The sequence below is a fragment of the Chenopodium album genome, chromosome 18 (assembly GCF_948465745.1).
Source record: "Chenopodium album chromosome 18, dcCheAlbu1.1, whole genome shotgun sequence".
Lineage (NCBI taxonomy): Eukaryota > Viridiplantae > Streptophyta > Magnoliopsida > Caryophyllales > Amaranthaceae > Chenopodium > Chenopodium album.
This window is the reverse complement of record NC_137851.1, coordinates 13543524-13615612: the sequence shown is the minus strand read 5'-3', so window position 1 is coordinate 13615612 and position 72089 is coordinate 13543524. Positions and strand designations below refer to the sequence as shown.

Sequence of the window (72089 nt, the reverse complement as noted above, 5' to 3'; positions counted from 1 at the left end):
GTCGGAGGCAGCCACTGCCGCCTTCCACAGGTTGAAGATCGCAATGACCACAACCCAATTCTAGCGGTTCCAGATTTCAAGGAGAGCTTCGTAGTAGAGACCGACGCTTCGGGGTTTGGTCTAGGGGCGGTGATGATGCAAAAGGGGCATCCAATTGCGTATTATAGCAAGTTGTTGGGGTTAAGGGCTTGCGGGAAATCAATTTATGAGAAGGAATTAATGGCGATTTCCTTAGCGGTGACGAAGTGGCGGCATTACTTACTTGGTCGACCTTTCATCATCCGTACGGATCAACAAAGCTTGAAGTTTTTGGCCGAGCAACGAGAAGTGAGTAGCGAGTACCAAAGGTGGCTAAGGAAACTCGTAGGGTTCGATTTTGTGATTCAATATAAATCGAGCATCGCCAATAGGGTGGCCGATGCCCTGTCAAGGAGGGACAAGAGGTTGCTCAATCATGGAGTCGATACTCAAGGAGGAATGAAGATGAAGAAGTTTAAAGCCATGGTCCACTCACAATATATGGATTGGACTGAGTTAGAAAAAGAATTAGAAGCTGACAAGTGGTTGGGCCAAATTGTTAGTGGGCTCAAGGAAGGGAATGAAGGGCCTAGTGGATTTCATTTGGAAGGGAATAGGGCCTTTTATAAAAACAAACTTGTTTTACCTAACTCCTCCAAATTTGTTCCTTTACTTTAGCAGGAGTACCACACCACTCCGACTGGCGGCCACGACGGCGAAATCAAGACCTATCTCCGATAAGCGGTGGACTGGTTTTGGTTCGGCATGAGAAAGGATGTCGAAAAATTTGTTCGTGAATGCGAAGTCTGTCAATGGAGCAAAACCGTGAGTAGGAGTCCTTTGGGATTGCTCCAACCCCTTCCCATTCCCGAAGCAATTTGGGAAGATGTGTCCATGGATTTCGTGGAAGGGCTTCCCCTGTCTCGCGGCTTCGACACGATTCTGGTGGTGGTCGATCGGCTCCCAAAGTATATCCACTTTATTGGGCTAAGACACCCTTTCAACGCCCTTAGGGTGGCCGATGCTTTCGTCAAGGAAGTGGTTCATCTCCACGGATTTCCGGCCACCATTGTCTTCGATCGAGATTGAGTATTCGTGAGTGCCTTTTGGAGGGAATTATTCAGGTTACAAGGGAAAAATTTAAGCAGGAGCACAGCTTATCACCCGCAATCGGACGGGCAAACGGAGATTGTTAACAAGAGCCTTGAAACCTATCTTCGCTCCTTCGTTGCGGAGCAACCCAGGCAATGGGCTCGCTGGTTACCTTGGGCGGAATACTCTTACAACACCTCACCTCATTCGTCAACCAAAGTCACTCCATTCAAGATTGTGTGCGGCAGAGACCCTCCGAAATTGTGGCGATTAGGAGCAGGGCAGACATTGGTTCACACCTTGGAGGAGAGTTTGAAGGAACGAGACAGTATACTGGACGAATTACGGGTAAATTTACATCGAGCGCAACAAATCATGAAAGCCAACGCTAATAAGCAGAGAAGAGAGGTGAATTTTGAGGAAGGGGACAAGGTGTTCCTTAAGTTGCAACCGTATAGACAGAGATCACTTGCGAAGAGGCCATTCGAGAAACTTGCGGCAAGGTTTTATGGTCTGTTTGAAGTGCTGAAAATAATTGGAAGGGTTGCCTATAAGCTTCGACTACCATCGGATTGCAAGTTACACCCCGTGTTCCATATTTCGCAATTAAAGAGGGCTCTTGGAGATATTCCCAGCAATTCCACCATTCCGCAACAATTGACTGCCGATTTGGAATTATTGGTGGAGCCGGAGGAATTGCTTAATGTTCGTCGTAGGGAGCAGGGCTCTGTTTCAATTTGGAGGTGCTCTTCACTTGGAAAGGGATGCCATGATTCGAGGCAACGTGGGAAGAATTTGAGGCGGTCAACTTGCGATTTCCCACCTTCCACCTTGAGTACAAGGTGAAACTCAAAGGGGGGAGTGATGTTATGGATCGGGTCAACGACCCAAGTCAACCCTTGTGGGTATACTCGAGGCGCAGGAAAGAAGGGCAGCAAGCAGCATAGGGAAGCAACATTAATTGGCAACATGACAAAGTTAATTAAGAGAAGAGAAGGAAAGCAAGCAAACCAAGTTCTTATATGTCATTGTATGGTTTTTCCATTTTAGTGTTAAGTGTCACATGTATTAGTCTCTCAAGGTCTTTCATGACCATTAGCCTTGTTAGTATAAGTAAGTAGTAGTAGCAACAAGGGAGGGTATCCAGAAATTTGAGTGAACTCATTGAGAGATTTGTAGCCTCAAGCTACTTGAGAGATTGATAGCCTAAAGCTATTACTAGTCCCCATTAGTTTGTAATCTCCATTAACTAGTAATCAATCATCAAGTTTTCCTTCTTAAATTAGTGCAATTTGTTTACATTAGTGTCGTGCACAACCTGAGTACATAACATGATCTTCATTCAGTTCGCCTTCGATTGATTGGCACACGAGCTAAAGATGGGAGACAATACAACTTGCCCACGAAATCAGAAGTTGCTGCACTTATTGTGGGTTCAAGTGACAATGAAAAAGGTCATCGTGATGTCATAATTGAACATTGGTCAGAAGGCCTGAAAAGAATATCAGAATTGCACCCTAGCTTTATGGCAATGCAATATCCTATCCTATTTCCTTATGGGGAAGATGGATATAGAACTGATATACCTCATCTGATGTAGATGGAAGTACAAAAAGGATAAGGAGATATGTTTCCATTAGAGAATATTATGCATTCCGCTTCCAACAAAGGCTACAGGATTCTAAGACAAGATTCAAATTAGGGAGGTTGAATCAACAATTTCAAGTTGATGCATTTACATGTTCACAAGAGTCACGGTTAGATTGGGTAAGGGGAAATCAAAAGAAAATGCGTAAAGAAGTTTTGAAAGGACTTGAAGATGCCGAGTCTCGTGGGGATGTCATGCCTAGACCTGGCAATTTTGACCCAGACCCGATGACCCGACCCGAATGACCCGACCCATGACCCGAAATCGACCTGAAAATGACCCGAAACCCGAATCAACCCGACCTGACCCATACCCGACCCGAAGTGGATTGACCCGACCTTAACCCGAAACCCAAAATGACCCGACCTGAGATGACCCGACCCGAAGTTGACCCGAGACCCGAAATGACCCGACCCAAAGTGACCCGAAGTTCACATGATACCCAAAGTGACCCGACCTTTAACTTAAATTAATTGACCCAAATAGACTCGAAACCCAAAGTGATCCAAACCAAAATTATCTTATACCTTAAATGACCAGAATCTATTTAAGCTAAAGACTTGACCCGAGCAAACCAAAATAGAAAAAAACCGCAATCAAACTGACTTAATTTTCTTTATTAATTTGTAATGTGTAATAGTGTAAGTAATTTACATATTTTGAGCATTACTTTTCTCGATTTTTTCGGCCTTTTATCTCTATAAATTATTAAAAAAATCGTAAAAAGATTAAAATTTAACGACTATTCTACAGACTTTGTCCATAAGATTAAAAAAAATTAACTAAAGCTCGAAACAAATTAAAAGTCACAAGTCTAGAAAAAAAAAATAGTACAATAATAATGCGTACATAACATAATGTTCAATACCAAATGAAATTACAAAATAATCTAAAGTCAACCAATCACTGTATTCCATAAAAAAAGTAGCCTTAATAAATATAGTGAGTTTCTCGTCAAAAAAATATATATAAGTGTATACTATCTCCGTTTCATATTATTTTCAACGATTAGACATTTTTCCTCTTTACTTTATGTCAAATCGTTGCAAATAATATGAAACGGAGGTAGTATGTAGAGTTGAATTTAACCCAATGCATCGACCCGAATATCACCCAACCCAAAGTTGACCCGAAAATTGGACCCGATGATTGACCCGACCCGAACTGACTCGACCCGAAAATTGACCCGACCCGACCCGAACCGACCCAAACTTGACCCGACCCGAAATGTTGACCCGAAACCCGACCTGACCTGATTATTAGTTGACCCGAAATCAACCCGAAACCCGAACTTGACCCGATAATTTTTTAAGCCGAACTTGACCCGATAATTTTTTGACCCGAACTTGACCCGACCCGAAATAACCTAACTCATACCCGACCCGAATGACCCATTTGTCAGGTCTAGTCATGCCTGCATCTATAGGCCAACGTGTAGTATTGCCTTCTTCCTTCACAGGAAGCCCAAGATTTCTTGTACAAAACTATCATGATGCATAGGCAATATGTACATGGGTTGGTCCTCCGGATATCTTTATAACCTTCACTTGCAATCCAAATTGGGACGAGATTGTACAATACTTGAGCATAATACCAGGTCAACGGCCCGAGGATCGACCTGATATTATTGCTCGAGTTTTCAAGATCAAGCTTGATGAATTGATGCGTGACCTAACAGAAAGAGGTCATTTCGGGCAAACTAAAGCGGGTATGAAACATATAATTTAAATGTAGTAATTACAAAAACAACAAAAATTCGAAAAATTCACAACCTTTTTTTTTTGAACAGCAATTTATACAATTGAGTTTCAAAAAAGAGGGTTGCCGCATGCGCACATACTATTATTTTTGCGAGAAGAAGACAAGCCAAGAACAACAGAAGACATTGATAAGTTAATCTGTGCAGAGCTACCTGATGAGCACACTGATCCAAATGCATTCGCAACTGTGGTCCAACACATGACCCATGGTCCTTGCGGGGTCATTAACCAGCGTTCACCTTGTATGCAACAAGGAAGGTGTACAAAATTTTACCCCAAACCTTTTACAAATGAAACAAGTATAAAGGAAGATGGATACCCAATCTATAGAAGAAGGAACAATGGAAGAACCGCAAATAAAAATAACAATGTTATTTTGACAATTCTTCCATTGTACCTTACAATGTCAACTTGCTGGTAAAATATCAAGCACATATTAATGTGGAGTTCTGCAACAAGTACAATAGTACCAAATACCTTTTCAAGTACATGAACAAAGGCCCAGACAAGGTACTTGCATCCATTGACCAGACCAATACCAACAGTAACACTAACACTGAAGGAGTAGGTCAAGGTCAATCTGAAACTGCAATCGACGAAATACAATCTTACCTTAAGTGTAGATATGTCTCGGCAGTAGAAGCATGTTGGAGAATGTTTGGGTTTGAGATTCAATACAAAGAACCCTCCGTTGAAAGGTTGAGTTACCACCTACCAAATGCACAACCAGTGGTGTTTGAAGACCATGAATACCTAGATGGTGTGCTACATCGCGTGGGAGAAGCAAGGACTCCGTTTACCGAGTGGATGGAAACTAATAAAACAAGTCCTAAAGCACGAGAACTAATTTACGCTGAATTTCCAACAAGTTGGGTTTGGAGATGAAAAAATGTGGAAAGAGCGAGATAGAGGTTTTAAGATTGGAAGGATTTATTACGTTCATGCAACATTAGGTGAACAATACTATTTGAGAATGCTCCTTAACATTGTAAGAGGGCCCACTTGCTTTGAAGACATCAGAACAGTAAACAATGTTGTATACCCAACTTTTAAGGAAACTTGCAATGCTTGGGGCCTTCTAGAAGGGGACAATGAGTGGATTGAAGCCTTGAATGAAGCTGATACTTGGGCAACTGGTGCACAATTACGGGACATATTTGTCACCCTTCTAATGTTCTGTGAAGTTTCAAATCCAAAGGACTTATGGGACGGTCAGTGGAAAAATTTGTCAGAAGACGTTCTTTTGAAACAACAAAAATTCAACAACCCTAACCTGAAATTGTCAGAGCACCAAATTCAAAATTACACCTTAGGTGAGATAGAAAAAATCCTTACAAAAAAAATCAATCACTCACTTCGAGAATTTCCAACTATGCCTTATCCAGACATGACTGATGCGTATTTTTGATGGTTTTTATTTGATGGAAAGAATTGAGGGATTTTAATGGTGAAAATTTGAAGGATAGTCTTAGAAGACAACTACTTCTAAGTTTGATTTTAGGAGCAACGATCCTAAAACTCTAATTAACAACTACTTTGAATCTTAACAAAGTTCTCTTCAAGCAAAAGCTCAATAAACTCAACTTTTTATTTAAAAATATCCTACTAAAATAATTGACATACAACTAGTATATATAGGAAAAATAAATCTATCCTACTTGCTCCTCAAGCAAATTAGATAAAATTCCTAATAATTAATTAATGAAATGATTGTGGAACAACAACTGTATGATGTTAATGTCCTTGCTAAAGAGGCTTTAAACCTAGAAAAAGGACTGAATGAAGAACAAAGAAGTGTGTATGAAGCAATAACACAATCTGTTCATAACAATAATGGTCGTTTCTTTTTTGTGTATGGGAGTGGAGGAACGGGGAAGACATATTTGTGGCGCACCCTGATATCCAAATTAAGGCCAGAAAACCATATAGTCATAGCTGTAGCATCATCAGGCATAGCATCTTTATTACTTCCTTCTGGAAAGACAGCCCATTCAGGATTTTCTATTCCAATTCACCTACATGAAAGTTCATGTTGCAGAATTACCCAGGGATCTCAGTTGGCATTGTCAGTCCAAATTTAAAATTAATTATATGGGATGAGGCACCAATGATCCATAGGCATGCTTTTGAGGCAGTTGATCGGACATTTCGTGACATAATGCAAACTACAAATAATGGTGCCAAAGATCTCGTGTTTGGTGGGAAAACGGTAGTACTTGGAGGTGATTTTAGACAAATATTACTGGTTGTCCCCAAAAGAGGAATATCAAACATTGTAGATGCGTCAATTAATAAATCCCAAAGTTTATGGCCTCAATGTCAGGTATTCAAACTAACAGTTAATATGAGAATAAAAGGCAATGGGTCTGGAAGTACAGAACATGATGTGTCTCAGTTCAGAAAATGGGTGTTAGATTTGGGAGATGGAAAATTGCTAGCCATATCAAAGGAAGGTGATGATGAACCAATTTGGATAGAGATGCCCAAAGATATGCTGGTGGAAAATGAAATGGACAACAAAATATCTATTGTCCATGAAATATACCCTGATATGTTAGATAGGTATAGAGACCTACAATACCTCACAGAAAGAGCAATTCTAACACCCAAAAATGAAGGTGTTGATGAAATAAATAATTATATCCTAAATTTGATTCCCGAGGATATACAGGTTTACAAAAGTGCAGATTGAATCTGCCCATTCTCAAATACAAGTACAAATGATGATGCTCTTTATCCAACAGAATTCTTAAATAATCTTCAATTCTCTGGCATTCCCAATCATGAAATATGCCTTAAAGTAGGTTGCCCAATAATTCTTCTACGCAATATTCGACAAAGTGAAGGCTTATGCAATGGAACAAGGCTAATTGTTACAAGATTAGACCATAGAGTGATTCAGGCAAAGGTTGTAACGGGAACAAATGTTGGAAAAATAGTGCCCATCCCTAGGGTTGAAATGACCCTGTCTGATGTAACAATTGCCTTTTACTCTCAAACGCCGCCAATTCCCAGTCAAAGTGTGTTTTGCAATGACTATAAATAAAAGTCAAGGGCAAACATTCAACCGTGTGGGCATATACTTGCCTGACCCTGTGTTCGGCCATGGGCAACTGTACGTTGCAGTGTCAAGAGTGACCAGTAGAGAAGGACTCAAGATTTGTATTGGAAGAGATGAAGATAGCTGCCAAGACAAGTCAATGACAAAGAATGTAGTCTATAGGGAAATCTTTGAAAATTTGTAGTATTAACACCGAAGTATTGTCTATGCTGTAATATAGATAGCAATATTGTGTATAATAATAATTGTTAGTTGTATTACTATTTTAAATACATGTTGATTGTGAAATAATTCCAAACCAAGAAAACATTTATTTGCTAATATTATGCATTCCATATGTCATTTGAAAGTGCATGTTACAAGATTCATATAAATTGTTTAACTAATCACTCTTTCAAAATTACAGACAGATGGAAGCCGTAAAAACTCCAATTGCCGACTTGGATGCATCTAAGAAAAATTGGATGCTTACAGCTCGCCTCACGCGCTTATGGGAAGTGCGATATGATCCAAAAAATGTTGAGCTAGACACATTAGATATGGTCCTTCTTGATGATCAGGTATGTACTCTGTTTAAATCAAATAATTAACTGATTTAAAATGCATGATACATGCATATAAACAAAGAAAATGAAAAGTCTATGTCAATTATACATCAACACATTAAACTTAACCATGAACCATAAAACACATTCCACAGTATAATATGCCAATAATCTCCGTTAAAAACACTTAACCTCATAAATTATATTTTCTGGTGTTGTATTTGATGTGATCTGTTTTTATCTCTGTTGTAGGGAAAACATATACAGGGTGCTGTGCCAAAGCACCTAATACAGCATTTCAAGGATAAGCCTGAAGAAGGCAGGGTTCATACTCTAAAACATTTCAATGTGGCTAAAAGTAAACGAAAGCTTAAACCCATTCCATATGAGTATATGATTTGGTTCACCTCCTTCACTTCTGTCACTATTGAAGAAGAAAACATTGCACAAATTGCGCTACACAAGTTTAAGCTGCTTCCATTACAAAACTTACATGAACGTTGTGGTAGAAATGATATAGTAACAGGTAATTATAATTTGTAAAACTAAATATACATAGCAAAATATCATCCTCACTAACAAATATTTGACAAATAACTTACAGATGTAATTGGACTTCTAACTGGCGTTGAAAATATTGTTAGAGATGAACAAGGAAATACAAGGGGGAAATTGTACATTGAAGACCACATGTAAGCACATTACTACAATTACATGTCTATTTAAATGATGCTTGGCTTAATAAATATCCGATCATGTTATTCAGGAACAACAAAGTAATGGTCACTCTTTGGAATGAGAAAACAGAGCTACTCACAGAGGAAACTGTAATGGCTAATGACCAAGATGCAAAGATTCTCATTGTCACTAGCACGCGTGTTAGTCAATATATTGGTAATATTTACTTCAAACCTATTCCTACTTTATCATTTTATTCTATATTGGAACAAGTATTATTCTTCTCCCTTATTTGTATGTTATAAAAAAAAAATTTACCTCTTTACTTTGCCTTGTATTGTTTTTCTTGTAATGACTTTTCTTTACAAATAGGACAATCAACTGGTTGTTGATGTTTTAATGACTTTGGGTTGTAATAAAATTTTTCAGCAAACTATCAATTGGGATCTACAAGCGGTACAAAGATTTATGTTAACTTAGATATCCCCGAGGTCGAAAGCTTTAAAAAACTGTAAGAACATTCGTAACACACTTTTCTTAAATAGTAAATATTACATGTCAGAAACCAAGTTAGAGTCTATGACAAAGAATCGCAAGTCAATACAAGAATTACAACAAATTTATCTTCAGCAAGAAACAACCAGGTATGCATGACATCAATGTTTTTTTACAAACTATTACACTCCATATTTTAACATATTATATCATTCTAAATATTTTTAACTATTTATTAGGATCTACAAGTGACTTATACTTGCCATGCTGAAATTGATATGATGCATGTTAGAGATTATAGTTGGAAATATAAATCATGTAGAACTTGCAAAACAAAGCTTGATGCCGACCACATGTGCAAAAAATGTCAAATCATAGAAGAATTCCCAAACCAAAGGTATGTACAACAAAATTTAAAATCTACACAACTACAACATGCAAAACTAATTGTCATTCTTAATGAACATGTATCGACTAGTGATAACCGTAAAAGAAGATGATAAACATGTCACCATAGGATTGTTTGATAAATGCGTGGTAAAAATTATAGGCTTGCCAATACCAGCAATGATGCAAATAAGCGCACAGGTACATATATATATATATATATATAACTTGCTACAATTTTATGAAAATTGCAAAATGTTTTAACTTAATATATATCATTCATTTTGCAGCAATATGGACAAGAAAAAGTTTGGGGAAAGATTTGAAAATTGCATTGGAAAGAGATACATTTTCAAGGTACAAGTGAACAAAAAAGGTTATACCCAAGAGTTAACAGCGACAAAAGTATTCCATGAAGACGAGGGCAAGGAAGACCCAACTGAAGGGACCCCTGTCGCAAGTTTTAGACAAACTTCATTTCCAATTATAAAAACAATTATACAAAAATAATGAGGACATCAGCTTAGCAAACACCAAAAGACCTGGAGTCGAAATTGGAGAACCATCAACCCCCAAAAAAATGAAAGAATCATTACATTTGAATTACAAATTGAAATTACAAAATTTTTATAGAAATTAAACCCATGTCTTGCACGGGCTAAAGACTAGTTTTCTTTAAATAATCCCAACTTTTTGATAATATTTGGATATTCTCAATTTATATAGGTATCTTCCTAAAATAATTCGAACTTTTTTGTTGTTGCTTTTGCCAATCTCTTTTGGGATTATTATTTAATACAAAAATAAAAGTTCGGATTATTATTATTAGAAGATACTTATATAAGTTGGGATTATTCCATAATAATCAAAAGTTAAGATTATTTAAAGAAAATCAGTAAGAGTTGGGATTATTTAAACTAATTTTTCCTTTTTTTTTTCTCTCAAATTTTTTTTTTAAAAAAATAAAAAGTAATTTAAATCAACCGTTCACATTAATCAACATAAATGAATGGTTGTGATAAGATTTTATATATGGCAACAATTTTGTTGTAGCCACTCAAAAGTCATCCATAGTATACTTCTCCAGAATAGTAATACCAATATTTACAACCTCATAGCCTTCACATTATCACATGTGGTTTTGATGAGAATTGGAATTTATATTAATTTCCATACACATAGTACTCCGTACTTCAAATATAGCGTTAGGTTGTTAAGAGTTCGATTGTAATCAAGTAGCATCTGATATACTCATTGTAGCATTAAATCACATTAAAAAGAAAGAAAGGTGCAGAGGAGATTATGATCGATGGAATTTTAGCAGATTAAGTTTTAATTTTGGAATTATATGGATTAGTCTATTTCAGAGAGGAAGGGGATCCAGATTTAGCAATTATGAGTTTTGATAAAGAGAAACTCACAAATTTACTACGTAATTTAAAAAAAAAAAGAAAAAAAAAACTAGATTGTATCCGTGCTAATGCATGACTAATACGTAGTATGTACATTTCGAATAATAAGCAATAGGAGATGTGGAACTTATAAAATATTAAATAAAATAAAATTAGAGAAATAGAAGTTATTTGATAGGAGGTTGGTTATAGCACCAAAAAAAAAAATGCATAAGATTTGAGAATTGAGCTTTTAAAAGGCTGTGGTTAACTGACTCTTAAATTATACAAAACATATTTTCTAAGTCAACTTAAGGACTGACATAAAATTTATACTTAGAAATGTCCGGCCAAGATTTAATAATCAGAACGATTACAAAGATATTGTAGTCATTGCAAAATTGTCCATCCTCTTATTTATGACCACCTAAAATAAATTAGAAATAGATCATTTGAGGACACAAGAAGTAAAATTTTTAAAATGAGGCTACTAATTTAATTGAGGAGGAGGGAGCAATCATACATGAACTACTTTGGTAATTTTTAAATTATCATTTTCCATAATTTTCTCCAAAACACAAAAAAGTTAGAGACACCCAAACTCAAATCTTACTCTAAGTTTTTTTAATATAGGACAAAAAGTCGTCTTTAATTATTTTCCAACTACCCTTGATTTGTAAAGATTGATGAACCAATGAACCATGCACACGTCGTGAGCATTTGCATGGTCAACCTTTGATAATAAACTTCCCATGCTTTCCTTGCGTCGCATACTTGCATTGTCTCGCATTTTTTCTGTATTTAAACAACTAAAACAAGTAATCAACTCATTTATATCATCCAAATGTTGCAATACAATGTGCAATGTTTCATCACATTTTTCTTCCGTCCCTCTAATACAGGCTAACTAGAGCATACACCGTACCAAAGACCGAGCTCGAGTCTATTTCGTGATTATTCTGAAGGGTAGACGTTGTCACACTAGCTCACACCGATTAGAAAAATGGTAAATAAGAAACTACCATAACTCGAATACGAGTCGATCCGTAACAACTCGTATCCGATCCATTACCAATTGTTTGTGTTTGAATATCATGTGTTGCATTATTTGCTTTTGTTATTTTTCTAATTTGTGTTATTTATATGGCTTCAATTTGATTCTTTTACTTAGGCTATGATGCATCAAGCTTTTTCACGTATTAATCCAAAAATACTCTGCAATTTGGAGGTAATTTAAGAAAATTTGATGGCCTTGAATAAAGCTAAGATACATTACTTTGAAAATGACGTATAATATTTTTTTTTTTTTTTTTTTATTTTACAGGAGTATAATAGCCATGAGCCAAAGAATATAAATCAAAAGGACGATATCCTGAAAGGGGTAAGGATAACTTCTTAGTTTTAACTTTTAAAAATGATGTGTTCTTAAGAATGTGAAATTTTCTGTGTTATACCACTTCCTCTTCTCGATAGATACATTATTCAGACTTGACACACAAACAAATAAAAAGATGAGAGTTTGGAGTAACTTATGTTATTTTTCTACGGAGTGTTAACCTTTAACCGCTATCATGTAAAATATAAATGGAGTTGGTCCCCACATAAGTCAAGGGCAACATAATAATTTCATATACAGTATAAAATTTTACAAATAAATAAAAGGAAGGGATATGATCATATGAATCATATGATGTATCTAGCACTGTCAAAACGGTTTGACAGTTCGGTTTCGGTTCGGTTTGAAATCGGTTCGGCATTTGATCGGGTCGGTTTGGAATCGGTTTAATTGACTCACGGGTCGGTTTTGGTTCGGTTTAAATAGTTTTCGGTTCGATTCGGTTTCGGTTTATTCTTAAGCGGTTTTAATTCGGTTCGGGTTGTAAACAGACCGGGTAGTAAACGGTTCGGTGCAGACGGGTTGCGGTTTGTTAACGGTGCGGTGTAAACGGTTTTTATCCCGGTTCAAACAGTTTGGGTTGGAAACGGTTTCGGGTTAGAAACAGTTCGGTTCTTTTTTGGTTCAGTTTATAACTGGTTCGGTTCTTTTTCGGTTCAGTTTTTAACTGGTTCGGTTCTTTTTCGGTTCAGTTTATAACTAGTTCGGTTCTTCGATTGTTTAACCACTTTAACGTTATTCATATCGGTTCCATTTCAAGTTTACTAAATTACGGTTCGGGTCGGTTTTCGGTTTCAAAAAATAAATTGTTTATCGAGTTGTTTGGATTCGGGCAGTTAAATGGTTTTGGTTTGAAATTTGATAGTACTTGCTAACCTTTTGCGTTCACAAGTTTTATATAAAGCCGAGAATCATTTCATATTCAGGCATCATATTATAAACAAATTCTCATTGATTTTATAAATACATATTATGTTCAATTTCAAGTTTAGTCATATTGATCTTACTAGTTTATTACGAAGTAGATTATAAGAGTTAGTGTACTGTATTAAACTATTAATGTATTATTGTTTTACAATTAGTTTATTATATGCTTCTTATTTAATCATTTATATACTACGCATAGTATCATAATCATGATTTGATGAGTTCTTGTGAAATGGAAATTTGTAATTTGGTAATTCGATACTTGATTAGTCAACAAGACTGATAATTATGACTCGTTTATCATTATATATTTTCAATTTTTCATGAAATCATGAAGATATTACAAAGTTCTTTGATTTGTATAATGAAAGAAAACGCTAATGACTGATTAACAAGGTAATATTGATTAGTTCAATCGATCATATGTACACATTATTAACACATGGCATCTAACCATCTCATAGTTAAATATTCGTATCATCGTTATTCGTATGTATTAGTACAAAGTTATAGACTCGTTACTTCATTAGTGATCTTTTTAAATTTATCTATTTATACATTTCATTAATATAACGTTTTTATAATTTTTACGTGTATGAAAATAAAGATATACTAGTAGTTTAGTAGATGTTTTAATACGTGTCTTGGGCACTGATCCCGATCAAATGGAGCAAAAAAATACTAAAGAATTGAGGGAATAATATTTTTGTAGATGAATGTACAACACACAAGCACACACGGATCACCACTCTCAACCATATATTAAAAAATCAATGGTTAGATGCTTTCTCCCACAACACACACGGATCACCACTCTCAACCATAGATTAAAAAAAATCAACGGTCCTCCTCATACTGGTGTTGAGATAGGGTAAAGGTTTTTTTTTTTTTTGCTGTTGATAATTCCGCCTCATTCCTGATAACTCCCTCCTCTCATTTCAATCTATTGAGAGTACTCATCTCTTTCTCCCTCCTCCTTTTCTCTTTCCTTCTCATCCCATTAATTTCCTTCATGTTTCTCTAAATTTCAAGTACTGATCTTTTCTCATAATTCAAGATCTATTGTCAAGGTGAGTTTGTATTTTTGTTTTTCCGTATTAAAGGGCTAATTTTCAAATTTTCGTTTTTCCTTAATGAAAATTTATTTTCTTATAATTGTATATAAATTTTGTTTTTTTTTTTGAAAAACTTTGTTCGAATTTTCTTTTAGTAATGATAATTGAATTTTTTATTTAGTTTTCTTGTTAATAACGTGGTATTAACAATGTTGCTGCTGAATATCGTGGTATTCTAGGGGAACTTGGAGTTAAACTTATTTTCTTCAAAATTTGTTTATGAGGTTTGAATCTTATGTGTTTCCGATTTTGTTTTGAGCTTTTTTGAAATCGATTTTTCTTTTTAATATTATTCCCTTTTTGTTATACATTTTTTTTAACTTTAGTTCTTTTATAGAGTTAGATCTAGTTTATAATTTTTTTTTGAAGCCAGTTCTAGTTTATAATTAGTTTAGTTTATTTTCGATCACTTCGTTTTTTTTTAATTAATTTTCATTATTCTCTTTTTTTTTCACTTCTTATGTGATAGTCAGATCTGAGATGTTGATGTATTTTATTTCTATTTTCATTATTCTCAATATCCTTTTTTAGTTCTTCAAAATTTTGTTCTGGTACTTTTTTTCGTTTTTAATATTTATTCTTTTGCTTTTCCTGCCAGTTCGTTATTATGCTCGTTTGTAAATTTATCTTTTTATTTCGTCGTTCGGTTGATTTTTTTTTTTAATCTTTTATATCTGTTACTATAATTTCTGATTTATATTTCTATAGACTAATTTTGTTTTTTTTTTTACTATGTCTATATTTGTTTTTATTACAGGTAAAGATGTCTACAAGCTAAGTTTGGAGTGGAGAAATTTGTAATTGAAGATCTAGAAGATATCATTTACAATTTTTTTTTTTGCTTTGTGTATCATTATTGCTATTTGTATTATATTTGTAACACTTGAGATAAACAAGTATGACATTTAAGAAATATTTTTGTATTTCGTAGGAGTATTTAATATTGCAAAAAAAATAAAAAAAATAAGTAATATCGATAAACTGTTATAAATGTAAATGTAAAATGAAATAAGATTTTTTTTTTATTTTAAATGGGACTCGAGAGACCTGTTGAGCTTAATAAGCGGTCTCAAATTTTTTAAAAAAGAGACTGCCTATCTCTAGTAGGTAGTCTTAGTTTTTCACAAAAAAGAGACCGCCTATCTTTAATAGGTGGTCTTAGTTTTCTGAATCTAGAGACCGCCTCTAGTCAAGCAGTCTCTTTCTCTTAGTTAGAGACCGCCGGTAAGGTAGTCTCTTTGGCTAATTTGGACGGGTCTCTTTGGCTAATTTTGTAGTAGTGTTGCCTTGCTATTTTTAAAAAAATATTCTAAGATTTCTAATATTTAATCCATTTAATTATATCCCGTCAAAAAAAAAAAAAAAAATCCATTTAATTATATAAAAAATTTTGTAAACGGTTCGATTTAGAAGCGGTTTGGTTCATAAACGGTTCGGTTTATAACCAGTTCGGTTTACAATCAGTTCGGTTTTTAAATGGTTCGGTGCAAACGGGTAGCAGTTTGCTAACGGTTCGGTGTAAGCGGTTTTTTTGCAAGTTTAAACGGTTTCGGGTTGGAACCGGTTTCGAGTTAGATACGGTGCGATTCTTTTTCGGTTCGGTTTTCATTCAGTTCGGTTTATATTCGGTTCGGTTTGTTAACGGGTTCGGTTCTTATATGGTTTAACATTATTCGGGTCGATTCGGTTTCGGGTTTACTAAAATACGGTTCGGGTCGGTTTTCGGTTTCAAAAAAATCGGTTTTTAATCGGTTCGGTTCTCATTTGGGTCGGTCGGTTTCGGACAGTTAAACGGTTTCGGTTTGAAATTTGACAGCACTAGATGTATCCATTGTGAAATATATTCTAAAAAGAAAAGTGATGCACCATGCACCAATTTAGAAATGAAGGAAGTAAGGAACTAATTTTTCTTTTATCCCGTGAACTCCATAATAATATTAATTACTCTATCTATTTTTAATATTTAAATTACCTCACTTATATCTTTTAATTTTAAAATTAATTAATTCACCTAAAATAATACTATCTCCGTTTCTTATTATGTGCAACAAAGAGGTATTATTTGTAAGATATAAAATACTTCTTTGTTGCACATAATAAGAAATGGAGGTAGTATATGATTAAAGTTTAACACTTGGAAAAACAAAGGAAATATGGACTAAAACCGAAGAATTATATGCCGCAATTTGTGAATATGCCTAGATAACGAGTGGAGTCAAACACACATTGAATGCAAAAAATGTTGCACATGACTTCTAATAAATCATCCCAAACCTCATTAAACAACCTCCACATTGTCCAAGAAACACGCTGTTGACACTTGGCCACATGGGTCAACGACTTGGCAATTTTATTTTATTTTATTTTAATTGACAAGAAATGACTTGGCAATTGCTAAAGCATTTTCAGGAGAGAGAAGTTAGTGATGAAAAATAGGATTCATACAAATTGATAAATACTCCCTCAATGAAAATTCTATTGTATTGAAATATTATATGAATACCATGATGTTTTCATGATTATATAGTTCATTAGTTCATATTTGACAAAGTTAGTGTTCTCCAAAAAATAAAGTATATTATTTTATTTTGGTATAAAAAAGTATTATTAATATTATTTTCATTTATCAAATTTTTAGTTTCATTTATGTAATTATTATTATTATTTTATAGTTTCTCAAAAAATAATTATTTTATGTTGAATTAAACTTTTCAAAAATTATATTTGCATTGTAGATATTAGGAAACTAATTATATCCATTTTATAATGTGGAAAAAAATAAACCGATCATATTGTTTATCATTAAAATAATATGGTAGTCATATTTCAAATGACTACTATAGAATTATCCCTCTATTCTTGTTTTTTCTCCCAACTTTTTGGATTTTCAAGAGATGTCTTATGACGTATATATCTTCATTTCCATACGTGTAAAATTGCAAAAACGTAAAATTAATAAAATGTACAACAAGACGAATATAATAAGATCCCACATTATTATATTACTTCTATCTCTTATGCAGGTTAATGGCAATTTATGGTCAAACTTTTGCAAATCTAATAAGATCCTACATTATAATATTATTTCGTATCTCTTATGGGTTGATGGCAATTTATGGTCAAACTTTCAAAAGTTTGACCCAAAAAAAAAAACAATGGGCCAAAATTAAGGGATAGAGGGAGTACAGTGTAATATACTCCCTGTACTCCTAATTAATTGATACATTTAACTTGTTTTCGCTTTTCATATATTAACTTTTCCTTTGTTATTTTTAGTAATGTATAAAATATCTTGAATACATTGTTAAGGGATATTAGTACAAAGTCTCATAATATCAACTTTTTTATATAAATATATTTTACTAATATTTAATCATATACAACTATTTTCAAATTAGTGCATCTACATGTGTGTTAAATTTAACTGTATCAAAATGGAGGAAGTAGAACAGACGAAGTACAATAAATTCAAACATAAACATCAGCAGATAATAAATATGAGAGTAGCTATTAGCATTAAAGACATTAATTGAGAATCAAGGTTTGCCTAGTTGGTTGGAGTCTCTTTTTCCACCCTTATTAAAGAAATTCGATTCTCACCTCAAGTAAGTAGTTCCCAATTCCACTTTACTTGCAAAAAAATTCTCCTTACCTAAAAAAAAATAAAAAATTTAAAAATCAACGACATTAACTACTCCTTCTAATTATCGATTATTCAATTAGCTCATTATTTATTTAACGTTGTATTGAAATGTCTCAGTTAACATACAGTTTTATCGCGTTGATGCTTCAACTTGGCGTAACTCCCCTCCATTAGTGAATACTTTGAAAGCAGTCGCTGAACAAAATGTTGCAAGTTTTCTTTTCCCTGGTCATACACAAGGTCAAGCAATTCCATCGTCAATGTCTCAACTCATTGGTCATAAACCCTTTCTTTATGACATATCTGAGGTAGACAACCTTTCTACTCCGAAAGGCCCTATATTGGAAGCACAGAAGCAAGCAGCCGATGTTTTTGGGGCGTCGAAAACATGGTTTCTTGTAGGAGGTACAACTTGTGGTATCCATGCTGCAATTATGGGTGCTTGTAATCCTGGAGATGCCTTAATTCTACCCCGTAATTCTCACGTTTCGACGACATCTGCCATGGTGTTCTCTGGATTGGTTCCTAAGTATATCCTTCCTGAATATGATTTTGATTGGGATATATCTACTTTCGTCAGTCCATCTCAGGCAAGTTTGAAATCTTATTTTCATCTGTTATAATTGCTATTTCCGCCGTTTCATTTTATTTGCTCCATCTGCTATAATTTCTTAGCCCATTTTGTATGCATGGGTGAATTTTATATATATAGCATGCAAAACTACATATATGTTCTTGGCTTTTTAAGTTACCATACAAATAAAAGTTATAATGGAAACTATGCCTAAAAAATCTATACTTAGTATTTAAAAACACGAACCACAAATTTTTCATATGACACATGTCATCACAATTCACTACTCACCCATTACCCCATATGACACATGTCACCTTTCTAAATCTTTTTGTTTAAGTGTTTATGCATTCTATAACTTGCAAATTCAATAAAGAAAATAAAGTGTTTTATTTCCGCCATAATAAAATCAAGTTGATCCAATTAATACACATCACATAAACATATGAATTATAATGAAAAAAAAATGTCTTTTCAACTCCTAGACTTAAAATATAACTTAAACTAATATGTCATTTCATATTCCACGATCTTTATGTATATATAACTAACTAAATTCCTTCATCTTCTTCTACAGTTCTACCTTCTCTCTCTCTTTTTTTTTTTTTTTTTTTTTTTTTTTTTTTTTTTTTTTTTTTTTTTAAGTTTTAGCAATGAAACAATTACTTCATATTTCATATCAAAAATTTCAACTATTGAAAAGCATATCTATATATGAAATAACCAAGTAACAACCCGTGCATCGAACGGGTCAAAAGGCTAGTTATTGCTTTAAAAATAAATCAGTGTATGTACATTTCACAATAATAAAAACCACATCCTAATTATTTAGAAATAGTTATCTCATTTTGACTTTTCACGTTATTTATATTTTGATTTTGACTTGATTATTACCAATTTGTACTCCGTATAACACGAATACTAGTAAATAAAAGTTAAATCTTTTTTTTGAGACCCAGTAAATAAAAGTTAAATTAATTACTCTCAATGTATATTTTTAAAATATTAAATTTTAATAATCAAAGAGATTAATAGTTTAATTGGTGCAACTATTTCTTAACGTAGGGAATGTGTCTTTTGTGTCATTAGGTACAAAAGGCAATAAAGGAATTGAAATCAGAAGGTCTCAAACCAGGTGCTGTTTTTATCACATCTCCTACATACCATGGGATATGCAGCAACCTAAAGGAAATCTCTACACTATGTCACCTCCATAACATACCTCTTATAGTAGACGAGGCACACGGTGCTCATTTCGGGTTTCACCCGTCCCTTCCTTCATCGGCCCTCCTACAAGGTGCCAACGTGGTTGTACAATCGACACATAAAGTACTATTCTCTCTAACTCAGACATCCATGTTGCATGTGTCCCATAATAGTACTTCTCTTATAGACAAGGAAAAAATAGGCAAATGCATTAGTAGCCTACAAACCACTAGTCCAAGTCCCTTACTTTTAGCTTCACTAGATGCTACTACACATCAACTCAAGGAAAACTCTCACACCATCTTTGACAATGCCATTAATTTAGCAACCGAGGCTAAACAAGAAATCAAACAAATTCCAGGCTACGCCGTGTTTGATTATCCTTACATGGACCCCTTACGAGTTACTATTGGAGTCTTTAATCTCTTTTTTTCTGGCTATGAAGTCGACGACTTCTTATATATGGATCAAAAGGTGGTGTCTGAGCTGCCTGGATCGCGATTTATCACATTTCCATTCCTTCCTGGAACTTGTAAAGAGCATGTTCATAGGCTAGTTTCGGGGTTTAAGAACTTTATATTGTCACCAATGTTCATCCAGCGTCATCATCAAAGGTCTCACACTCTTTCACATTCAGTTAATAAACGCGTTGACTTTGAACCGTGGAGTGATATTAAGATGGAACTCACTCCACGAGATGCTTTCTTTGCAAAGAAGAAGTATGTTGGTATCAAAGACGCCGTTGGAAAGATATGCGGAGAATCGATATGTCCATTTCCACCCGGTGTTCCGATAATTACACCGGGTGAAGTGATCTCTGAAAGAGTTATACAAATTTTACAGCAATGTAAAGTTGATGGTAATAAACTAGTCGGAGCTTCTGATCCTCTTGTCTTCAATGCTTATATGTGATGTTTAACCGTATGATTTAGCTTACATAGTATCTTTTACATGATTTGTAATCATTTTAGAGGATTACAATTTATTTACTCAAGATGATAGTGAACTTGAGCTAAGAACAGACATGTATTTTTTGGTATCTTTTAGTTGTTTTATTGTAAGATTTTGTTCTTCAATGTTATTTTCATCACATTACTCATCCAAAAAAAGGTGGTGGTAAACATGTTGCTCATATAGTCATATATATTAAGTTCGATCAGGATAAAGCTGTATAGGTCGTATTTTGGCGAAGATATAGTTTTTCTAGTTTGCATGCTCGTGTTTTTTTGGTGAGGAGAGTGCTCGTATTATGAGGGAGAATGCCGCCTGAGATAATTTTATTTATCAAATTGTCGTTTAGGCTTAACTTTTTTTTACCAAATCTTCGCATGAGTTAATTTGTTTACCAAATTATCACTAAAGGTTTTTTTTTTTTATTTACCAATTTGGTCACTTGGCCGGGAAAATATTATATAAATCTGTCATAAAATGAGATTAGTGAAATTTAACGTTTAGCTATACGTTTGAAAGGACTATATCTAACCTGCTATTCTAAATTTAAGACTATCATAATTAGTAAATCAATAGTAGACTGGGTGTGATAAAACTTGAGTACTATTGATTTGCCTATTTAAACTTGCATCAAAGAATAATATGGATATGACTGACCTATGACCCTAATATTACAAGGCTTAAAACTCTTAAGTGGTAAAGTTCTTCTTTGATGTGGGCTTGGTTTAGCCCAATGAAGAGTTTCATGATCAATAGGACTAAGATGCACCCTTGTGCACCTATTTTAGATGCAACATCAGCCCACAAGCCTAATTTCAAACGCGTCTCATTAAAAAAGCCCCCAAACCAAAATGAGCCCACCTAAAAACTGAACATATTTTTAAAATACAGCCCACTCAACCATCACTTTCAACAACTATTATTTTTAAATATAATTTTTTTAAAAAAAACGTCACTCTTAAATTTAAATTTCTGAAATTTATTACTCCTCTCTATGATTTTCTCTCTCTAACAATCAAACACAATTTACTCTTTCTCTTCAAAAACAATCATGAATATTTGAGATGAGATGAAAAATCAAATGGATTCTCCCCAAAAAAGGCAATTTTATGTAAATTTCACTTAATTTTGTTTGAATTTATATGATTATCACTTAATTTTGTTTGAATATTGTTCGATACTCTACTGTTCGAAAACTTTTATTGGAATTGTCAAAAAAATTAGTGAAATCAAACGGATACCTTAAGTTCACATTCTGAAATGCATATGTTCATATTTTGAATTCTTATGTTCATATTTTGAATACTTATGTTCACTTTCTGAAATGCATATGTTCATATTTTTATGCATATGTCCACTTTCTTAAATGCTTATGTTCATATTTTGAATCCTTTTGTAAACTTTCTGAAATGCATATATTCACTTTCTAAATCCATATGTTCATATTTTTTTATGTATATGTTCACCTTCTGAAATGCTTAATTATGTTCATACGCATTCAAAAATGAACCAATGCATATGTTCATATTTTGAATGCGTACGTCCATTTTCTAAAATGCATATGTTCATATTTTTAATACTTATAATGCATATGTTTCATAATCATATTATTTTTTATTTCTTCAATTTTTTATGTTCATAATTAAATTCCTTATATTCATAATAATATTTTATATGTTCATAATGTAAATATTCATAGTAAATATTTGTTGTTCATGAAATATTCTTATTAAGTCTGTTTATTCATATGTTCTCTTTGTTAAATGCATATGTTCATATTTTTTACGCATATGTTCACCTTTTAAATGCTTATATTCACTTTAAGGAAACCAATGCTTACGTTCATATTTTGAATTGTTATGTTTTCTTTCTGAAATGCATATGTTCATATTTTTTATGCCTATGTTCACTTTTTGAAAAGCTAATGTTCACATTTAAGGGAACCTATGCATATGTTCATATTCTGCATGGTTATGTTCATTGATAAAAAAAAATGCAGAAAATCAGATGAAATTCATACACAGATGAAGTTGATCGATCGAAGCTAAAAAAATTCAATTCGAATGAATTCAAAAAATCAGATAAACTTAATCAATCGAAATTAAGCACAATTCACCACATAATAAATTCAATTCAAAAATTGAATCAAAAAATTGAAACAAAAGAGAAAAATAAATTTTTAAAAAAAAAACAGAGGAGAGAGAAATTAAAGAAGGAAGGAGAAAAAACAGAGGAAAAGAAAATCATAATGAAAGCTTTGATTGAAAATTTTGATGAGAATTAGGAAAGAAAAGAGAAGAGGGAGAATTGGGAAGAAGGAAACCAAAAATTGTTGATTGAAAAGAGAAGATAAAAAATTGGGAAGAAGGAAATGTGTTGGCGCGAAGAATATTGATCGAAATCAAAAGAACAAGGCTGCGTTTTGCTGCGTTTCATTCAGTGAAACATACGTTTTGGGTTGTTGCATCTACCTCTACATGCACAAGCATGTAGCTAAGTATATGCGTTTCATGATGTTGGAGCAAGTTATATATGCTCCTAGCCATTATAGAAGTCCCAACTCCCAAATAGGAAGAGTAGAGATTTTGAAGATTAGTTTGGAAGTAAAGACCAACAAAACTGACCTTATGTTAGTATTCCCTCCGTGTTTAATTTAATAAATGAATTGTTTTGTCTTTTATGGAGTTTTAGAAAGTTAACTAGATGAATCTATTTAATAATAGGTAGTGGGGTATAAGTTTGAAAAGAGAGAAAAAAGTAAGAAGTTTTATAGGACCATTAGTTAGTACGAAGTAGAATATTATTATAAAGAAAAGAGAATATTATTAAAAAAATAAAGAGGAGTTACTAAAGAAAGAAACGTTTCATTTACTACGTCTTTAAACATGTTTTTTTTTTAAAAAAAAAAAATTTATTTATTCAAACACGGAAGAAGTAGCTCAAAAGTATAGAAGAAGGTTAAATGAAGGTGAAAATAAAAGGAAAGATAATTGTCCATAATGTCCTAATCCAACAGTTAAATTGAATGACACCGTAAGCTTATACTTCCTATAATAGAGAATTATAGTCTGGAATACTCTCTATAAGTTTTGAATTTATTTATGTTAATTATACCTTAAGATATTAAATGTTACTCCCCTTTGGCCTTGGCTAGGTTGCTTATAAATCCTAATCCAACTATTCTAGCCTCCTATCTTAACCTCACATTTCTTTTTAGTTTATCCCTTTAAGTTTGTCCCATACTACTTTTGTATTAACGGATCATAACTTTATTCTTATACCAACTACAATTGGTAACACAATTTTATCTCTCATCCATTTCCACCAGATTTCCTAAAATATCAGATCCGATGTGGATCAAATCTACCAATAATTTTGCTCGAACCTACCTAGAAGTAATCATATCCGACCTTAGCGCACCCTGCTCGCTCAACTCGGCTTTAAAAAATGCCTAAATTTAGAATTAACTTTTTTGGTCTAAAATTTGGATTCGGGCTAACTCGACCCGAATTTTTAATTTTATACTTATAGTTTTGCGCAACCTAAAATTATATTATTACTATATTTATAATTTCAACGGAAAAAAGCCCGAAAAATCCACTATTTTTTGCCCGAACATGAGCCCTGCCCAAAATGAGCAAACAATTTTCACCGAAGCCGGCCGACCGCCGACCCGGCCCCTTAACATAACCCCAGAATTCCACAAGGCCACAACCACAGGCCATAGGATACGGCCATACGGGGCTCTGGGAAACAGATAGATAGCAAAGCGACCTTGCTTAGCTAACAAAAAGGTGCTGCAATGGCTTCCACTTCCTCGTCTTTCCCCCACTTCGTAAGCCTTCTCTTTCCCTCTTTCTCTCTCCATTGATTTGTTGCTTTAAGTTTCTGATACTCAATTATTTAACAGAATTTCTGTTTCAAATTCTGCTCCAACAACTCTTCAGCAAGCCGTTCAACTGTAAAAATACATTCTAATTCCAAGGCAAGTTTTCATTTCCTTCATTTTCACTGTTTTAATCGCATTAATACCCGCTTTCTTATCAAATTATTATCTCAGTATTTGAATTTGGGCTCTGTAATTTGTGGGTATAATTTATTGTGTTCTGGGTATTGATTAGAATTTAGGCTTTTTTTTTTTGGTAATATTACACTTGTTTTGTAGTCAATTGTACCAAAAACACTCTAATTAGTACCGATACGAGTTGATTTTAGACTTCTTGTGTGACATTTTGGGTGTATAGACTAATAAGCATTTTAATCTGTCAAGTATGAATTTAACATACTCAGTATTAGTTTATAATATGAAAAATTGAGGAGTTTCTTTTTCAATTGTGTAACAACAATTTAGTCTTTGAGGATTGTGACATTAGGAAATGTGGAATTAGGCTTTTAGCTTAGGTTGTTGATATAATACTTACAATAGTACCCATGTTCTATGTATATTGGCTGTACAACTACTCCGCTACTCGTACTCGTGAAAATTTTAAGATTGAACTTAAAAGTACATTTCGAATACTAAACGAGCCAAACTCCAACTCAATGATCCACCTGAACTCGTTGATCCTAATAACAATAATACATGCTTTGTGAGATAAATAGCGGAAATGGCTGGTTTTGATGTAGCCATTCTTCCACGGCCTTGGCAAAGTAACTTCTTGGTTAGTAAAGTGGTTTTATATTAGCATTTTTAGGGGGAATTCTGCTGCCCTGACGGTGTTACCTGTATCTGAATCAAATTTAAAGTTTGCTGAAATATGTCAAGAGAATTAAGTAGAGTTCCGTGCTTATGTAAATCAATGCAAAGTCTTATCGTGTCATAGAACCTTGATTGGAGGCATAGTCTATGGAAGAACTCAATAAATCCTGGAAGAGTTTGTGCAAGTGAACTATATTGGTTTACATGTATCCACGACCTCAAGTGTAGCTTGCAACAGATTTTTATAATCGCAGATGCTTTATCTATCTTTAGGCTATTAAAGCTTAAGAGAGTTTAAAATCATGGACTAGTTTGCTGAAACAAGTCTAATAACTTATTCAGATAATGCAGTGAGAAACTGCATGATTAAAGGAGAACAGTATTTGGCATAGAACTTAGGTTTAAGACTGTTAGATGGAGACAAAGTAAAGCTGTTATTTTCGATTATTGATGCAGTCCTTCCTTTTATTTCATCCAGAAGCTCAAAGTTACTTAACTGTTATTATCTTGCAGGAAAGTATCATCCTTGAGCAAGAGAGTAAGCAAGTTGAGTTCAAACATGGAGAAGTATGGACAACAACAAACAATGACTCAATGGTTTACCGTCCTCATATGGGTTACCAGCAAAAGCTGCCCCCACTAGTTATTGCCTTAGAAGCTGCTGCTGCAGAGGATGCTGCAAGTTTTCATTTTCCTGGACACAACAGAGGCAGAGCGGCTCCATCCTCATTGACTAAGCTCATCGGTGAAAGACCCTTCCTTCATGACTTACCTGAACTACCTGAGCTTGACAATCTATTTGCTCCAGAAGGTCCTATTCTAGAAGCACAGAAGCAAGCGGCTGAAATCTTTGGGGCATCAGAGACTTGGTTTCTTGTTGGAGGTACAACATGTGGAATTCAAGCAGCAATCATGGCTACCTGCAGCCCTGGAGATACACTGATTCTTCCTCGGAATTCCCACATTTCTGCAATCTCTGCAATGGTCTTAAGTGGAGTGGTACCGAAGTATATATTTCCTTACTATGATTGTGATTGGGACATTGCTTCCGCGGTCTCTCCATCAGAGGCAAGTTCAAACTGGTGCTAGGAACTTTCCTGGTAGGATTTGAAGTAGTTCAACTGCATCTTTCTTTTTCTAAAGGATGATTATTTTAACAAGATGCTGTTTTCATGACAGGTTGAGAAAGCAATCAAGGAATTGGAATTGGAAGGTCAAAAACCAGCAGCTGTATTTGTCACTTCCCCTACTTATCATGGGATATGTAGCAAATTAAAGGAGATCTCTAATCTGTGTCATTCACGGGATATTCCTCTGATTGTAGATGAGGCTCATGGAGCCCACTTTGGTTTTCACCCACAGCTTCCTCTTTCAGCCCTCCAACAAGGGGCTGATCTGGCTGTTCAATCCACTCATAAAGTGTTGTGCTCTCTTACTCAGTCATCAATGTTACATCTATCTGGAAAACTTGTTGATAGGGAAAAACTCTGCAGATGCCTTCAGACCCTTCAGAGTACTAGCCCAAGTTACCTGCTTTTAGCCTCACTGGATGCCGCTGCAGCTCAACTAAGAGAGAACCCATCAACGGTTTTTGACAATGCAATCCATCTGGCAATCGAGGCCAGGAAAACAATGGAACAGATCCCAGGCATCTCGGTCCTTAAATTTCCTAATTACGCTGAGTTTCCTGCCATTGATCCGTTACGGGTGACTCTTGGCTTCTATGACCTTGGTCTCAGTGGCTATGAAGCTGATGACTTCTTGTTCATGGATCAAAGAATAATTTCTGAGCTCACCGGGTCTCATTCCATTACATTTCCATTTACTCCAGGAACTTGTAATGAGCATGTCAATAGGCTAGTCTTAGGGGTCAAGAATTTATCATCATCTTCCCTCTTGCGTTGGAGGAAGAAGCAGGGAATGAAGCACACTGATCTGAAGCCCTATAATGATATCATAATGCAATTGAATCCACGTGAAGCCTTCTTTGCCAAGAAAACACGGGTGAATATCAAGGACACTGTTGGAAAGATATGTGGAGAGTTGATATGCCCGTATCCACCTGGTATTCCAATAATGATTCCTGGTGAACTGGTCACGGAAGGAGCTTTAAATCTCCTACTGCAAGCTAAAACTTTAGGCGCTACATTAAGTGGAGCTTCTGATCCTGGTCTTACATCAATGGTTATCTGTGATGTTTAAGCAGGCCTTGACTCACTTCTCGGATGCAAAGTTAAGTAAAATATTCTACTATTACGGTGGACAAAGTTCAGTTCAGTTCAAAGTGAGTTATTGTAGCGTCTTCTGCAAAATAGAAAGCTATGCATAGTTGTACAAAGAGAAGTTATGTGGTGCACTGGAGCAACTGGATGGAACTTACAGCTCAAGAAGCAATTTGAGTCCCTGTCGTTATCAGCTGTGTAGATTATAGACAAAGTATACATTAGTTATCTGGACCGGCGTGTAGCAGGGTTACATCAAAGTGACCTAGATGATCTGGTATGGTAATGTCGCTTACTGATTACAGGACCTATTTGGACAAGCATCTGCACACTCCGTCAGGGACAGTCATATTGGCTCTAAATGTCAAATGTAGTAATCACAGCTCAGAGCTGATTTTTCAAGTTATGTTGATTTACAAGATTCTTTGAATCCTTGCTAAAGTTCTCTCAATTCTGCATAGTTCTATAGCGTTGGTTTTGTGCACAAGATGCATATGAATCTTCTCTTAGATCTTTCCCTTAGCTAGACTTGGCAAAACCAATTTGTATCCATTTATCGGACCTAAACCAAACTGTACCTAAATTTGAAATGTAAATTTGGAAGTTCATGCCTTGATGTTGTCTTGAACCAATCTTGGCCATGTGACCTACATTGTCTTTATAGTAAAAGTTTTGAATACTCCTTATTTTTCTTGGCTGTTTTTTCTGTTACCTTGATTATATTGACATAGAAACTCCCTTCTCTGTTTTTATCATAAAAAAAAAAAAAAACTTCTCATCTCTCATGCAAGAATTACTCGTCCATAAGTGGTTGTAGTTGCTTACAGCCAATTTTAACATCTTAGAAACTTATTCATGTCAGTTTCCGGTTAATCTGAGTATGCAAGATAGTTGACAGTAATCTGAAAATAAATTACAAAATTTACATTTTCATATCTACATTCCTTTTATACTTGTACATTTAGTATTTTACAAACCCCTTCTCCCAAGAAAAAAACATTCCTTTTCGACTGTCGGTTCTAATACAAATATTACTATACATGAGAGAAACACAGTGACAGAAAAATTTTGAATTCTGTTTAGCATTTCATGGCTATTATACACACTCGTGACTTGAGAAGCAGCAAGTTTTAAAAATATTCATTGGACTTAAGTTCATTGCTGCTCTGAGGATACAGATTCTACAACTGGGGCAGAACAAAATCTTCTCTTGAGCTGGAAAAAGAATGGAATGTAGACAAGAAGTCTACATCCCAGACAGTTGTTTTTTTGTACCTATCACACCACTCTGCATATTTTTGTCTAGGAGTGTTTCTAGTGACCTAGAATATCTTCTTCTCGCTTTCCCTGCTTCTTTCAGTAATTCTGCCAACCTCCGCTTTTCCTCATCCACAATAGGATCAGCTGTTCCGAGCTTCTCTTCTCTCATCACCACCACGAATTCCAATAGTTCAATTGCATCATCACATCTGTTTTACATCCAGTAAAACGTCAAGAGAAATTATATATTGAAGTTTAATTCAAATGTAGATAGAAGCTATTAATGAAAAGAATGTTTTGAAAATAAAAAACAAAAAAATTTAATTTCCTTAGAGATGAGAAAGCCATTTTCATCCTTCAATACTGATCTTGATCCCAAATAATCACTTCTTTTTGTGGTGCTTTATAAACTAGAAGTCCTTAAAAATATAATGTAGTTACCTGCTGCTTCAATCCAATATTTTTAAAAATGCATCTTCTACGAGGACTGTGAACCATATATAAAATGGCTGATAACAAGTTTCATTCTTGCTGATTTTAGTGGCAGTGTAATTGCCATGTCAGTTTTAGACGAAAATTTTAAAGGCATTAGAGGATGATTGCCAAGGTGAAACTACTTTTACAATCACAGAACACTAAAGTGAAGAAAATACAGGTTACTAAAGTGGAATTTGTCATACCTATAGGCTCTGGCCACTACCATGGAAATTTTCCTGAATAAAGCTAAAATAAAAACCAATGTTGTATATTATGCAGGAGAGGGAGGATGGATACATACCTTCCAAGGGCATCATAAGTGCCTGCAAGATTGCTGTAAACCCCTAGAGTATCAGGGTGAAACAATCCATATTCTTGCTCTAAAATACTCATGGCTTTGTCGAAGAGCTCAGCAGCCTCAGAAATTAGACTGAGCTGTACACAGGTAAGGCCTAGTTGATTCAAAGTGATCGCGTAAAGGGAAGACTTCTTTTCCCCTGAAACCTCAAACTTCAAAACAGAACTTTTAAGGAAGTTATATGAATCGGAGTAATTCCCTAGCATATAATTTAACACCCCCATTTGAGCTTCAATTCCTGCAATCTTGCTCTTCTGTGATGCCTCATCGCTGTGTAGTTCAAGTGCCTTGTTCAGTAGTTTAATGGACATATCAAGCTCATTCATTGACTCATAAATAGCAGAAAGATCAGTTAAACCATTTGCAATATCCTCCACATCAGTACCCTTGGGTGGTGGCTTACAATAGATCTCAAGGGCTTTTTCACAATATGATACTGACTCGCTGAATTTCCCTATCTTGCTGTAAAGCTCTCCCAAACGAACAAAGACTGAAGCAACGGTTGGATGGCTCTTTCCTTTGCTAGACGTGAAAGCATTGAGTGCTTTTTTGTAAGTGAAAATTGCATCATCATATCGAGCCAAGGCTAAATATGCATCTCCAATGTTACAGTCAACAGCTGCAACATCTGATTCCTGCCCGTTGCAATGCATAGCCACGCTTGCTAATACATAATGTTCAAGGGCAGCTTCATAATCGCCCTTTGAATCACAAATTAGGCCCATTAATCTTCTGTCTGCAGCTTCTTTGACTGAAGGGGGGCAGCCATTTTCTTTATGGATGTTCAGAGCCAGTTTACAAAGCTTCTCGGCCTCATCAAATTCAAGTATTTGAAGATAAGCCTCTGCTACATACCGACAAGTCTCTCCAAAACGGGGGTCCTTAACTCCAAGAACAGTTCTCTGAATCTCTAAACCAACTTTATAGAGATTAATTGCCTCCTCTATTTGACCTAGGGATGTCAATGGGGCGGGGCGGGGCGGATGTTGGCCTTCCCATCCCCATCCCCACCTAATATTTTCATCCCCATCCCCATCCCCATCCCCGCGGCGGGTCCAATTTTCATCCCCATCCCCGCCCCACCGGGTACAACTCCAAAACCATCCCCGCCCCACCCCCCACTTGGATATCCATCCCTACCTTATCCCCACCAAAGACCCGCCTAATCCCCATCCAAGATCCACCTAATCTCTGTATCTCAAATAAACAATCTTACATAATTAATACGAATTATAAAATAAAACATTCTACACACATTTTTGTGTTATAATATAAGTGTCATACAAAGTATTATAATTAATATTGTATTTCACGTAATTATTTTATAAATAGTATAAAAGTATGTAATTTTTCTTTAAAAGATATATAGATGTGGGTATGAGGTGGGGATGGGGCGGGTATGAAGTGGGGCAGGTGGGGCGGGGCGGGGATGGGGCGGGTACAACTTAAAATCCACCCCCGCCCCATCACCCATGGCGGGTATGGTTTTTATCCCCATCCCCGCCCCACCACCCGCCAAACTGAGACCCATCCCCGCCCTACTGGGGCGGGGATGGGGCGGGTCTCCTACTTGACCCGCCCCACTGACATCCCTAATTTGACCCATCATTGCATAAATGTCACCCAACTGCATGCACCCCACAAATTTTGCAAGGGCATAGCTTTGGCCTAGCTCAATGTTAGGAATTTCAATAGAATGTTCTAGAAGAGGAATTGCTTCCTTGTGTTTTCCTGCAGCACAATGCATTGAAGCCAACAGATGCAAACAACTTACATAATCCAAACTCGGCCTCTTATCAGAACTAGCACAACTTTCAAATGATTTCTTTGCTCGAAGGGCAAACTCAAATGCCCTTTTTGGGTTGTCTCCCAATGTATTTATATCCCGAGCTTTCTTCAGTAAATATGGCCCTAAGTCCGGGTTTTCAATTCCTTTCTCCACACCTCCTCGACCAGTTCCATTATGATTCTTAAAAAACTTATCTTCACCTGAAGAACCTGATATCGATCTTCTTGAGGCATTCCTCTTGCCACTAGGAGGCTTCTCAATAATAGTTTCAACATCATTTTCCTTCCACTCCACTTTTCTTCCCTTATTAGCCTTCCTCGGCTTCTTCTTCTTCTTCTTCACACTTTGTGGTGTTTTATCTTCCACAACCTCCTTTATATCCTCCTCGGTATCCACAACATTATCAGCTCCCACAAGATGTCGAAGCTCAGAATCAATCCTCGACTCATTACCATAGCTTGTCACGCTATGTGTTGATTGGGATTCATCAGAGCTCTCCATATCACAGATATTTTGATACAGCTGTTCGATTGAGTTGTCAACAACATTAAGAACTGCTAGATCAATTGAACCAATACTAGCAGAACCAGGACTCAGAGGACTTATTGGTGATGCATGTTGGTTCTTATGGCTTCTTTTGAAGTTATATAAGCTCCCATTATGGCTCGAATTCCTCTCTATATCATCATTCATATCCGTTCCAGGCATTCCTAATTCGAAAAATCGTGTCAATTCACATTCTAATATACAATGTGCAATTACATTCAAGAAATACCGAAACACTTACCTTAAAAATAAAAAGTGAAAATTCTACCCACATTTTTTCCCTAAATAATCCTTATCAAAATCTCATTTAATTTCTTCTTCATTCACTTACACTTTATCAAACATGGTTTTTATATCATTCATTTTTAATCAATCAAACCTCACTATTATTAAAAATTTCATTCGCCTTTAATCAACCGAACCCACTGATTTCATATTGTATACACCTTTCGTAAATGTTTACAAAAGACATATGAAATTTAATTAGATATCAAAGGGAGTACATCATTTCTCTTTTCTCCTATCAAAACAGAAAATCAATGAAACAGAACATATACAGAGTTCAATTATGCAAAATCCAAAAATACATATTTCTATCCACCAATATTTAAATAAAAACACAAATTCCACAATGGTTTAGTTCTAAAATCATATGAAAATGTATATAATTTATTTAAACAAACAATGAACCAACACAAATTCAATAAAAATTTACAAATATAAAACAGAACAACAAAAAATCATATACATTATGCAAATATAACAATAACGCCCACATTTTTTGAAAAAAAACATGAAAACTAGGGAAGTTACACACCTTGATTAAGAAGAAATCTTCCAAAAGCTTCCCTCGAATGCAAGAATGAATCTTTTTTCTGGGTTTAACACCCAGAAAAAAATCAAATGATTTGAGGAGGAAAATAGGAAATGTAGGTATGATAATGAACCAAAAAAAAAGTAAAATTTTGAAATAGAAATATAATGGGTAATTTATATTGTTAGTATTATCTTTTAAAAAGGGGTTAGCAGAAGAAAAGGATGGAAGGGTAATTAAATTTTGAAGCAAACAAAGAAGGTGACCTTTCTCCCACCACCATTTGCAAATATTGTTAATTAATTTTCTATATTGAAGGGAAAAAAATGAATATTTTGGGTGGTTTGCTTAGTTTACAGGTTGGCGCGAATAACGAATTTCTAAGTGTGGAAAAATGGAAGGACATTCATTCTTGTTGAGTATACGAGAGTTTCTAAGTCTCTGTATGTGCGCTTGTATGCACATGGACGGACATTACTTGTAGATTTTATCATCTCTTTGAGGCTTGTTTTGCTATGTTTTCGGTTCGCCCATGTGTCATCCACTTGGATTTGCTTCGTCTTGGGACTTGTGAGCTCGAGGTGAATATTTAATGCAAAAATTCGAGAAGATAGAAGAGTACTCCCTCGTAAAGTATTCCCTCTATTTTTAAATACTTATTTCACTTTTATTTTTCGGCCATTTTTAAATATTTACTCTATTTTCTTATTTAAAAAGGTTTTACAATATTTAATTTATTTCTCTCATCTACTGGACTCACCATTAATCAAATTTTATTAATTTCATGTTTTCTCTCTCCAATTCTCTCCACTACTTTTGCTTTTTACAATTTTTTATTTTTTTACCTACCCCACAATCACCATATTTTATTACTTTCTCCAATTTCTCCTAAAACTCCACACATGGAGAAATGGAGCAAGTATTAAAAAACGGAGGGAGTACTAAACTACTTCCTCCGTTTCTTTATACTTACAACACTTTTTTAAAATGAAAATGTCACAATATTTACAATACACTATAATTAGAAAGTTTTTATTTTTTTTTTAATTTTTTTTTATTAATTTTCCTTATTTTAATCTCATGGAGCACTAAATTATACCGTTAACCATTTGTCATCCTCATTTTAAGTGTCTTAAATCATATTACCCCCACTTTTCTTAAATAGCGTGAAAAAAGTGTGTTGCAAGTATAAAGAAATGGAGGAAGTATCACTTAGGGCCTGTTCATATTTACTGAGCTGAACTGAACTGAACTGATTGGAACTGAACTGAACTGAACTGAACTGAATTGAGCTGAAATTAATATTTTATGTGAGAGGGAAATTAAGAGCTGAACTGAACTGAACTGATTGGAACTGAACTGAACTGAACTAAACTGATTGGAGCTGAACTGAACTGAACTGAACTGAAATTAAGTAAATATGAACAGGCCCTTAATATTTGGCTCACATTTCTTTTAAGTTCGTTCTTTTAAATTTGTTCTATAATAGTTTTGGTTGCGGGATTTATATCTTACTCTCACAACCGTTCCATCAACCCCATTACTTTTCTACTCATCAATTTTTTTAACCAAAAAAATAAAAAATAAAAAATAAAATGAAAAAAATAAACTTATCAAAATAAAGGGAATGAATTTAAGGTGACTTGAGTAAGAACTTGTTTTCCATAGGATATAGAATTATAGATGGCTAGTTGGTCGAATTCGACTTGGCACAATTGGTGACCACTGGATTTGGACCCGATTCGACTTGGCACAACTGGGGGTCATGTGTGGTTGTTTTGTGGGTCCAATTTTTCCATTCCAGCTCATTTCGACCCAAATCACATAACCCGGTACAAACTACCACAACCCACTCAACCCCAAACCCACCACCCATATGACCCACTAAGCACACAATAGTATAATAGACTACTTAATAGCGGAGTATTTATTGTACCAATAATTGTTGCAGGGCTTTTTGTCATGACAGCCTTATCCTCTTTGAAGGCCCAATCATCATTGCTATGATAGACTTTTTTTTTCTTTGATGACCCAATCCTTTTTGTCAAGCATATTCACCTTTTATGGCTATTTCAATTATAGCTCAAAACGAAAGCCATTTTTGCACCCTAAAAAACCCATAGTTTCTATCTTACTCCTAGATAAACATGGGCATTGTGCCGTGCTGGGCCGTCACAGGCCGTGTCTGGGCGGGCTCGTGCCAAGCCATGCCGTGCCAGCTTCGCGGCGGGTCGTGCCAAATTTTGGCACACCCCATCCCACGGCACGGCACGGCCCACGTGCCTGGCGGGCCGTGCCGTGCCGGACAGCGGGCCAACCCGTATTTTTTTTTATTTTTTTATTTTTTTAAATATATATGTATATAAAAAAAAATCGATATATATATTTTTTTTTGAACAACTTAAGTTTATATAAATAATGTTATTAATTTATGTTTATGTTAATGTTAATATATAATTTTTTTGAACAACTTTAATTTAATTAAATTTATATAAATAAACTTATTTATTTATTAATTAAATAAGTTTATGTAATTAAATAATTTTATATAAATAAGTTTATATAAATAAACTTAAATAAATAAGTTTATATAAATAAGTTTATATAAATGGAGGTGGTCATGGGCCGTGCCACGTGCCGGGCTGGTGGGCCATGCTGGCGTGCCGATTCACGGGCCGACGACCGTGCCGCCCACCGTGCTCATGCCGTGCCTGTGTCGATTTTCAATTTTTTTGTTCACGGCACGGCCCACGGCCCACAAGTGGGCCGTCGTGCCGGTGGCCGTGCCGTGCCGGGCCGGTGCCACTTACGTGCCGGCACGACCCATGCTCACCTTTACTCCTAGAGTACCATGCACAAAGTACTCCAAGTTTATAAAATTTATATATGTATATAAAGGGGAGTTTTTTTTCCCAAGAATCTGGAGAGCCACGTAGGATTTTGTTATTTAAAAAAAAATATAGAGCGCCACGTAGAATTATGATTTTGCGCTATGTAGGATTAAAATGTGCTATGTAGGATTGCAATTTGATGTGTGCCACATAGGATAATAACTATTAAAAAATTAAAATAATAAAATTTTAAATAAAAGTCAAGATGAAATATAACAATCCAAATTCATCAACTGCTACGTAAGCTTAAAAAAATAATAATTTAAGCAGCAAAACAAAATGAAAAATTAAAATTATCATACTGTTCTAATGATTTATCTAATTACTTCAAAAAAAAATGTACTATAATCTATGATTAAACAAAAAAAAATGATATTTTGCTATATATGTCTACTCTTAAAAAAATATAATGAAGGTAGTTTGCAATTAACGTGCATATTAATGTTTATTATAATTAAAAAAATTTTAAAAATTTGTACTAAAAAAAAAACCCCTTACAAAATTAATCCTTATCATTATTATTAGCAATGCAAGACAATTGTGAATGTATATTGGCTATCTAATGCATATGATTATTATTTCTAAGAAAAAAAACTTAAAAAATTAATCCGTTTTTAAAAAAATTAATCCTTATCATTATTATTTGGACTGTTAGGAATTTTTAATGATTACAATTTGAATAATGATAAAATTAAATTAGGAAAAAGATATGAATTGATTTAATTAGCTTATGAATTATTTATTTATTTATTTTTTGGCTGTAAACCAGGGGCAAGTCCCCGGTAGGTAAAAAAACAAAAATAACTAAACAGAAATTTAACGTGGCAAAGCTACCCCTACGATATCATCATGCAAGATACGTCCTAAGTCAATAGGAGGGAATTGAATCAACTCGATATTGTTGTTTTGGACGACACCTTGATTTGCTAAGCAATCAGCAGCCCTATTTGCTTCACGATAGACATGTTGAATTTGCACTTGCCAATCAGTCTCCTCAATAAGCTGCTTGCACCTTCTTATAATATGATAACCTTGGCCTCGTTGAACCTCCTCATTCCTCAGTGCTGCTACAACAGTTTGACTATCTAATTGCACTTGAACCTAAGCAGCATCCATTCATTTTGCCAGCTCCAAGCCGTACTCTATAGCTTTCAATTCAGCTATGTAAGCATTACAATTCCCCAATTTGAGAGAGAATCCATGTAAAACTTCCCAGTATAGTCTCAAATCAAGCCACCTCCACCTGCTGGCCCTGGTGCCCCTCTAGCAGCACCATCCGTATTTAGAGCAAGCCAACCAATTGGGGGAGCAATCCATCTAATGTGTGATTCTTCTCGTGTCCTAGCAGGCTATTGAATACTCCTTACATCATCACCCAAGACACGCCAAACTTCTTCAAAACGAGCAAGAAGTAATTGATTTATATATATGGGTTCTCATGTGCTCTGTCAAACACATAGTTGTTCTCCATTTCCAATCCACCACAAAGTAATGGAGAAATAAGTAGGCCATACCTCAGGTGAGAGATTGCTGCGCTGCTGCACCTTAATATTGTGAGCTATCCATTGTTGTAATTTACCACTAAAGAAGGACTGATTTAAGGCAAGCCCTCCCACCTGGCACCAGACCTCCTTTGCAGCTCTGCAGTCATGAAATACATGGAGGGTGCTCTCTTCATTGTTGTTGCAATTCTTACACCAAGGGTTATCAGTTAGATTTCGCTTTAAACAGTTTGCATTTGTCATTAAACGATCATGTATAGCAAGCCAAAGAAAGACCTTCTCCCTTTGCTGTACTCTAAGAGACCAAATTAATTTCCAGACCCCATCATTCTCAATAGCATCATCTCTTCTTATAATCTTCATGACTGATTTAATTGTGAATTTGCCACTTGAGGATCCTCCCCAATATAATAAGTCCCCTGTATTAGGCTCATTACACAAAGCATGAGCTTCGATTAACTTCAGAGCACTAGCAGGTAACAAGTCTGCGAACAAATCCCATTTCCGTCCATTTTCAACATCCCATAATTCTTCCACCGTTGCTCCATCAAGGTGAGTGGGAATATCAGCAATAGCAACAGCGTGAAGGGGACTAGGCATAGCCTAGTTGTGATCCCAAAACAACGTGGAATTCCCATTCCCAATAGCAACACGAGCTCCTGCACAGATAAGCTTAGCATATTCAAAAATACCCCTCCAAACATTTGACATGTTTGCTTTAGCTTCAAACATATCAATGTCACATCTCCCTTTGCAATATTTCGCTCTCAGTACACGAGACCAAAGGGCATTTGGCTCTTGTAGACACCCTAATGTGTCTCCCAAAATCAAACCCAGTGATGAATATCTTTCAAGTCATTTGATTATAAAACAAAGTGAAAGTGTGAAAAGTCAAGTGATGTGGATGTTTTTATTAAAATGTTTTTCTTTCTGTTTTTGAAAATGTCCTCAATTTATAAAAATAGCCAGTCCAATTTAGTTTGGTCCATGATAAGGGTTCAATAATAGTGTAGTTGGATTGGGCTCAAAAAGAGCTTTCCAATGATATATTATAAGCCCAATTCCGATGAATAATGAGGAAGTTATGTCTTAAACTAAATTTGGCCCGAAATGAATTTTATATGCGGCCCAATGATCTAGAGGAGGGCCTATTAATTATTATTCCTAAATTTATTAGGATTGATTTTAATCTTCTAGAATATTTGGAAGGTTCTTTTTTATTCTAATAGTATTAGGATTAATAATTATATTTTAAAGAGTTTTATTTGGAATAAAATAAGTGTTTTATGATAAACCTGATTTTAATTTGATAAACACGGAATTTACTACTTAATAATATTAAGGAGAGGATTCCGCGTACAAACACATTTTATCTTTTTATTAGCACCAAACGACAGAGTCTGTCGCCTGGCGCTAACGTTTGTCGCTTGGCGCCAATCCTGTCGCCTGACGTTGATGTCTGTCTCCTGGCGACAGATGCCAGTTTTATTCCGATTAGGACTTGATTTGTTTCCAGACTATAAATAGGGGTCGTATCTCCCTGTTTTCCATCATCAAGAATTCACAATCAACAATCAACAATCATCTCTCTCTATTCTTTCTCTAAAGCTAGAAGCTTTCTCTCTCTCTCTTTCTCTAAACCTTCCCTCATACAAAATTCCACATTCATTAGTTCTAGACACACCTAGCCAAGTTCGAAGTTGTCTTCGCCCTAGACGTGAAAGGTTGATAATTTCTGAGGGTTTGGTCCCAAATCTTTATTTCAATTATTTAATTGAAGTGTTTGTTTATTATTTTCCTTGAAGTTACTAACGCGTGTATTTTGTTATTAGAAAGAGATATGAGGCATCGAAGTAAGTAATTTAATTACTTTATTGATCTTTTGATATAGAAATCATACTTAGATTATTTTGTTAATTCCTAGTATCATGTTTAGGGTTAACTAATATTTATGATATTATGAATGTTTATGATGCTTCTATTCTTTCTTTATATCATGTTAGTGTCATGTTAGGGCTAATTGATCTTTAATGTTTAGTGACATGCTAGGGTTTGTTATTAATCTTGTTAGTATCATGCCTAGGATCTTGCTAATATTATTATGCTTTGAGATTGAGAATATTATTATTATGATGATGATTGTTATTATGTTGCTTGATATTATATTTATTATTATTGTTATTGCTTGATCACGCCATCTCTTGTAGGATTAAAGGGAATTTGTACTTGTAATCACGCTTAATAAGATAATTAATAATCTTGGTTTGACTAATATGATTATAATTCAAGTGATCGCCAATAATAGATTTGTTTGTGCATTAAATTCAACCAACATAGATTAAACAGGTTTAGGGTTAATCTATTGATTGTATGTTAGTCAGAAAGCACACATGAATACGTGAAGAATAAAGTAGAGGCCTATTTAGGGCAGGTTCAATCTCTTTTAGGTTGAATTTGTACCTTCATCCCCAAACTTCCAGTCATAGTTCCAGACCTATTGGAGTTAACGATCTCCTGGATCGTTAAGGGGTGTAACCTTCACCTTGTGGACGGTTTACAAGTTCCTAAAACTTGTTGGCTGACAGGCTAAAGTCGTAATCACCTAATAAAAAATAATACCTAAATCCACTAACTATGTAGATAGGGAAGAAGGGTCGAATCCACAGGGAAACGAGTCTTTCTATTCCTAATTAATTATTAAAATCTAAATTATCAAGTAACCAATTTGTTATTATAAAAGGGAACTAAACTACTAAGAGTGAAAGTGGGAAGGAATAAAAGTAGGAGGAAATCAAATAATAAAAGACCTAGGGCATAGGTTCACCAATAAATAATATTCCAGGGTAAAACATAATAATCAATCACCAATGCATCAATTAATCAGATCATAAAGGGCTTTTGCTACGTATTACAATCACAGAATTAATCTACCGGTATTAAATCTCATCTCTCGAATCTCGACTTAACCATTTATAAATTAATTTGCCTATTGAAACTAGACCTAAACATCAATTCTCATCTCTCGAATCTCGAATCAATATTGTCAAACTCATGCATAAAAGATCAGGCCTAATCTAGTCACAGAGCATTAAATCAATCAATAGGAAATTAATCAAGCTTTGACAATCAAAAACAATAAATTACCCCTTCATATTATTGCTTGTCCCTAAGCAAAGCAATGAAAAAATAAATCAAAATTCACCCCAAATACAATTAAAATCAATAAATATAATTCAAGGTAAATCTGACAAACATGTATCAAAGTCAACCAATCAAATCCATCTAACTACCAATTTTCCCTAACAATTGTCAAATGTAGCAAACTACAAGAGCATATAGAATTCAAGACTAGTGCTCACAGACTCAACTCTCATTTATGTGACGAGTAAAAGATGTACTCAACCGCTCTCCGTCCACCCCTTTATGTGAACAATGCCCTCCCAAACTCACACACTCGTGTGTTTAAAAAGACATTCACTCAACCTAGTAGTCGACTCGGAATATGTCAAGTCATAACTTGCATTGATAAACAACACTTTCACATTTACACAACTCTATGCACAAGGTCAGAAGGTCTTTAAAGCTTGTAATGTAAGGCTAGGGTAAAGGGTAGGATAAATTTGGGGAAATATGTGAGAGTAAAGCTATGCTAAAAGGGAGCCATATCCTAATAAACCCATGATCAAAGATAAACAATGATCAAACATCTCCAACACAACTAACTCCAACAAGTATTCACCAAATACAACTCTAAACATATCAAACAATCCCAACACTTACAATTTCACTCATAAAAATATGATAATATAGGAACTAGAGTGAATAACAAATTTTGAACTAAAAAACTTAAAATATTTTCATTGAAACTCAACTTTTTTTTTCTTTTCAAACTTGAAATTTTTTCTCTCTTTTTTTTTTTCTTGAGCAACCTTCATGTAGAACATTTGAACATTAATCAATTTTTTTCTTTTTGCTCTTTTTTTTTTCTTTTGAAGTTCACTCATTTTTTTCACTTTTTTTTCCTTGAACTTATTCTTTTTTTTTCATATCATCATACTTCTATTTTTTTCAAGAAAATTCAACTTTTAAACTCATTAAAAATCAAATACGATCAAGAACAAATAACTTCTTAAAACCGCCCAAGTTGCACAAATAATAAGGCACACTACAAACTCCCTCACCTCACTCACTAATAGCTCCCCCAAGCCAAGCTTGGGACTAGTAACCAATGGGGCTAAATAGGGCTTGTAATGTGGCTAAAAACAATAAAAGGGCACAAGCAACAACATGGGTAGCAAGAAGGGAACAAATGTATCTAAATAAATCTGAAGGCTACCTAAAAGAACAAATGTCTTCGTCCTCCACATGTGCATAATAGTGAGTCATGAAACACTACTTATAGTTGCAAACCAATACTCAAATTCATTGACATACCAGGAACTAATCACACATTCCTAACCAAATCAACTAGTCAAGCACTATATTCACAAGTAGTTGGACAAAATTGACGCAAGTTAAGGTTCCAAGCAATTAAACTTCAAATCATGATCAACTAATCCACAATATCTATCATCAATAACCAAGAATCAAAATGATTTCGAAAAATTTTCATCAAGGGGCACAGGGAAGCATGATTTACAATTCATTGGAACGTATTTTTGGATTTTTTTATTTTTTCAATTTTTTTGTATTTTTCTTATAGGAAAGCATAAAACTATACTAGAAAGAAATAAATATATGCTAATAAAGCATTAAAATCTAAACTAAGAACACCAAAGAAAAATAAAAAGAAAGGGAAAGAAAGAGTACCTAAATATACAAGAAATCCCCCCCAAGCTAAATCAGACAATGTCCTTATTGGCTTAAAGGGAAGCTTGTAATCCAAGTGACTACCCTTCATCATCAAACTTGTCTCCACCACCATCCCAAACATTGCAATGCATCATCTTGGTACAATTTTGGACAAAAAAGAAGCAAAGTGTTAGTAAGAGAAGATGCAAAAACGAGTCAGGTTCACTATTTTGCTCATAACTTTTTTTATACAAATGATAATGACGTGATTCCAATTGCATTGGAAATTAGACTTGAAGAGCTTTCCAATGATAGGTCACACGCAAACTTTCGTTAAGAAACACAAAAGTTATAGCGTTTTGAAGTTGGCCAGTTTTGCTGCCGCGGTCTCGCGCCCGACCGGGCGAGCGTGGCCCGATCGGGCCGCCTCCCAAGTCCGATCAGCTGGTGTTTTACGACTTTCTGCACGAGAATTCTTCTTGGCCTTAATTTTCTTCATATTTTTCCTTGTTTTAGCAAATGCCACCCGATCGGGTGGGACTTTTACTACCCCTCAAACTCTACAACTTGCTTCTCTTTCTCCACTTGTTCATCCTCAAACCCAATTCCTACACAATTTAGAACTCTTTCTATAGCATCCACATCATCTTTCCAAGTATTAGTTTTTCCTGCGGAAGATGCAACACAAAATACCGCCTCCAAGGGATCTCTAACGAGAGCTTGGGGCTTATTAGAAAAATTATTTACATAAACCACATCAACACTATAGCACTTTTCCTCTAACATGGGGCTTTTAGGGACATTATTCAGATTAAAAGTAATATTATCATCCCCAACACATAATGTAAGTTTACCACTTTTCACATCTATTATTGCCCCTGCAGTATGAAGGAATGGTCTACCCAAAATAATCGGAATTTGCAAATCTTCCTTCATATCAAGAACAACAAAATCAACAGGTACATAAAATTTACCTACTCTAACAGGAACATCCTCTAAAATACCTAAAGGGTATTTAACAGAACGGTCGGCTATTTGCAGAGTAATATTGGTAGATTTTAATTTACCTATATTTAATTTAGAGCTCACAGATAATGGCATAACACTTACACTAGCACCCAAATCACATTAAGCTTTATCAATCATCAGATTACCAATATGACATGGAATAGAAAAACTCCCTGGATCTTTTAGTTTAGGTGGAGATTTATTCTGTAAAATAGCACTACATTCTGCAGTAAAAGCAACTGGCTCTACCTCACTAATAGATCTTTTTCTAGTTAAAATTTCTTTCATAAATTTAGAATATGCAGGAACTTGAGTAATTAAATCTATGAAAGGAACCGTTACCTGCAAATTTTTCACAACCTCCAGAAACTTACCAAATTGCTTATCCAACTTACTCTTTTAATGTCTATTAGGGAATGGAAGTTTAATAGCTGGACCCTGCACATCTCCACTCTTATCCTGGGGTTTACCCTGCAAAGAATTATCAGAAATATTAGTGCTACCCTGGAGCCCTACAGGGCTAGTAACAACATCATTTGGTATAACGGAATCATGATTAGCAATTTTTGTTATAACAGGTTCATCATCTTTGGGCATAGGAGGCCCATCATAGTGTGAACCACTCCTCAGGGTAATTGCATTCGCATATTCTTTAGGTTGTACTGGCTGTGATGGTAGGGCTCCCTGCTGGCGAGTTTGCAGAGTAGAGGAAAGTTGCGCAATCTGAGTATCTATCATTTTATTATGTGCTATCAATGAGTCAATTTGCGCATCTCTACTCTGCATCTGCTTCTGCATAGTACCTAACATGGTTTTGATTTCTGATAGGTTAGAATCAAATGGAGGAGTAACAACCTGTTGCGGTCTCTGATGTGGAGGTTGGTAGTACCTCTGCTGTGGTTGTTGTACCTGTGGTGGGGGGTTAGACACATTCGTACTATTATAAGACATATTTTGGTTATTTTTCAACCCTGCATTGTAGGTGTTGGAGTATGGACTAATTTGCTTATATGCTTGAAAAGCATTAACCTTCTCAAGTGAGCTCCTACAATTCTGCGCCCAATGACCTACAAGACCACAATTTTCACAAAATATTACAGGGTTAGTACCAATAGCAGAAACATTAGCGACGGAAGATGAATTAGAATTATTAATATTGTCTAATTTCTGGCTAATAGAAGTCAATTGTGCTTGCAAAAAGGATATAAAATCGACTTGATGTTTTCCCTTATTTGCAAATCCTCTAGGATTCCCATATTGGGAATTATGAATAGCCATCTCTTCGACAACATTACTCGATATATTCACATCCAAATTCATAAATCTTCCGTTAGCTGCAGAGTCCAAAATCATTCTTGAATTATATCCAAGCCCATTGTAGAAAGCTTGGATTATCTGCCACTGTTCTAGTTTATGATGGGGACATTCTCTCTGCAAATCCTTAAATCTTTCCCAAGCTTCATATAAAGATTCATCCGCTTCTTGGGAAAAATTTAGGATTGAACTCCTTAACAAAGCTGTCCTCTCTGCAGGGTAATATTTATTATAGAAATTCAAAACAAGAGTATCACAGTCAGTAATACCAAGTGCAGTTCTATTCAATCCATTATACCATAGTTTAGCTTTACCACACAAAGAAAAAGGAAAAAGAATCTCCCTGATTTGGTCTTGTGTGACCCCAGCTTGCCTAATCGTGTTGCAATATTGACAGAAATCTGCAATATGAAGATTTGGGTCTTCACCCTTAGCTCCGCTAAATTGCTTTCTTTCAATCATAGTAATAAACTGGGGATTGATCTCGAATTGTACTCCCTCGAGATTTGGTGTAGGAGAAAGATGTGGAAAATCTGTCAGGGACGGCTGCGAATAATCGCTAAGCTTGCGAGGTGGAGGTGGATTCATGCTTGATTCCTGATCTGTACTAAACAAACAAATATGAGAAACTATCTCAAAGAACTTGCGTTATCTGAGACGAGAAAAAAATAAAATAAAATAAAATAAAATAAAAATAAAAAATAAAAATAAAAATAAAAATAAAAATAATAACCTAGACTACAAAAATAATCAGAAATAAAAATAAAACCGTTTCCCCGGTAACGGTGCCAAATTTTGACAGGCTAAAGTCGTAGTCACCTAATCAAAAGTAATTACCTAAGTCCTCTAACTAAAGTAGATAGGGAAGTAGGGTCGAATCCACAGGGAAACTGGTCTTTCTATTCCTAATTAATTATTATAATCTAAATTATCAAGGTAACCAATAATTGTTATTGTAAAAGGAAACTAATCTACGAGGAGTAAAAGTAGGGAAGAAAATCAATAATAAGGAAGACTAGGGTCACAGGTTCACCAATAAATAATACTCCAGGGTAAAACATAGTAATCAATCATCAATGCATCAATTAACTAGATCATAAAGGGTTTTGCTACGTATTACAATCACAGAATTAATCTACTGGTATTAAATCTCATCTCTCGAATCTTGACTTAACCATTTATAAATTAACCTGCCTATTGAAAATAGGCCTAAACATCAATTCTCATCTCTCGAATCTCGAATCAATATTGCTAAACTCATACATAAAAGACCAGCGCTAATCTAGTTGCAGAACATTAAATCAATCAATAGGAAATTAATCTAGCATTGACAATCAATAACAATAAATTACCCCTTCATATTATTTATGGATCCCCACAAACCCTAGAAATAAACTACTCGTGCATAATTAAAACTAAACTAATCAAAACAATTAAAGTAAACATAATTAAAAACAATAGTAATAAAACGAAACAACAATTATAAAACTAATACGAAAACAAAAATATATAGTGAAAGCTTGAATAAGAACATAAAACTAATAACTAAAAGTCAAGAATATTAATGAAAATAATTGAAAGCTTCATAAAGAAACACTAAGCAAAAGTTCCGTAAATAAATTCAACTTAAAAACTAATCAATCATGCAATCCCACTAAAATTAATGAAAAGCTAAAAATTAAAGCTACTGCCAATTCATGACGTCTTCGTCCAAGAATTTTGGGAATATATAGATGTAGGCCCTATAGCATTGTAGCCCAAACCGACTTAAAACATCAAACACACACTAGCCCGTTTTTCACGCCCAGCACGACTTCTCTAGGGGTTGGGCCTCCTCATAAGATTGGGTCAGCAAGTTTGGCCCAATCCTTAACTTGTTTGGTTTGTTTATTGCTTGTTAAACTTGGACTCCTTCATAATCGAGCTCTTATTCACCGAACCAAATTCCTTTAACTCGGTCTTGAGCTTTAAATATTCGGTCATAAAATACGCTCCGACTCTAATATTTTCGTAGTGGCTTAAATAGCTCGGGAATCGTCATAAATCTGTAAATTCCTACAAAATAATACTAACTCTACAAAAACACTAGAAAACGTATATTAGTAATAAAAATAGCTCCGTAGAGCCCAAATAAGCACAAATATGACCGTGGGACGGGGAATAAAAAAATATATAAAATAGACTTATCAATTATTTATGGATCCCCATAAACCCTAGAAAGAAAACTACTCAGACATAATTAAAACTAAACTAATCAAAGCAATTAAAGGAGACATGATGAAAGAAATAAAGTAAATAGCTGAGATTAAAGAAGAAGAAATCGTTACCAAAGTAATCGGAATTAAAGAGTTGAATTAAGAACAAAGTTGTAGAGAGAGAAAAATAATCTAAGTAGAGAGAGAAAGTCTAAAGGAGAAGGTAAAAAAAGAGTCTAAAAAAAGATACTAAACTTGCTTAGCGGAAAAGTACTTATATTAAGCAAGAATCCTAAACTAAACAAACTTAAATGACGATTAAAAAATCTACTAATGCCAACACGCGCCCGATCGGGCGAGGCACCGCCCGATCGGGCCCGCCTTTTTACTCCCAATGAATGTTTCTCTTCTCGCGCCATCGGGCGGAGACCCTTCGGGCTACTTGGACTCTTTGTTTAGGCTTGTACCTCGGCCCAAACCAAATATCCTCCTTGGGGCTTTAATCATTCGGTCCAATGCCTCATCTTCTCATAAGTCGAGCCTTTAATCACCGGTTCGATGACTCTAACCGATCTTGGGCTATGAAAGATGGTCGTGCTCCTCCAATGCTCGTAGTCGCTCCATAAAATCCCGGGAAAATGCTCCAAGAGTGAAATTCCCTATAAAACTCAACCAAAACTACAAAAACACTAGAAAACACATATTAGTAATAAAAGTGGCTCTAAAGAGCCAAAAACACTACCAATTATGACCAAGGGACGGGGGTAAAATACTATATAAATTGGAGAAATCATTGGCGATTCTTTTACTCTAGCTTCCTTCCCTTTGGACGCCACCATGCTTAAGCGTATGATCACAGTGGGGCTCAAGTGTGGGATGCTTGAAATATTCCCTATAGCTCCGTTAAAACACGCCACCCTAACTTAGTTAGGAAAGCTACATTTGTCTATCGAGATGATCTTAGCCCCAATCCACCTTGTTCCTTTAATTTTTGGAGACATTCCCAAGAGAGTAAGTGAATGTGCCGGTTATCCTCATCACCACCCTAAATAAACCTCCTAGTTCGTTTGTCAATCTCATCACAAATGGTTCTTGGGATCTTAGCGATCCACATTGCATAGGAGCTCATAGTGGTCAAAGTTGTCTTTGCTAGGGTGATATGGCCGGCAAGTGAAATGTACTTAGATTTCCACCCTGCAAGCCGTCTATCAACTTTCTCACATAAATATGCAAAGGTATCACGAGTAACTCTGCTTGTGAGAGTAGGCATACCAACGTAGGTGCCAAGGTCCTCAGTTTCATCAATTCCCAGAGTATGACAAATAGCAGTTTTATCATTCGAACCCATGTTTAGAGAGAAGTAAACTCGAGACTTAGGGTAGCTCACCTTCTGCCCCGAAGCACTGCAAAAACGAGCCAAACATTCCTGGATAACCACAGCTTGTTCGATTGTTGCCTCCGCAAAAAGAATTATGTTGTCAGCAAAACATAAATTCGATAGCTTGGGACCATTTCTACTAGCATAAATCAGCTTCCATCTATTCTCTATAATAGAATCTTCTATTAATTGGTTCAACCTCTCCATACACAAAACAAAAATATATGGAGATAAGGGGTCGCCTTGACGAATGCCACGCCCCGGTTTGAACGATTGAGTTAGCTCACCATTCCATAACACACGCATTGACGAGGTCGAAATGCACTCCATTATGAGTTCATTGATAAGGATAGGGAACCGAATTTCATAAAGTGTATCATGAATGAATTCCCACTTAAGCCAGCCACTCAAAATCAATTTTAATTGCCATGAGACCCTTTCCTCCTTTCTTATTTCTCATAGTATGAATAACCTCTTGTACAATCGCAATGTTATCCGTGATTTGCCTCTCAGGAACAAAACTTGTCAGAGTGCAAGAAGTTAAATGCGGCATCATTGGTTTAATACGATTGACAATAGCCTTAGTAATAATTTTGTAAGCCACATTACAAAGGCTAATAGGTCAAAATTGTGTTGCAAGTTCAGGATTATCAACCTTTAGAATAAGAACAATGAAGGCATCATTTAAATTTTCCGAGAGGCCTTTCCCATTCAAAGCATCAAGCCACTTTATAGACATTATCCGAAAGTAAATCCCAATGCTTTTGGAAGAACAAAGGCTGAAACCCATTGTAACACCCTAGAAATTCATTTCTTTTAAAATACCTGTTTTGCTCTTTTTAAAACTCAAAATAGGAAAATCTAAGACATTATCGCCACTGTGAAAACGGCTAAGGCAACTATTAAAGACACACAGTGGAAGACTATCTTTAAAAACATCAAAACGACTCAACTTAAAAAGTCAACCAACGAAAGTAAAGTCAAACCTAAGTAAAACGGAGTCAACCTACAATTTGGAACCATTGTTGGCTCTACTTGAACGAACTCTCCTTCTTCCTCCTCATCAGATAAAATGTTAATTATTATTGGGGTTGGAGGTGGATTTGGATCAGAAATCTCCGTAAGGGAACTGCCAACAGTGTTGTTACTCTCTTTCATTGCTTCTCCTTCCACTTATTCTCCATTTGCCCCTACTTGGTTTCCCGTGGAAAAAGAACTACCTGACTGGTGGCTAAAAGAAGGGGGATTAATCCCCACTGGATTGTCATAGTAGTAATCTGGATAAGGAATATGCATACGTTGACAATGGGCTTTCTCGACCCTAATAAGATAAGTAATGAAGAATCGGTAGTCTGGATACCACTGACCAAAGAAATCCTTATGCTTAGAGTAGCTTGGGATGCTCCCTGGAAGGTAGAAATCAGAGAACTTTACCTTAACAGCAAGACATGGAGGCCCATCCGGAAGGCAATGAACGATCATAGCAGAGATACGATCAGGAAGGTCATAAAGTTTGTTTCCGAGGACATTACTCATAGAAGAACAATGGTAGCGAATTTTCTCCACATAATCGTAGGGGTGTTCATTGTTTTTCTTGACAAGGGTACCAATCTGGGTGTTTTTGGATGGAAGGTTCGACATCCTGTAAAGGAAAAGACTTAGAAAAGAATTCCCTTTCCCAAAGAAAACAAAAATAATACAGTTTTTGTATGAATTAGGTTCCATGTTCAGTCAAACAATTTTCTTATTTCTAATCACATAATTACATGCACACAAGCAATCCATTCACATGATTAAACATCACAACCTAAATATTAATCCACACAAGAACATGATTATTATATATGCCCAAAATCTTTCCAACCCAATCTCACCAACATGCTTTTAAAAGCTTTTTGACACATAATACTTACCTCAATCCTTACTTTCCTACAAAGTGAACAAACTAAAATATTTTTGACTCTTAAATAAAATTTTCGAAATTAAGCATCGAAAAGACCAAAAATTTTCGACCCCCTTTTTTTTTTAAAAAAAAACGGACACCCTAAAATTAAAAAAAAAAAACTTCGGATGTCCCCAAATTAAAAAAAAAAAAATATTTCGGACCTCTCCCAAAAAAATTTCGGACTTTTAAATTACTTAATTAAAATATTTGATATTTTTAAAACAAAATTAAATAAAATAACTCTCTTTAGAAATTACACAATTAAATAAGTACTTGGCCAAGTTTCAAAATAAAACATTTTAAAACACATTTATGGCTTTAGTGGTAATAAAATCTCAACCAAAGCTCCCAGATACCACTTTGTAACACCCTAGAAATTCCTTTCTTTTAAAATACCTATTTTGCTATGTTTAAAACTCAAAATAGGAAGATCTATGACATTACCGCCACCGTAAAAACGGCTAAGACAAATATCAAAGACACATAGCGGAAGACTATCTTTAAAAACATCAAAACAACTCAACTTAAAAAGTCAACCAACGAAAGTAAAGTCAAACCAAAGTAAAACAAAGTTAACCTATAATTTGGAACCATTGTAGGTCCTTAACAAAACCGAACCAATTCAAAACCTTTGCGTTAGTCTCACAAACATAATATAATAAAATAATTAAAGCAATAAACATATCACAAACATATGGAAACTAGCATGATTCGCTCTTCACTCATGCCCATCATGATTATGCTTCATCACTTGAAAATATTCTCTCTACTTGTTTCCACTACTCTCCATTAAAAATGGGTCATCATAGGGCCAAGGTAAAGACAAGGCCAACAAACACAAAAACACACAATCAGCAAAGCTGAATACATAAGCGTAATTAAACATACTAACATGCTTTCACCTATTGTAGGGAATATTTCAAGCCATCCTACACTTGAGCCCCACTGTGATCATACACTTAAGCATGGTGGCGTCCAAAGGGAAGGAAGCTAGAGCAAAAGAGTCGCCAACAAGTTTTAGGAACTTGTAAAACCGTTCACAGGGTGAAGGTTACACCCCTTAACGATCCATGAGATCGTCAACTCCAATAGGTCTTGAACCAAGACTGGAAGTTCGGGGATGAAGGTACAAATTCAATCTAAAAGAGAAATAACCTGCCCTAATAATAGGCCTCTACTTTATTCTTCTCGTATTCATGTGCGCTTTCTGACTAACATGCAATCAATAGGTCAACCCTAAACCTGTTTATCTATGTTGGTTGAATTTAATGCACAAATAAAACTATTATTGGCGATCACTTGAATTATAATCATATTAGCCTAACAAAGATTATTAATTATCTTATTAAGCGTGATTACAAGTACAAATTCCCTTTAAACATGCATAAAAGGCGTGATCAAGCAACAACAATGACAAAATATATCAAACAACATAATAATTATCATCATAATAATAATCATTATAACAATTATAATTAAAATAATCATGTTAAAGCACAATAATAGCAAGATCCTAGGCATGATACTAACAAGATTAATAACAAACCCTAGCATGTCACTAAACAATAAAAATCAAAACTTTAGCCCTAACATGATATTAGGAAAAAAAAATAGGAAGCATCCTAGAAATCATAATTGATATAAGCAAATCACCCTAAATATCATACTAAGGAAAGCATCCTAACATGATACTAGGAACCAAAATAACAAGCTCAACATGATTTCTATATCAAAAGATCAATTAAACAATTAAAGCACTTACTTGGATGCCTCGTACCTCTTTCTAATAACAAAATACATGCGTTAGTAACTTCAAGGAAAAGTATAAAATCAAAAAATTAAATTAAATAATGGAAATAGAGATTTGGGACCAAACCCTCAGAAATTATAACCTTTCACGTCTAGGGCGAAGGCAACTTCGAATTGGGCTAGGTGTGTCTAGTGCTAACGAATGTGGAATTTTGTTTGTGAAAAGTTGGTTTAGAAAGAGAGAGAGAGAGTATCAAGAAATTCTTGATGAGAGTTGGTGATTTTTTTGATGATTAAAAACGGAGATTTAAGGACCTTATTTATAATGAAAACGGTCCGGATATGATAAAAAAGGAATCAGAGTTCGAAAAGGAATAAAACACGACGTTGTCGCCGCAATAGCCCCTGTCGCCGAGTGACAGAGCCTGTCGCCGAGCGACAGAGCCTGTCGCCGCGCAACAGGCCTGTCGCCAGGCGACAGCCTGTGGTGCGGCGCTGTAGACAGTTTTTCCACACGTTTTCATATTTTGATAAAATTAAGTGTACGAGGGGTAAAACTGTGATTTCATTAAAAACACTTCTTTTATCCTAAATAAAACTCAAAAAACTCAATTATCAATGCTAATCATATTAGGATTCAAAAGAACCTCCTAGGAAATTCTAGAAGACTATAATCAATCCTAATTGCATTAGCAATCATAAATCATAATGGGCCCTCCTCTAGATCATTGGGCCGCATAAGGTCAAACCGGGCCCAGGTTAGTATTTTGGCCATAACTTCCTCATTATTCATCGGAATTGGGCTTATAATATATCATTGGAAAGCTCTTTTCGAGCCCAATCCAACTACTCCATTATTGGACCCTTGCCATGGACCAAACTAAACTGGATTGCATGTTTTCATAAAATAGGTTTTCAAAACAGAGAAAAAGAAAAGAAATAAAAAAAACTAACTGCAACACTAGACTTTCCACACTTTCACTTCATTCGATTATGATTCGACGTGAAAAGTATTCATCACCGTGTTTAGTTTTGGGGAGACACATTTGGGTGTCTACAGAAGCCCCCACTTTGACTGAGTTTGGAGAAACGCAAGTTTCGAAAACGAAAGTCAAAGTAGCGATAGGGACGGAGAATGATTTAGAACGTTCTGCGATCCTAAATCATTCTTGTAACGCCGATACCTGCAAACTAGCGTTAGTTAAAACAGATAAAAGAGTTAAGAAACGCGTATCTTGCACCGTCGAGCACACGTCTCTGTAGGTAACCGATTTTTTGCTGCATTTGCTGTTGTGACAACCTTCCACAAGCTAGGGAACGCCATCCTGCTACTTTTGAAGATCTTCCTCAAGCTAGGGGATACCGCCTGAAGACTGCTACGCTTGTAACTGCCTCCAATTTCTGCTGTGATAGTCTTCTGCAAGCCAGAGAACACTATCGAAGACTGCTTCGCTTGAAACGATCTTCATTGCTTTTGACAACCTTCCACATCCTAGGGAACACCGTTTATCAATGCTGCTACATCTCGAGATTTTTTCTTGAATCATGGTGATAACCTTCCCAATCATAGAGAATGTCGTCGAAGACCGCCTCATCACGAACCGTTCTTCTCAAATCTTGGTGACATCCTCCACAATCTTAGCGAACGCTGTCAAAGACCGCCCATCTTGTGCTATCTTCTCAAATCTAGGTGACAACCTCCACAATCTTAGCGAATGTCGTCGAAGACCGCCCATCTCTTGCTATCTTCTCAAATCTTGGTAACAACCTCCACAATCTTAGCGAATGCTGTCGAAGACCGCCCATCTCGTGCTATCTTCTCAAATCTTGGTGACAACCTCCACAATCTTAGCGAACGCTGTCAAAGACCGCCCATCTCGTGCTATCTTCTCAAATCTTAATGACAACCTCCACAATCTTAGCGAACGCTGTCGAAGATAACTTCGCTTGAAGTCATCCTCGGTTGTTACGATAATGTTCCAAAGAAAATTACTGAAGACCAATGCTTGTCGATCTTAAAGCTCGCTTGAACTTTGCTTTTGCAAAAAAATTTTTGCTGTAATTCCCGCGGGGATGTCGGCACATTTTTGCTGTTTGTGAACCATTATGTCGGTGCCTTTTGCTGCTTGTGAACCATTATGTCGGTGCCTTTGCGATGAGCCAATGTTTAGGCGCTTTAAGCTAAGTGAGACGATTTTTCATTAGGTCGATCACCTATTGTGATTGTAATTGAGCCGATTAATTAATCATGTTAAATTGCTTATAGGGGCTAACTGGTGTACCAAGGAACCCAAAATTGCTGCATAAGGTCCACGTAGTCACTTATGAGGGCCATGTATCCTGTCGCCGCACCGGCGCACACTGGAAATTACTGTCGCTATAATTCTGCTCTGTCGCCGGTCGACAGATGTTGTCGCCAGGCAACATCCTTGTCGTCTGGCGCTGGAGTCTTCCTTATTTTGCTCTTGCTGCTGCTGTTCGTTGCTCGGTTTCGCTCCGAACTTTGAACTTGGTCGTTTCCTTTCAACCAAATCTGCTCAAATCTTTTGTAAATTAAAGCTCTTCATCTCTAATTTACTGATCTATGTAACTCCTCTCATCTTGGAAGAATCTCATGTGTCATATTCGCGGTTTTTCGAAAAAATCCGGGAATGCTTTTGCTTGCTGGGATGCACCTGCATTTATATTTTGGACTATAGGACTTTGCTTATCTTTCTTTAGGGTTGACCTAAGACTTAGTGTTGCTTGACTCATTGACTTGAGGTTGTCTCAATATGACTGACTGACTTGAGGTTGACCCAAGGTGAGTTGACACGTGTGACTCATGACTCGTGTGTGCATTGTATTGTGATGTGCTTGACTCAAAATGCGAAAAAGCAAAAATTCAAAAATTTTCCGTCATTTTTGTGGAGGGTACCGACTTTCTCCCGAAAAAGAAAGGCACAAAAAGGAAGAAGTTTTTGATGGTGCATGTTGAATGAGCTTAGTCAAATGTGTTTGATACTATCTCTCAAGGTGCTAGGATTAATTCATCCTAGGCTATCTCAATTGTTGACTCAATGATGAAAGTATTTGGGTAACTTAGGCACGGAGGTAAGCACTTCGTACTTTGTGATGCAATGATGAGTGATGAGTGATTTTGTTATGACAAAGTATGCTTCAATGTTGTGTTAAGATTTCATGACAAAGGGTTCCTAAGGGAAGTATATTTGGTCATGTATCTGTGATGTGTGTGAAAGTAACACTAAGGTTAGGCCGCAAGGGCTAACGATGGAAAAATATATTGAAAAAAGTCAAATGGTGGTGACTCTTAGGCTGCGTAGGCTAATAATGTAAGGATCAAGCCCCCAAGTCTAAATCTAAATGAATAGGGATGAGCATTGGAAATTCCTAGATATGATCATGGTGTGAGTGTGTGAATGTGAATATGAATGCATGTTATCACGGCCGCACCCCTATGTGAGGTTGCCTACGTATTCGTTGGGAATCAGGCCGAACGTAGCTCTAGCCGAACCTCGCACAAGTGTGTGTATACCTCAAAGAGGTCTTTTAAGGGTTGTAATGTGGTTAGGCTAAAGGTTGAAGAAGAAAGGGATAAAGGCTCAAGACCCTAAATAAGCCCCCAAGGTGTGCAACCTTGTTTTTGAATCTTTGTATTTGTATGCTTGAGGTTTCTCACTTTTGAGCTCTTTCTTTTTTTTTATTTTTGCTCTCTCTCTTTTTTTTTTTTTTGCTTTTGCATTTTTTTAATTTTGGATAAGTGTGGGCAATCCCGATCATGCGGTCTAACACTAACTTGGCATTCATGTTTCTCAGACGCGGTACCTAGCACTCGATAAGAGACGGAATCTGAGACGTGTTCATATCAAAGACATGTTCACGTCAATGACATTGGAACACTTGCCCTTTTGTACACTTTTATTACTTTATTCTTTTGAAATTTTTATAAAATCACTCAAGCTTTTATTCTTTGAAAATTGCATAAATTGCACACCATCCCAAGGTTAGGTAGATGTGGGTTGAAGAAAGAAAGGTCTATCGTTAGACGAGGCTCAAAGTGGTTTATCAAAAAAAGGATTGTATATTTGAAAGGTGAAAGGTTAAAGGTGATATGATGTGGCTACAAGGGGTGCCTCAAATCATTAGTATAACTTATGCTTAGTTTTTTTTTTTTTTTTTTTTTTTTTTTTTTTTTTTTTTTAAAGTAAGGCAATGCAATGATCATATGCAAGAAATAAAATGCTCATTTTATTAAAAGGGAGATAGAAAAAATCTAAAAAGTAAATCTAAAGAAAAAAAAAAGTGCCTATGCTAGACTTATTGGGGAAAGGAAAAAATGAAAAAAGAAAAAGAGGTCATGAAATCTTGTCGTTGAAGCTCGCCTCTTGTCTTGTGTCGTTTGCTTTATCATCACTCACTCTTCTTGCTAATTGGAGGTATGGGAAGCTTGTTATTATCGATCAAATGTTGGATAGCCTCTTTTAGCTTCCAACAACTCTTAGTAGTATGACCCCTACCTTGATGGTACTTGCAATGTGAATCTGGGTTCCAACTAGGCAATCTCTTCTTAGGTGCGGGATCTTGTATAGGTCCAATGGGAGTAATGAGTCCCTTGGCATGGAGTCGGTCGAAAGCAACATCATAGCTCATCCCAATGGGGGTAAAGTCTTTCCTTAGTTGTTTCTTAGATCCTTGGTTATCCATGGCTAAGACTTCACTGAGATCAAAGGTACTAACATTGTTACTAGAGTGTCGTTTTCGAAAGAAGAAAGATTGTCGTTCTTCTTTCCTTTCCAGCCACTGTGGTTACTATTGTTAGCAGCTTTTTGCTTTGCGAGGTCATCTTCGATCTCGATGCCTATGTCATAGACGGCCTTGAAAGTATTTAAGTTGTGTTGATATTTTAAGTGCTTTGAATACTTTTCTTGTAAATTTTTGATGAACATCCTCACGGATTCTTTTTCAGTAGGGACTTCGATCATGTTAGCAGAAGTTTCCCTCCACTTGTTGAAGAAGGAGGTGAACCCTTCGTTTTCTTTTTGTTTTAGTATCTCAAATTGTCTATGGTGGGTTTCAATTTGAATATTACACTTATATCTATCAATGAAAGCATTTTTTATTCCATCCCAAGTAGAGGTCTTCTCTTTATCAAGGGAGAAGAACCAATGTTGACAAATGGTTTCAAGAGATAGCGAGAACAAAGAGTAAAAAATATTCTTATCAATCCCTTTAATGTTCATTACAGTTTCAAAGGCCCTTAAATGAAAGCAAGGATTGTCAGTTGGCTTAAACTTAGGGATGTCATTGGCATTGAATTTCTGCGGAAGAAGCTCCTTGTCCACTGAGACCCCTTGTGAGCTAATGCCCTGGAATCTATAGTCATTGGATATTTTGCTCAAGCTTTCTTGCATGAGCTCCATTTGTTGTTGTTTCATAGGATCATTGATTTGGAGGGTTAAAGCCTTCAACACCTCAGTCACGTTAGTCATTTCCTTCTTAAGCTCATTGACTTCTTCTTGACTCGCCATTATCTTCTTGGCTTTTCTTTTCCGACCCACTGGTTTATCAAAAAGTTGAACTTGAACGAAGAGGTTGTCCTTGATTAAACGCCCTTCTCTTCTTGACCAAGTGCTGTGGAAAGGAAATTAAGGATATTTATTGTTAATCATTTGACTCAAACTCTATTCAACATGCAATAGATGGAAGGAGGTTGGAAGAATGTGATATGGAGAAAGCATGTAGAGAATGGAAAGATGATGTAGATGGAGATATATAGAAGAATTAGGAATAGAATGGACCCCCCACTCGAATGACGGAAAACGACTCATGCATGAACCTAAGTCATGGTCATGGTGACATATTCACAAAGTGTGTGCTAAGATTAGTGAGTGTAGGTGACATGTTAAGACTTGTGTCATGACCATGTGGCTAGATTATGTGACTAGACTCAAGCAAAGACTAAGTTAAGACCTCACATATATGCATTAAACTGGACAGGCTGTGGTATTTCAGTCATAACTTTTGATCTGTGACTCTGATTTGAACGAAATCAACGCCAAATTAAATATAAAACTCGGGGATACAGATCCATAGGTTGTACGACTCGTAGTTCTTCCTAGAACTCCAGCTATGACCAAAACAAGTTGACGCTTGTGCAGTATACGAGAATAAAAATCCGAGTTGACTCAAAGGAACTATGACTCGATTTTAGACATATTCATTTGCTCAAATTAATTAATTAATTATTTAAGAAAAGTCCTTTAGTCATTGGTTAGATTATTTAATCATATTCATAATTACAAGTCAAACCAAACGGTTAGTTTAATCTCCTGTAAGTATGCACAAGCAAATAATGCACAAGTAGTCACAACATGATGCAATGACTTTGCAACCTAACCATGGCTCTAGTTCTCTAAAGTTCGGGATATGGGTTAGTCAAAAAGGGTCCATGGTTATGATTCCGGATGCACCGCGCGGAAGCCTTACCTTTGGAAGGGTTGGCGTGAGTGGATAGGACCCCGCGAGTTAAACTCGCTTCCATGGTTTGGTGAATTCAACATTCCCGGATGTACCCTTTGTTGCTCAGAGCTTTCAATCAGGTAGATGGAGCATGAATTCTCAGAGGGTTATGTCCATATGTAGAACACATATGGGTTTTAGAAAAAAGAGAAAAACTCAATCAGGATGTAGAATCGAGCCAACAGTGCTAGAACTGGTCGAAATTAGAACTCATATTTTTGGCTCGGTATTGGAAGAACGCAACACCAGCCAACAGAGACTGTCGCCGCGATATAGCCCTGTCGCCTGGTGACAGAATTGTCGCTCGGCGACAAAGCCATATCTTCGGCGACAGGCTCTGTTTTCTAGACACCAGTTCCTACATGCCTCAGTAGCTTTATGTGTTCGTAAAATTTTCCAATTTTTCGCAGCATTATTTCGGTTCTAATTGTGAAAGATATTCCTCAAATTTCCTACGTGTAAAAAAAAGCCTATGTTTTTTACTCATTACGGATGGTCTTTCCAATGAGAACCTTTTTTATGCATATGACAATAATGTTAATCAAAATTACGCACATGAAATACTTAGAACTTTTCGAGTCTCATCCACTCATTCTAAATCATTGCCAAAATAAATTTTAGAAATTAAAATAGAAATCCTCCCTAGTGGAGTCGCCAAAAACTGTAGGGAATATTTCAAGCCATCCTACACTTGAGCCCCACTGTGATCATACACTTAAGCATGGTGGCGTCCAAAGGGAAGGAAGCTAGAGCAAAAGAGTTGCCAACAAGTTTTAGGAACTTGTAAACCGTTCACAGGGTGAAGGTTACACCCCTTAACGATCCATGAGATCGTCAACTCCAATAGGTCTTGAACCAAGACTGGAAGTTCAGGGATGAAGGTACAAATTCAATCTAAAAGAGAAAGAACCTGCCCTAATAATAGGCCTCTACTTTATTCTTCTCGTATTCATGTGCGCTTTCTGACTAACATGCAATCAATAGGTTAACCCTAAACCTGTTTATCTATGTTGGTTGAATTTAATGCACAAATAAAACTATTATTGGCGATCACTTGAATTATAATCATATTAGCCTAACCAAGATTATTAATTATCTTATTAAGCGTGATTACAAGTACAAATTCCCTTTAAACATGCATAAAAGGCGTGATCAAGCAACAACAATGACAAAATATATCAAACAACATAATAATTATCATCATAATAATAATCATTATAACAATTATAATTAAAATAATCATGTTAAAGCATAATAATAGCAAGATCCTAGGCATGATACTAACAAGATTAATAACAAACCCTAGCATGTCACTAAACAATAAAAATCAAAGCTTTAGCCCTAACATGATATTAGGAAAAAAAATAGGAAGCATCCTAGAAATCATAATTGATATAAGCAAATCACCCTAAATATCATACTAAGGAAAGCATCCTAACATGATACTAGGAACCAAAATAACAATCTCAACATGATTTCTATATCAAAAGATCAATTAAACAATTAAAGCACTTACTTGGATGCCTCGTACCTCTTTCTAATAACAAAATACACGCGTTAGTAACTTCAAGGAAAAGTATAAAATCAAAAAATTAAATTAAATAATGGAAATAGAGATTTGGGACCAAACCCTCAGAAATTATAACCTTTCACGTCTAGGGCGAAGGCAACTTCGAATTGGGCTAGGTGTGTCTAGTGCTAATGAATGTGGAATTTTGTTTGTGAAAAGTTGGTTTAGAAAGAGAGAGAGAGAGTATCAAGAAATTCTTGATGAGAGTTGGTGATTTTTTTGATGATTAAAAACGGAGGTTTAAGGACCCTATTTATAATGAAAACGGTCCGGATATGATAAAAAAGGAATCCGAGTTCGAAAAGGAATAAAACACGACGTTGTCGCCGCAATAGCCCCTGTCGCCGCGCGACAGACCTGTCGCCAGGCGACAGCCTGTGGTGCGGCGCTGCAGACAGTTTTTCCACACGTTTTCATATTTTGATAAAATTAAGTGTACGAGGGGTAAAACTGTGATTTCATTAAAAACACTTCTTTTATCCTAAATAAAACTCAAAAAACTCAATTATCAATGCTAATCATATTAGGATTCAAAAGAACCTCCTAGGAAATTCTAGAAGACTATAATCAATCCTAATTGCATTAGCAATCATAAATCATAATGGGCCCTCCTCTAGATCATTGGGCCGCATATAAAGGTCAAACCGGGCCCAGTTTAGTATTTTGGCCATAACTTCCTCATTATTCATCGGAATTGGGCTTATAATATATCGTTGGAAAACTCTTTTCGAGCCCAATCCAACTACACCATTATTGGACCCTTGCCATGGACCAAACTAAACTGGATTGGCTGTTTTCATAAAATAGGTTTTCAAAACAGAGAAAAAGAAAAGAAATAAAAAAACTAACCGCAACACTAGACTTTCCACACTTTCACTTCATTCGATTATGATTCAACGTGAAAATTATTCATCACCGGGTTTGGTTTTGGGGAGACACATTTGGTTGTCTACACCTATCAATACACAACTTACCTCGTAGCACCTGTTTACAAGCACACAACATACAACATGACTTCTCAATTAAGTAACTAATTGATTTATTAAGCATTGATTACGCATCGAATAGGTTTCCCTCCTAACTTGCCCCAAATAAGGGGTACTAGCACTGGACTAACCGTGCCAGTATAAAATAACCACTCGTAAGTGGCAGAACTCCTGCGCATATTAATAAAAGGAAAATACAGCGTCCTGTACTCCCAGTAGAAGTTATGGTTAAATAAAAAAACCCCATAACTCCCACCATATGTTCATACCAAGGTATATACGTTCCAAGAGTTTTGGTGCGTAATCTCTTTCACTTTACGTTATTTACATATTACTAAACTTGGTGATGACTCTCAAACCATAACACAATTCGATCATCATAACTATTCAAACATTATATCATGCCAATTTGATTCTTGAATAATTAGTGACCACTTAATATTTAATGTTGATTCCTTTTTAATCTACCTCGGTGTCAAAGACACCTTAAACGCATAATGCGCCAAAATTCCTATCCCTCAGTGTTAAAAACACCTTAAGTGTACCGAGGCACCAATATATAATTTATTCCTTGTGTACATAGACACTTAAATAGCTCTTTTCTCATGCTTATAGCATCAATAAAAATTATATGAACCATAATAAAATTCTTTTTTAATATTCCAAACCAAATTAAACATTTAGTTTAATTAATCATGCTCACTATCATGCCAATAATAAAAGTGTGGTTCATATAAAACATGCCAAAATAATTATTTCCATTCGATAATCCATCACAAATAATCCATGCTTCATAATTCAATCACCAACATCAACCAAAAAATAAATTCCAACCAAAACTATCACAATACTATTTGGAATCAATTATTCAAAGCCTAGCATGTTCCTATATCACCAAATAAATACCAAGTACGCGAACGTACCTTGAATACGATCTTAAAATTGCCACGGCAAATAGAAATCACTCACTTGGAAGTCTCCTACAATCCAAAATCATAATATGGCATTAAAATCTACTCCACACAAATTTCCAGCAATATATACTCTTATTAAACCACTCATAATTTAATTAAAACAAGCTGAAAATTAATTTAAAACCTCTTACTTTAATCCCAATTAATGGGTAGTCAAAATTCCTTCAAGAAACTTAATTTTTAGCTTTCTAACAAAATTTCCATCAATATTAATTCATGAAAACTTGCTGTAATTATTCTTTAAAACCTTCAAATTAAAGGTTTAAACCACCCTAAATCATATTCCTTCAATAATCAATTATTTATAAATAATTAAAATGCCATAAATAATTCATTTCATATTATTTAAATACCTCACAAAATACTTATTTAAAATAAAATACGTATAAAAATACGGGGTATTACACCCATCCGGACTCGGGCCCTTCATTGCACTCATATCAAATATAGCCTTTTCAATCTCACACTTCGCAAAAGAACGAGATAGCATATCCCAATCTCTACTCGTGAATTCTGGGAATATATCCGTCGGCATTGGACCATGGTAGGGCTGCTTTTCATCCGCAAATAAATGAGTGAAATAAGAGACTATATCCTGTATGCGTTCCTTCTCATAAATCCACTCTCCATTAGGACTCTCTCTAATGGCAGTTAAATTGTTCCTTCATCTCCTAGCAATCGTACTCAAGTGGAAAAAAGAAGTACTATGATCCCCTTCTCGAATCCACTCAACCCTCGACTTTTGATACCAAAGTAATTCTTCCTATTCTAGGACCTCATCAAATTCTTTGCGGAGTTTAGCCTCAAGCTTAATTAGGTCTCTTGATTTTTGTTCGGCTAGGCATTTTTGAACGTCTGCAATCCGAGCTAGCAAATTCCTTTTTTAAAAAAAATATTATGGAATACATTTTTATTCCAATCTTGCAAATCGTCACTGAATTTCTTGAGTAAAGGAACTAGTGGACTGCTTTTATCCCATTTCTCCTCAATAAATCCACGGAAATGTTCATGTGCTAACCAAGCTGCCTAGAATTTAAAAGGCTTTTTGATAGATAAGATTGGGGCAAAACCGTTTGGAGCAATCAGTAAAGGGAAATAATCAGATTGAACCGCAGGTAAGTTCTTTGCCTTGGCATTAGCAAAACGAAGGCTCCATTCCCCGTTGCATAAAGCCCTATCGAGACGAGCACTAGTGCGAGTATTAGCTTATGATTTGTTATCATTATAAAGAAAAAAAATACACTTTAATAATCCCTACTATGGGCGATTTACTTCTAATAATCCCAATTAAGGTTTATTATCTAATAATCCCAACTATGCTATGTATTTGCCTCCAATGGACCCAATGACTGGTAACCTGTTGAAAGAGTTTTTTTTTTTTTTTTGGGGGGGGGGGGGGGAGGCTTTAACGGCCACGTGTCAACACGTGATTGGTCAAAAATTTGTACGAATAAAAATTAAATAAAAAAAACCAAAATTCCCCAGCCACCGTTCCCTTCACCACCAAACCCTAACCCATCCCCTAAACTCGTAGGGAACTAGCCGGCCACCCACCTTAGCTACCGAAATCGGCCGACTGGCCTTCTTCCGCCTATTTGACCCATCCCCGACCTCCGCCGCGACCAGCCTGACCACCCTCTTTCTCGAATCTAAACCAACCGGAAAGCCTTCCTCCTTCCTTCCCTCACCAGAAACAACCCTCAACTCCCTTTCCCAAATCTGAAATGGCGAGGGGGTTCGTTTCGAGGTGGGAAAAAGTGGTGGTCTAAGGGAGGAATGAGGGTGGTCGGTTTATCAGCTGGGTTGCATGGTTGTGTTCGTGGTGGTTTAAGGGATGAAGGAGGACAACAAGGAATAGGATGGGGCTCGCCGACGATAGGACTTGTCTGGGTGCCGACCAAGGGTGGAAAGTCGGTTGCCGGCGCCGATGACGTGGGATGACGGACTGGGTTGGTGGGAGGGGTGGTTGGGTTTAATTCTTAATTAACATATTTTTTTCTTAATTCCTAATTAATTCTTACTTAAGTTTTATTTATTTTATTTTCTGATTTTTAATTTTTTTAAAAAAAGTTAGACCAATTAGAACAAGACACATGTCATTTTTTTTTTAATTTTCTTATGGTTTTATTTTTTTAAATTTTATAAAAACAATAATTTGTTGACACATGTCATGTAACCTATTATAACAGGTCATTAACTTTGTGTTGACCAGTTGGGACCATTGGAGGCAAACACATAGCATAGTTGGGATTATTAGATAATAAACCTTAGTTAGGATTATTAAAAGTAAATCGCCCATAGTTGGGATTATTAAAGTGTATTTTTCCTATTATAAATTAATCCTTATCATTAGCTTATTATTAACCCTAATATCCAAAATCACGTAAATAACGTAGTATGATATACAAAAAACAAAGCTAAAAAAATGATATGGATAACAATTAAAAAGGATTAGATTACAAAGAATGATAAAATTTATGTAGAGAAGATATGATGTATTGTGTTTCCTTATAAATAGGCCTTAATTTAATTCACAGTACATGCACTGCCAATTAACCACAAAATACATAAAAAAAATATTAATTGTTTCTTTTCATAGTCGGAGACCCAAGCTTCATAGCTTTACAAAGTGAAGATACAATGGTAAACAAAGATACAACTAAGGTTGGAGATGGAAAAAAATTAATCTTGTCACGTCATTGATCGGAGGCACAAGAAATATGTACCAGAATTATAAAGAAACAATATACTCTACCCACTACGTAATTGGGGCTAAACTAGAGCTACAAAAAAAGAATAGAGTACTCTGCATAGAGGTGTAGAAGAGAGAATTCTATTTGAAACTCACAAACTGTTTTTTTTTTTTTTTTATTTTTTTTATTTTTGTTAATATCTTATTAATAAAAAGAAGTCTTTAATTAATTGCAATAGTTTACCAATGATAATAATAATAAATGTCTTTTAGTTTATGAATTTGTCTATTCTTGATTATTATTATTATTAATATTATATAATAAGATAAAAAAAATAATAATAAGATACAAATATTAAATAATAATAAAAATAAAGTCGTGCATCGCACGGGCTTCACACCTAGTTTAATATATATATGTTATTTCAATTTTACACATTTCTCAGTCAGAACATCTTCCTCCCGCACACTCTCTCTCTTCCTCTAATATACTTTCTCTTTCCTCTTTTCTTCTTCTAATTTTTTGAGTTTCCTAGAAATCAACCTCCCACACTCACTTTCTCTCTTTCTCTCGCCTACTCTAATTCAAAAGGGAAATTCTAAGCCTCAACTAACTATAGTCCAAAAGGACTCAACTAGGGATATTTTTTTTAAAAAAAAAAAAAAAAAGAGTACCTTATCTGTATACTGAATTTCGGTACCAATGAGATATATAGTTAATACCATCATTAGTAGTATCGAAATATCATCCTACAACACATTGGTATCATCATAGTACTACGATTGGTATCATATTTATCAAGTATTGTTGTTGGTATAAGTTGATATATTGTTAGTATCCTAACTACGGTTTTATTGGTATCTAGTTGCGTTCGATTGGTATCAGAGCCATACGGTTAAAAGCTAAACTAAGTTGTTAATTTAATTAATAATTAAGTAAAACTGGAGAATACTAGGTCTTCTACTGAGTGTAAGAAACCAGATTTTAAGCATTATTATCATATTCCTGAAAATACTAGTAATTTTTGCCCAGTCCTTTATAATATAGTAGATCAAATTGGTGAATTAAGATCGGAAGTTGATAACATACATGCTCGTTGTATTAGTATCAAAAATAAGATATCAATAACAACAACTGATATTAATAAAAAAAAGTAAGCGATCTAAAAGAACTAGTTAAACAAGTTCAACTTGCTTTAACAAACGAAGTTAGGCATGAATTGGGTAAAGAAGTATCACCTAATAAAGAGAAAATTGTCCTAAATAAATATAAGTATCCTTTTCAAAATTTAGATAAAAATAAAAAGTTTAATGTATCACTCCCTAAATTAAAAGACCTACTAGTAACCAAGAAAAGAATAAAGAAACTAAAGATGAGCCCTCATCTTCAGGAGAAAACGCTTAACGAATTGCAAATCTTATTTGATAAAGAAGAAGATCCTGATAAGCTAAACGAAATTATGAACTTAATTTCTAAAAAAGGAATTTATCCTGAAATGGAGGAAAATAATTATGTTTTTTTAGAAGAAGATCTTTATCTACAAATGGGATTGATAAAATTAGATGATCTGAACTGTCTACCTATAGAAGTTGTCCAAAAAAAGATTGAGAATAAACTAGGTAAAAGAGTAATGGATAATAATGATGTTGGAGAAGAAATTATTAATGAAAATATTAATGTAAACAATGTTATCCAAAGACCTAGGTATCAAGGAGAAGGAAGTTGCACACGACCAAGATACATACCAGGGAAGAGTACCCGGTTTAGTGTCAAGGTTATGCCTAATCATATACCTAAACAAAAAGAAGTGACTCTTGAATCTATAAGTCAAACTGGTGATAAGCTTAAATTAGATGGTGTAAGAGATAGACAAGATGTTTTAGATCAGTGAAAAAAGAGTATGAGTAGTGTACTTAATTTAAACACTGAATGGACTTCTGAAAATTTCTTAAATTATATTGAACATAGTCTATATGGCTGTGTAGAAGATAGGTACGATGGAATAGATGAAGAAGTCAAAACTACATAAGAGCTAGTGAATCGCCTACTAGAATGTTTAGATAGTTATGTCAATACATTGAGTTAGAATTCATTGGTCCTAGAGCCGATCCTAATGAAAAACGAATGGAATATCAAAGAAAGTTAAGTAATTTTTCCATATGAAATATGTTGATAATTACATTATGGAATTTGAAACATATCATTATAAAATTGGTGAAAATTAAACAAATCTTGGAATGTTCTATGACAAATTACCCAGTCCCCTTAATGAAGAAATTAGCGAAAAATATCAAGAATGAGAGAGAAATTATTAGCTAGGGATGCCCTAGGTAACAGAATTGCTTTTCTAAGAAAATGGATTGAAAAGAAATGTAGAGAGGTCGCAGGAACTCAACAAATGAAAAGACAATTCCTCACTTGTTGGGATTTCCCAAATAACTATGGATGTGAAAGAAAAAACTATAATAAGAGAAGAAATTATAAGAAAAATAAATTTGATAGATCAAGAGGAGAAACCTATAAGAAAAAGTACTATAAACATAAATATAGGAAACCAAGTAGGATTTCAAAAAGGCAATATATTATCCCGAGAAAAAAAAAACATGCAAGTGTTGGTCTTGTGGAGAATTAGGACATTATGCTAATGGATGTAAGAAAGATAATCATAAACTAATGGAACCCTTAGGAAGTTAGGATTACATAGAAATACTAGAAGATGAAGCTTTAGAATTGGCTTTAAGTAATAATAAAGGAAGAGTAGAAATAATAGAAGAGGAAAATGAGTATAATGAAGAACCTGAAGATAGTGATGAGTTTGAAGATGAAAATTATGAAGAAATAAATAATATGATGGAAGGAGAAGAGTTAGAAAATTCAAAATCAGATGACAATGATGAGGATAAAAGAAAAATGACTATAGGTCAAATAAAAAGAGCTGAATATTCATTTGAAGATAATTAATGACCTAGATGAGATAAACAAAGAAAGTTGGAATTTTCCCCATATTACTAAGGATAAAATAGTAACAATTCTTTATTTAAAACTAGAACTAAATATGTATGTGAAGAAATGAAGGAAGTATAGTAATCGAAGATTGTGAATAAAAGGCAACCGAATTTAATATCATAAACTGGAAAAGTATTAAAAAAAAATAAAGAAAAAGGAAATTATAGTTATATTTGTATTGGTGCAGTACAAGTATACATAACTCCTTTTACAAGATTTTGGCAAGGATGTTAAATGCTTGAGTTTTATTTGTGATATTAGACATAAAGAATTTTATGATCAAATAATTAGTGGTATCACATGTAACTTAAGTCAAGGAACGGTAAACTATATATGTGAACCTAGATATTATGTGAGCTTAGAGGATTCATTTGCGTCAAAGTTTTTAGCTATCAAGCTATTAACAGATGGAGTGAAAATGCATAAAGGAACACAACCCATACAATTAATATGGAAGGTGATTTATAAGTTGGTAAATACTATAGACTCATCTTTTAAGAAACAAATAGTCGATGCTCAGAAATATGAGCAAGGAGGAGGTCCTAAAACGAAAATTACATCTATAAAAGTAAATCCTAACGAAATTAAAATTGAAAAAACTTGAGAGGAATTCTTTATGAACCCTGCAGTTAGCAATAGATTAAGTAAGATGTTAATTGATGAATCAGGATTACTTCATATTGGGATGACTACAAAACCTAAAATACAGAGAAATATGAGTCTTAGAACACCAAGTCTAAGTAGACAAAATTCAACAATAATAAGAATGAAAAAACAAGGTGATGAAAAGCCAGAAGAAGATGAAGAAGAAATATAAGTTCTACTAATGAAAAATATGATAGTAAAAAAGCCTTAAAACAACCTGGAAGGCATAGCATTTATATGGGGTCATATTCTAATTTAGAGTTAAAAGAAGATCCAAATAATCCTATTGATAAAAGAAAGGTAATTGGATATAAAACCAAAACTGTGAGTGAACCGATATATGAAGATGAAGTTAATATGCTAATGGAAGCTTGTAATGAGATATCCAATACTAATCCTAATAGCATTTATATTCCAATTGATGTATGCATTGAAGATTATAATAAATATAAATTATGTGCATATATTGATATTGGTTGTTCTACATGTTTTGGAAAGAGGTCATTATTCCCAGAATTTTTGTGGAAAAAGGCTAAAATCCTATGCAAGTTAGAATTGCTAATAATAGTGTCATGATGCATACGGAAATAATCGAAGAATTACCAATAGAAATTGGAGGAGTTCAATGTATTATTCCTATTTTATGGGCAACTGATCAACCTAGTCATTATATGATAATAGGAAATAATTTTCAGAGACTATACTCTCCATGCACTCAAACCATTGATCAAATAATCTATACTATTAATGGTCATTCTGTTCCTATACAGAAAATAACAAAGGCTTATACTCATCAGACTATGGAAATTACGCGTAGCCAGCGTGGTGATAGGGTTACTCCTACACAACGAGAGGTTGCACTTAGAATTTCTGAGTGTGATTCATCATTAATAGATCAGATAAATAAGCAGCAAGAAAAATTATGTGAAAAATTATATTCAACAAATCCATTAGAACATTGGGAAAATGATAAGGCATTCGCTAAGATAACTCTAACAAATCCTAATAAGATTATTAAAGTAAGACAAATGGTCTTTACCTACCAAGATATACAGGAATTTGATGAACAAATAAAAGAATTGTTGAATAAAAAGCTAATTAGGAATAGCAAGAGTCCTCATAATAGTCCAGCATTCATGGTAAGGAATCATGCAGAAGAGAAAAGGAGGTAAAGCTAGAATGGTCATTAATTATAAACAACTAAATGACAATACTATTTTTGATGGCTATTACATTCCTAATAAAACTGTGTTATTTAATAGAATACAAGGAGCCACATGGTTTTCTAAAATGGATTGTAAGAGTGGCTACTGGCAAATTAAAATGGAAGAAGAGAGCATTCCATTAACTGCATTTAGCGCTCCTCAAGGGCATTGTGAATGGTTAGTAATGCCTTTTGGATTAAAAAATGCTCCACAAATATTTCAGAGAAGAATGGATAATATTTTTAGAGAAATTAATCATTGTTGTTTAGTCTATATAGATGATATTCTAATATTCTCAAAAGATTTAGAGCAACATAAGAATGATCTTAGAGCAATAACTCAAAAATGTACTGAGCATGGTATAATCCTTTGAAAAGATAAATGTGTTTATGCTAAACAAGAAATTGAGTTTCTAGGATTAGAATTTAATGCATGACAAATAATATTACAAAAGCATAGTTTGGAAAAGATTAAAAAATTCCCAGATAAAATTGAAGATAGAAAACAACTAGAAAGATTTCTAGGATGTTTAACCTATGCTTCTGATTTCATAGAAAATCTTGCTCTATTAAGAAAACCATTACAACAAAAACTCAAGAAAGAAATGACATGGAACTGGAAGGAAAGTGATTCCAAAATTGTTCAAGATTTAAAAGCTATGTGTAAAGATTTTCCTGTACTAACACTACCTACTAGTGAAGATGATTTAATCCTTGAAACAGATGCTAGTAATGAGCACTAGAGTGCTGCGTTAAAAATCAAAGAAGGAGAAAGACTTTGCAAAGACAGTAGTGGAAGTTTTAATAAAGCTGAGATAAATTATCCTACCATGCATAAGGAAATCCTTGCAGTCATTAGACGGATCGAGAAGTTCTTAATCTTCTTAGCCCCTAAACAATTCTTAATAAGAACAGATTGCAAAGGCATACTCAGTTTTGTTAAAAAGAATTTGTCTAATATGCAAGCGCAAGGGAGACTCATGTGTTGGCAATTATGGCTTAACTAATTCTCTTTTACTGTTGAACATATACAGGGATCGAAAAATTCTTTGGTTGATAGTCTAACTAGAGAATTAGCTAATGGCGAAGAAGAACAAGACATCAGAAAAACCTCTTGCCCATCAACTAGAAAAGATGGAGACAGAGAGAAAAACTCTTATTGAAGAAATTGATAAAGTAATGGAGCGGGTTTCACCCTCCACTTGGGCCTTGATGGAGGCCATGATTGTTTCGTCATCAAAAAGGAGATCTTGAGATGGTTTAATTAAAAGTTGTCATGTAGCAGTTCGAAGGTTCCTAATGTACGAAGTGATGGTCATTATCCTGCGACTCATTCCTGATATTCAAGATATAATACTAAAAAAAATAAAAGATAACAATTTTAGGTTCTGGTATGATTTAGTTGTATCAAGGTCATACAAGATGTATGATGTCTACGATATATGAGGAAGTAGAATAATATTCAACACAAATTCCAGAGTGGGTATTGTGTCAATTCATCCACATTCACTGGAATGGAGGGCACCATATATGGCGGAGCACTAAAGAGCTTGGGATTATGAAATGGTTCATAGTATTGTACCATTTCCTAATAATAATACTATGTTCTTTAAGAAGCTCACAAAATTCCAGAAGTATGTTTTTAGGAGAATTTATGAAGCAACAAGATATAAAGGAAGATTTGAACAACTCCAAGTGCAAAGTGCAAACATTGAAATGGTTACAGGAAAAGTTAACTCTCCACATTTCCTGATCATGTTTGAAGACATTCATCGCAAAATCAAAGATCCAATATGTATCCAGCAGAGACGAGTAAAAGATCCTACGGAGGTAAGAGCTTATGGATTTTTCTTTATTGCTCAGTATCTTAACTAGTTCATAGCGATAAAGGAAGAACCACCAGTCATAATAGATGTGGGAAATACTACTATAGTAGCATCAGAATGGTTAAGAAATTATTTAGAAGAAGGAGTATTACATGGTGAATCAGTGTATGATTATCTCCAACAAGTTGAAACTGGGAGATATTTATCCTTAGAGGGAAAAGAGCACTTATTGGAGATCTTTGTCACATGGGATGAATCCTATGCTGCCAAACGTGTGATGGATCTAGGTATAGAAGAAGACAACCAAATGTATTTCCATTATGAAGACAGTAAGGAAAACAAAGGTGGTCTACAAGATATGAAGGAGTCATGAGCCCACACCAGCAATTATGTATTCTACTTTTACTGTTGTAGCACATTTTATTTGTTTTAAAGAATCTTTAGAAAAGTAGTGAACGATATTCACTTGTTGAGTCATGGTTTTCTGTAAGCCATAGAAAGTGTCAGTGACCTTTGTGAGCCTTCCCCTATATAAAGGGCATTAGGCAAAGAAGTGAAGAAAGAGTTGGAGGATTTAGCTAGAGAATTACTCTGAAAGCATTAGAGAGTCCTCTAGAGAAAAATACTCACCTTAAGAGACATATTGGTTCTCCATCTCTCTTAAAGTAGAGAAAACTCTAGTTCAGCTTATGTTTGTTTAAGCATTCAGTTTGTGTGTTCGTTGTAATATATGAGTGTTGTGATCTTTTCAAATTAAATAAAAGTTTCATTCAAGAAGGGAACGTTATCCCCTTGAACCTTATATATCAAATGAGTTATCTTTCTGCTTAATAAGTTCCAT

At 35.0% G+C, this 72089-nt stretch overlaps 4 protein-coding genes, 1 long non-coding RNA gene, 1 other non-coding gene and 1 pseudogene across 6 annotated transcripts; 6 read left to right on the top strand and 1 right to left on the bottom strand.

Annotated features, from left to right (window-relative positions):
* Window positions 1-5007: 5007 nt before the first annotated feature.
* LOC145591874 (uncharacterized) lies at window positions 5008-5403 on the top strand. The gene has a single exon (XM_081648360.1). The coding sequence runs from the start codon at window positions 5008-5010 to the stop codon at window positions 5401-5403; it is 396 nt and encodes a 131-aa protein (XP_081504486.1).
* Window positions 5404-6224: 821 nt separating this feature from the next.
* Window positions 6225-6599, top strand: LOC145591873 (uncharacterized). Its single transcript, XM_081648359.1, has one exon. The coding sequence runs from the start codon at window positions 6225-6227 to the stop codon at window positions 6597-6599; it is 375 nt and encodes a 124-aa protein (XP_081504485.1).
* Window positions 6600-14050: 7451 nt separating this feature from the next.
* LOC145593142 (uncharacterized) lies at window positions 14051-15545 on the top strand. The gene is made up of 2 exons (XR_014102558.1): window positions 14051-14468; window positions 15271-15545. It is a non-coding gene; the product is annotated as an uncharacterized LOC145593142 (long non-coding RNA).
* A 2073-nt stretch (window positions 15546-17618) lies between these two features.
* LOC145591872 (uncharacterized) lies at window positions 17619-20855 on the top strand (annotated as a pseudogene).
* A 3656-nt stretch (window positions 20856-24511) lies between these two features.
* LOC145593140 (uncharacterized) lies at window positions 24512-28416 on the top strand. Its single transcript, XM_081649650.1, has 4 exons — window positions 24512-24722; window positions 24798-24872; window positions 26100-26654; window positions 26766-28416. The coding sequence occupies exons 1-4, from the start codon at window positions 24690-24692 to the stop codon at window positions 27786-27788; spliced, it is 1686 nt and encodes a 561-aa protein (XP_081505776.1). The 5' UTR covers window positions 24512-24689; the 3' UTR covers window positions 27789-28416.
* A 254-nt stretch (window positions 28417-28670) lies between these two features.
* Window positions 28671-33592, bottom strand: LOC145593139 (protein KINESIN LIGHT CHAIN-RELATED 2-like). The gene is made up of 4 exons (XM_081649649.1): window positions 33056-33592; window positions 31506-32402; window positions 29847-30855; window positions 28671-29277 (listed from the first exon to the last, which is right to left on the bottom strand). Exons 2-4 carry the CDS (start codon window positions 32398-32400, stop codon window positions 29055-29057), a joined length of 2127 nt encoding a protein of 708 aa, XP_081505775.1. The 5' UTR covers window positions 32401-32402; window positions 33056-33592; the 3' UTR covers window positions 28671-29054.
* An 11060-nt stretch (window positions 33593-44652) lies between these two features.
* Window positions 44653-44759, top strand: LOC145593270 (small nucleolar RNA R71). Its single transcript, XR_014102632.1, has one exon. It is a non-coding gene; the product is annotated as a small nucleolar RNA R71 (small nucleolar RNA).
* The last annotated feature ends 27330 nt before the right edge of the window (window positions 44760-72089 follow it).

What these genes read in the sequence shown, in the direction of transcription:
- LOC145591873 (XM_081648359.1), top strand. Translation starts at nt 6,225, where the DNA reads ATGATTGTGGAACAACAACTGTATGATGTTAATGTCCTTGCTAAAGAG.
- LOC145593139 (XM_081649649.1), bottom strand. Translation starts at nt 32,400, where the DNA reads ATGCCTGGAACGGATATGAATGATGATATAGAGAGGAATTCGAGCCAT. An exon ending in TGACATTTATGCAATGATGG is followed by an intron (nt 30,856 to 31,505) that starts GTCAAATTAGGG and finishes TGACATCCCTAG; the next exon opens with GTCAAATAGAGGAGGCAATT. An exon ending in ACTTATGATGCCCTTGGAAG is followed by an intron (nt 29,278 to 29,846) that starts GTATGTATCCAT and finishes GATGTAAAACAG; the next exon opens with ATGTGATGATGCAATTGAAC.
- LOC145593140 (XM_081649650.1), top strand. Translation starts at nt 24,690, where the DNA reads ATGGCTTCCACTTCCTCGTCTTTCCCCCACTTC. An exon ending in CCTCGTCTTTCCCCCACTTC is followed by an intron (nt 24,723 to 24,797) that starts GTAAGCCTTCTC and finishes ATTATTTAACAG; the next exon opens with AATTTCTGTTTCAAATTCTG. An exon ending in AAATACATTCTAATTCCAAG is followed by an intron (nt 24,873 to 26,099) that starts GCAAGTTTTCAT and finishes ATTATCTTGCAG; the next exon opens with GAAAGTATCATCCTTGAGCA.
- LOC145591874 (XM_081648360.1), top strand. Translation starts at nt 5,008, where the DNA reads ATGAACAAAGGCCCAGACAAGGTACTTGCATCCATTGACCAGACCAAT.